The 72,089-nt window shown below is 35.8% G+C and overlaps 2 protein-coding genes across 4 annotated transcripts; one reads left to right on the forward strand and one right to left on the reverse strand.

Annotated features, from left to right (window-relative positions):
- Positions 1-5,895: 5,895 nt before the first annotated feature.
- On the forward strand, positions 5,896-23,738 carry PAG1 (20S proteasome alpha subunit G1). Its single transcript, XM_010253451.2, has 10 exons — positions 5,896-6,118; positions 6,207-6,246; positions 6,372-6,455; positions 13,081-13,154; positions 19,288-19,374; positions 19,487-19,571; positions 20,036-20,082; positions 20,659-20,724; positions 22,358-22,448; positions 23,162-23,738. The coding sequence occupies exons 1-10, from the start codon at positions 6,015-6,017 to the stop codon at positions 23,231-23,233; spliced, it is 750 nt and encodes a 249-aa protein (XP_010251753.1). The 5' UTR covers positions 5,896-6,014; the 3' UTR covers positions 23,234-23,738.
- Positions 23,739-28,338: 4,600 nt separating this feature from the next.
- On the reverse strand, positions 28,339-36,997 carry LOC104593551 (Protein kinase superfamily protein). 3 transcript variants are annotated; one of them, XM_088891696.1, is made up of 3 exons: positions 36,787-36,944; positions 29,432-31,213; positions 28,339-29,356 (listed from the first exon to the last, which is right to left on the reverse strand). In XM_088891696.1, the coding sequence occupies exons 1-3, from the start codon at positions 36,791-36,793 to the stop codon at positions 29,133-29,135; spliced, it is 2,013 nt and encodes a 670-aa protein (XP_088747822.1). In that variant the 5' UTR covers positions 36,794-36,944; the 3' UTR covers positions 28,339-29,132. The 3 variants fall into 3 exon arrangements, with proteins under 3 accessions (XP_088747822.1, XP_088747824.1, XP_010251752.1); XM_088891698.1 differs by adding an exon at positions 36,128-36,312 and having other exon boundaries at positions 28,339-31,213; positions 36,787-36,910; XM_010253450.3 differs by having other exon boundaries at positions 28,339-31,213; positions 36,787-36,997.
- Between the last annotated feature and the right edge of the window lie 35,092 nt (positions 36,998-72,089).

The following is a 72,089-nucleotide window of genomic DNA, read 5'->3' on the forward strand; positions in this document are numbered from 1 at the left end:
AGACTCCAAATCATATTCCACAAACTTCTTTCATCAATTTGAGCATTCACACTTGGGGTATAATTTTCTTGGAGATTTTTGGCTATAAAGTAGGCTGATCTGACTGAGAATTTGCCATTTTTACTTCATACCCAAACAATTTTATCAGGCCAAGGGTTAGTAGGGAGATCTAAATCCAAGATCTTTTGGGCTATAGGTTTAATAAACAAGGAATTGATTTTGTTTTCACCACAAGTTCTGTTACCTTGATTAATTAAATCTGCTACCCTAAAATCTAGGGAGTTCTCAGTTCTAGGACCCATTAACTTGCAGCCTTGTCGCCTAGGAATCCACGAATAATCCCATAGATTCACATCAATACCCCTATTAATTTTTCCAACAAATACCTCTTTCAATGACCGCTCTTCCTATCAGGATGCTTCTCCAACCCCAATAATGTTTGATTTTTAGGGATGTTTAGAGTAAGTGGGAGTTCTAGTAGTATTTTGCTTTTAGGATCCTAGCCCAAAGATTAGAGGTATTAGAGCAAAGCCTCCATGCCAACTTGGATAGAAGGGCCAGATTGAAAGCATGAGGGTCTCTAAAACCCAAGCCTCCATTCTATTTATTTTCATTTATTTGGTCCCAATTAATCCATCTTACTTTTTTCCTATCCTCACTATCCCCCACCAGAAGGTTTTTTGACTCTTAGCCATGGAATTGCAAATTTCCCTAGGGAGCAAGAAACATGACATGCAGTAAGGAGTAAACCGGTATTGCTCTGAGGGCTGATTTGATAAGCATCTCTTTACTTGCTTGAGATAATAAGGAACCCCTCCAACTCTTGCAGTAAGGAGTAAGTTGATTTGTTTGAAACTCTCTCAACTAAGTATTCAAAAGTTTGAGATTTCTTCATTCTAGAAAAAGAGTGAGCTCCTAGGTAAATGGAAGGGCTTTCCACTTTTTTAATATGCAAGCAATTTTTTTAAATCTTGGGTGCAAATTCTTACTAAAAAACATTAGATTTTTTGTAGTTCACCTGTTGACTTGAAGCTCTTTCATAGAGTGAGATGGTATCTAGTAGAGAGTTTGCCCCTTTAAGATCAGTTTTAGAGAAAAAATAGTTGTCATCTGCAAAAAATAAGTGAGAGATGGTTGGAGCTCCTCTACAAATTTTAATTCCTAAGAATTCTTTTCTACCACTTTTTGATTCAAAATAGCTGAAAAGACATCAGAGCAAAGAAGAAAATAGGGTGATAAGGGATAACCCTGCCTCAAACCCCTCTAAGGAAATATTTTTTTAGGGGGAGCCATTCACTAGAATTTGATAAGAAACAATTGACACACAAGTCATAACCTAAGAAACCCAGTTATCCCCAAAGCCTACCTTTTCCAAAGTGGATTTTAGAAAATCCCATTCCACCTTGGCATAGGCCCTACCCATATCTAATTTGACTACCATGAAGTCATTCTTGGCTTTGGTGTTAGACATGAAGTGCATTAATTCGTAGGCTATTAAAATATCGTCTGAGATAGCTTTATCTGGTAGAAAGGCACTTTGATTTTTTGAAATTTGTCATTCCAAATTTGGTTTTAGTCCGTTGGCCAAAATTTTAGCTATTATTTTATAAATTGTATTGCACAATCTAATTAGCTTAAAATGGGAGGCATCTTCAGGGTTCTTTGCCTTTGGACTCCCTTCATTACAAAATAAAGACACCTCTCTCACTACATATATCCTCTTTAGTGACCTTCCATAATTTTTGAAAAAACCAGATTATGAAAGCCATCAGGGTCGGGTGCTTTCCTTGGAGCCATTTGAAAAAGTGCCACCTTGATTTCCGACTTTGTAGCCTGTCTTTGCAGCTCCTCATTTATTTGGCATTCAATTCCTTCTAGGGCCAAGGGAATATTTGAGGGGGAGGTAGAGAAGATACTATTAAAATGATTTACTAGGATGTCTTTTATTTGCTCCTGACGCTCCATATAGAATCTCTTCTCTTTTATCCAATTTACCCTAGATTAGTGTTCCTATCCCCATAGTTTATCCAATTTACCCTAGATGTCTGGTCCAATTTATCCAATTTATTTGCTCCTGATTTACTAGGATGCTTGGTCTCTTTTATCCAATTCCTTCTAAGGGCAGAGTTACGAAAAAATTAGTGTTCCTATCCCCATAGTTTATCCAATTTACCCTAGATTTTTTAGCCTACAAAATCTCTTCTCTTTTAAGCCAACCATCTAGATCTACCTCAATCTCTTCCACCCTTTTTTTATTGTAACTTGACCATTATTTCCTTAATTTTGTTTCTAGCTCAAGCTTTAGCTTCTCAATTCACTCTTGAACTTTACCAAAATCCTTCCTATTCCACTTTTTTAAAATTCTTTTTAACCTCTCAAACTTTCTAGAAAATGTATAAAGAGGAGGATTATGATTATTCATTCCAAGCGTCCTTGATTAAGTCAACACACTCTGAGTGGGAGAGCTACATTTCTTCGAATCTGAATGGCTTCCTAATTTTGAAATTTATGAGGATTGTATCAGGGCAAATAGGCAGATGATTTGACCTTAATATGATTTATTTGGTCTCTTCTATTTGTCCAAGTATACTTAGGTCTAGAGCTAGGGATTTCTTCCAATTCCCACCCCTTAGAAAACCCATATTTATTTTCTTATTTGTCTAATTTTCACCTCTTTGCCCCCACTTTATCTTTTAAGTTTAAAGTCATGTTAAAATCTCCAGCACAGCACCAAGCCCCCATTGAAATAGTGGCTAGCTGGTTTAGCTTCTCCATAAAGGATATTCTTCTACTTCTCTTAAGTCCTCCGCATACAAAGGTACACCACCAGGAGTTATCACCATTTAAATTCTCAATTTTTGTGTGGATTAAATTTTTATCTGTTGTAAGAACTTGAAGGATTAACTCTTTCCCCCCAAAAAAAGCTAGGCCTCCAGATAAACCCACGAAATCTACTCTCCAGTAGTTCCACTCCCACAGACACCTGAACTTTCTCTTACAGTTGGTTAAACTACTCTTTGTTTTACTAAAGAAAACCACATTTGATTTTATTTTCCTTAGGGTGTCTTTTGGTGTGTCCGGAAGCGTGTCGTTAAATACTTTGGAACACCACTTTAAACATTTATAATTTTATTCTGATTCTCAAACAACTACTAACGCAATAAAGTGATGAGAATGGGTCGTATCCACAGGGAAGTGAAGGAAAAATAATTATGTACTTAGATCTGGGAGAAGAGAACGCAAGTGGGAGTTGTAGAAATAAAAAATTAATTAATTAAAAATGGAATTCATTAAAACCACATTTGAACAGTACTGAGAATAACAACTACATAAGAATAAATAAATAACAAAGACAAATAAATAACAGGAACAAAATAAAAATGTTTGAGAATCCGATCAGAGGTAGCAGTCTCCGGATCTCTCCTTCGACCCTTGAACTTCTTGAGCTAGGCCTTCCGTCTTACCTGGCCGAATTCCATATCTGCAGAAAAGAAAACGAAGATCAAACGGAATGAAAATAAATTAAAGAAAGAAAGAAATGGAATTGGAAATGCAAGAACAAAAATTAAAACTAAAACTAAAGAGGCTAGTTGGGATCCGATTGCAGAGGTGGCAGTAGTGGTGTTGGCGAACTGCAAGGAGGAACCCCTCCTCTTGCCTAGGTGTCCTCCTCTTCCTCTACCCTTGAATTTCTCAAGATCATCCTTCATTCTTACCTAGGTGAATTGACCAACCCCTTCTCCAGGGGTCCTTTTTACAGAGAATGGTGGATATAATTGGAATTAGAGAGAAAGAAGGGTGGAAGTTGAGTTTCAGCAAAAATATGGGTGCCCTAGGGTTTAGAATGAAGGGTTAGGATGGTTCTAGGGTGATCCTAAGGCTAAGAAGAAAAGGGGAAGGCACCCAATATTATGTAAGGCTGAGATTTAATGGCTAAAGACTCAATGGTGAAGACTAAAAGTTAGGTGGCTCCTAGGGTTAGAATGCTAAAAAGAGAGTGCCCTATAATGGATGGTGGAGATTAAAAGGGATGGAATGTGAGGATTTAGCAGTTAGGGGTGGTTAGGGTTTGTTAAGAGTGAAAATAATGGGTTAAAATGCGCCCTAGGGTCTGCTAAGGCGTGGAGAGCATGCTAATACAGTAAGATGAGCGCTAAATTGGGTTTAGCAGCTAAGAGGTGCCCTCCTGCTTTCAATTTTTTACAAAAACACCCCCTTTCAGCTGGACTTCACACCAACTTCCCAAAATCTACATTTAAGCCATGAAAACTTTATAGTTTTCTCCAAAATTTGCGCAAAGACCCTTAGAGGCCACAACATTAAAATTAACTGGGAAAATGACACAGTTTGACTTTTCTAATGCCGAAAATACCCTTGAATTGATGCCCTTAAGGCACCAAAATGCAGGATTATCATCTTTCACTTCACGAACCATGAAGGGGGAACCCACCCCTTGATAGTTCCAGCAGAAAGCCTTCAGGAGATCCAAAGTATGTCACTACTTGTCCTTTCCAACATCATTTCACCCTTGATCCACCACCACATATTCCTGAGTTGATCCATGACACCAGAGACATTCATTGGCTTATCCAAAAGAATTTTTGCAAACAAGCCCTTCCTACTATGGACATTCTTGACCAATGACTTCCTCCAATCTCCTTGGTCTCCTTCCACACTCTCTCCTGCCATCGGCTCTATCCAACCGCCTGAACTTCCCTTCTCATCATAGAGAAAAACTTCTTAATAACCTTCAATCGATAACTCGTTCCCTCATAGAACGCGTAGTGAGGTTATTAGGTTTGTGAAATCTCGTTGTTTAACTCCATATTTTGCTTTGTTTTTCATTATTTCTTCAATCTCTTTCTATCTTCCCTTGTGGCCCCAACAACATCTACTATAATAGTGGGTTTTGAATTGTTGATGTGAAATCAAATCCCACAACTAGCACTTTAAGGAAAAAGGGGTCAGGGGGAAGTTATCAATGGTGCATAGCACCGAATACGAAAAAAAATGCATATGCTAAGTTATAACTACAATTGTCATTTCTGAAAATATAAATACTTATGGGATAAACAACTCATCAAACACTACAACACAAATAAGTACTTGAAATAAATACAAGTGATTTGACAAAAGACCTCCCAAACACTAGTGAATACTTATTCAAATAAATACTTAAAAAACAAAACATTTATTTAGTAAATATTTGTTTGAATGAGTACTTATTCTCTAACACAGATCACTCCCGTTTAATATTCACTAAATAAACTTGTTCATGGGCCGGGTAGCTTAGTGGACTTGCTTAACCCAACTCGTATTTTATAAAGCTCAAGGATATTTTGAGGCCCATGGGCTAGGCTTCGGTTGTAAGTATTACATCTAATTATTTTTTATTGGGCCCAAGCATATTTTTAGGATGTGGGGCTCAAGTTTGGTCTATAAGTATTAGGCCCGCCTATTTTTTTTTTTGCTGGGCATGGACTTTTTAAATAAGCCCGATGCAATAATATTATAAATAAATAAAAATATATATTAGTAATAGGTTTCATGCAATAACTTATATAACTACATATGATTTAATGATAGTGTTTTATTTTTAGAACAATATTGATATTGAACTCAATGATTGTATTTTATTTAAATACTTTTATAATTTTGGAGGAATTTAAAAGTATTTAAATACTTATATAACTACTTTAATTGTATTTTGGGTAGAAATATATTTATGTACAATTCGGGCTTTATATTAAGGCCGGACTCGGGCTCGGATCTAAGTAGTAAAGCCCGGCCAATGGATCAATCACCATTACGTGGAGGAATTTGAGTCGATCCGAGTGCAACCTAACTCGGTCGAGTTGGACCCGAGTTTTTTCGCCTTTTAAGGTCCAACTGCGTAGCCCTCGGCACTCTGGCTTTCTTGAGATTCAAGAAAAACGTTCAGCTCGGCGAATTAAACCCGAGAAAGAAGTAGAACAAAGCTGCAGAGAAGAGAAGTTTGAAAACAGAAGAGAAAAATGAGCAGCATTGGAACTGGTTATGATCTTTCAGTCACCACCTTCTCGCCGGATGGCCGGGTTTTTCAGATTGAATACGCAGCCAAAGCCGTCGATAACAGCGGGTACCATCTTCCTTCCCTGCCCTTTATTCAACTTGGTTTTCTCAAATCTATTTTTTTTTTGTTTGCTTACGGTCTGAACCTGTTATAGGACTGTTATCGGCATCAAATGCAAAGATGGGATCGTTATGGTAAGGTTTCTTGGGCTTGGGATCTTCTAATTTCTGTTCCCTTTTGCGCTTTTTCGTTTTCTTTTCTTTTGCTGTATCCTTCTGGGTGGGTGAAACTGCTGATGTTGGTGTGCGATGGGGTTTAGGGTGTGGAGAAGCTCATAACGTCGAAGATGATGTTACCGGGCTCAAATCGAAGAATTCATTCAGTTCATCGTCATTCTGGCATGGTATTTTTTTCTTGTGTTTTCTTTGTTTTTATTTTGTCATTATGTCCTCTTTAGTCCTTCGTGATTTCGGGATTTCTTGTCTGCTCTTTTAGTTTTTCTTTTATTTCATCTTTATTGATGCATTATGAACTTTTCTAGGTTCCAGTTAATGGTGTCATTGTTAACATTGTTTTATGGGTTTCTGCTGTTACCATTTTTCTCTGATTCTGGAACCAACCATTCTTATGAAAAATAAGACTGCTGATCTAAACTCTGTTTCATAATATTGGCATATGGTTTTCCTGTTTTTTTTGCCACCATGTCTTGCAACTTGACACTGGAAATGCTGCTTATGCTCCTTTTGTCTCATTAAGGTACAGTTAGCATAGAAATGATAAATTAGTTCACTGAACTTACCATTGGAAGTTGCAATCTTACTTGTTAGTGTTCTTCCCCTTGTGATGAGAGTCCATATGTCCTTGAGATATGGACAAACCTTCTTAGTCTTGAAAATTCACAAAATATCAGCAAATGTTGAGGATACCATCAAAACTTTTTTATCGCAATTATATTTCTTTTTTTTTTTTTTGAGAAAAGGTAACTTGTAACTTTCATTAAAAAATCAATGGGGGGGGGATGCACAAGCAGAGGACAAAGCAAATCCAGAAAACACCTAGAATTATATAGACATTGAGTTACACTATACAAAAAAAGCCCCATCCACCCCTAACTTAGCCAAAAAATCAGCATTGGAATTTAGCTTCCTTGGTATCCATCTAAAAAACCAAAACGAGGAGGAAGTCAAGTCTCAGATCTCATTAAGAAGATAGGCCAGTCTCCAATGGCCCTTCTCATTATGAACTACCCAGCCAATAGCATTTCCAGAGTCCCCTTTAACAACAAGAGATCTGACTTGGATTGATTTAGCTATTCTCAAGCCAGTCAGAAGATCCCTAACCTAAGCTTTAGATGCATCAGCAGAGGCAGCTGGTGCACTAAAAGCCCAAATAATGGTATCAGCCCTCTTATGAATAAGGCCTCCTATACTGGCCGAAATTGGATGACCTGACATTGATGCGCAGATGCCATCAAACATCAAAATGTAATCGGAATCCAGCTTGGGAATGAGAGCTGGGCTGGATTGGTATTCAACATAAGCAGATGCCGAATTTCTATCAAGTTCCTGTCTAGGTCACCATAGTTGAGGCCTTTAAACTGATTGCTAGAAAGCATCCAAGAGAAGATGCAGGATAAAACTTTCCCTCTTAAGACCTTCAATCATAGTAAACTTATTCTAAAAAATTTTTCTGTTGCATTCCTCCCAGATACACAACATAACAACATGGATTAAAGTCCTCGAAAAGGTTCTACTTCTACCTCTGGAGCCCAACTTACAAGAAGGCCACTGATTGATGAAAGTAGAGATATTGTTGGGTGGGACCCAGTAGAAGATGAAGGAAGAACTGCCATAAACTATGTGCCACCACACGGTTAATGAGGAGATAGCCAATAGACTTGCTGTTTTTTTGATAGTTAAAAAGGAAACTTAGTAGAAGAGAATAGAACTTTACCCACTGAACAACAACAACAACAACAACAAAACAAGAAAACAAGATTGCAACTAAGCCCAAAACAAATGATCCCTGGAAACCCCTTGTTTAGCCAAAGTATCTGCGAACCCATTAGCTGATCTTCTTCCCCACTGAACTCTTATATTCATATTGCTGATGAGCCATTTAAACCTCTTTTGTCCTCCCTGTAATCCCAAATTACTGTTTCCAGGTTCTTCAACCAATCCGCCCCCAACTTAGAGTCCCCTTCATGTACATTACACAATTGAGGCGACAGATAAGAGATGCTTTTCTCCTTTGAATCTTCACAGGTGTTAATGTTCTCCCTAGCAGCTTCCCAAAGAAAGAATGACACTTTAGATGGAACCGCTGGAGGCTAAATTCTTTTAACCTAGAAGGCATGGGTTGGGAGCCAGCAGTAAGGTGGTTGAAGAAAGATTTGGTGAAATGAGCCATTGGAGGTTAAGAACCAAAAACAATTATCTGGGAGATGACAGAAGAGAAATACCTCATTTAAAGAAAGGAGAAGGGAGGATATTTCCTGAAAGTCCGAGACTCATGATCTGAAAGGGATCTACAGAAGTTGAATTTAATGGAGAGACCATAAGCACCTCTAGAGATGACACACAGAGGTTGAGAACCCCACCAGATATCTGTCCAAATTCTAATGAGGTTAGTGTTACCAGGTTTTGCTAACAGGAAAAAAGAAGGCTTGCATGATACCTTTCCACAGATTGGCCGAAGGGAATCTAGTTGTCACCAAGTTGCTGGCCCATCCGTTACTGTTCCTTCCATATATGCTTCTGATGATAGAGGTCCAGAAGCCGTCTTGCTCCATTGGAAACCAAGTTATTGGGTTTGCTGGAATAGGCTCAATGTTGTGAGTCTTTGGATCAATTCAACAATTTACTGGCTTTGGGCTTGGTGGTAGATATTTGCAAGCCCACGAAATTGAGTTGAGTTTATATACCTTTGGTGGCTGATTTCCGGTCAACATACAGCACATTTTGTTCCATTCCATACAGAGGAAGGAATGGATTTGACTCTGCTCTCCTCAACTTTTGGTTTTGCATCACTACACACTAACAGATGAGGTATCCATTGACAATTGACCCTTAGAGTAGGCCTTTGAATGGCTCATATCATGGTCATTAAAAGGTCTGTGTTGTTTCAGAATAAGAGTCAATGTGTTTATCTTAGAAACTGAAGGATGAGGAATGATACTTGTAAGAGGTTTTACAAGGATGTCAGGTGGGGTAGATTTGAAGGGGAAATGTCAAATGTAGAAGCAATGGAGAAACCTGTGGAAGTTGGTAGTCAGTTTCAGGGGAGAACTTCCCGCAAATGGCATATAACTTGGCAAAGATGGAAGGCAATAAGAGTAAATGGGGGTGGCCAGTGCCTGGTGAAGATCTATAACTGTGCAACTTTAAAGAGTAACTTCATTAGCCATGGGAGACTAGTGTCGACAAACCAGCCATGGCCTGGTTTGTTTTTTTGATCAATAACTGCATATTTCATTAAGAATTTTAAAACAGAATACACAAAGTGCATACAAAGGAGGAGAGGTAAACCCTCTTAACTCTCCTCAAACTCTTAATCAATGTTACAGCTGAGCCCAAAATAGTTGGTTTCTTCCCACTCCTTGTTTTGCTAGTACATCAGCCAGGGCCTGGTTTGTTGCTTATTATCCTACCTGTCCAAGAGCTTTGGAGAGTAATGTTGTTCATTGTTATCTTTATCATTTACCATGGAGGAGGCAGTTATAGCAGAGAATATCAGTCTCCCTTATTTTGATTGGTAACCAAGCAGTTATGTTAATTAAGAAAACTTCTCTTATTTCAAATATTGATATAGAGAAGACAGTACAAGGAGATCAGCAACTGGACCAGCACAAGGCTATCCTTGTTAATCCCCATTCTTGCAAGCTCATCAATGCATTAGCTGATCTAGGTATCCATCTGAATTCTGAATTAGCAATTCAGGTTAGATGCCAAACTTTCAGCTTTTCTTATTTTCTGCCTTAACAGCCAAGGGCCTTCTACTTCTTTCTCCAGCCAACTAATGACTACTTTGCAGTCCCCTTCCACAATCAGATTAGCACATCTTAGAGAATATGCCAGTTTCAGTCCTTGAGTGAGTGAATTAATCTCCGCACTTAGAGAGTTCCCTACCCCTTAAGGGCTCCAGCAACTTGATGATACCATACCATCATGGTCTCTGATTAAACCCTCGTGCCTGATGGTCCAGGGTTGCTGAGACTACAACCATCAAAGTTTAATTTGTGCTTCCCCCTCTTATTTGAAGCTGCCCAATTGTTGTCATAGGCCGTAGTCTTCTCTTATGCCAAATGTGGTTATACTGTAGTCTTCTCTTGTGATAATATCTCACTAATTTTTGACCTTTTGCTGTTTTCTAGGCTCTTTCCTCTTTTGATGAAGGTCCATCATGCCTAGTTTCTTTTCACTGTGATGCTTTATTATCTATAGAAAATAACCAAGGCCTCCATAAGTGCTACATGAGACTGCAAGCAACTACTTCTTTTTCAGATAAATTTAAGAAAAAAAAAGCCACCATCGAGCCATCTTTGTGGTATTATTTGTACGAATATTTGTTTATTGGAAAATACAAGAATATTAAATGCTGCCTACATCATAGGAATATGTTCTATGCTTATTTTGAAGATAGTTGTCAGGTATTTGACAGTTCTATGGAAATGCTATTGTTAGTTTGGTAATATTTTCCTATCAATTTTTTTTTTGTTTGAAAAGTAACTAATAATTTCATTAAAATAAAAAGAGAATACAAGAAAGTGGTGATAACTTATCACCCGAGAGAAGGAAAAACAAACTGATACAAATTATTACAAAAAGACAGCATACTACATAACTCTAGCAATATAGAGAGCAAACAACTCCAGGACTAGACCCTCAACCAACTTCCACATTTGCCCACCTGCATTGTGGGCAAGCATACAGAACCTAGCGAAACCAGGACCCTAATCTTCCCCTTCAAACACTTCCTCCTGTCCATCACCATTTTCATCCCACATCTCTCCTCCAATTACACCTTTCTTCAAGCTTTCTTTCCATTGCAACCATTGGAAGTTCAGTCTGCTATTTTTATCCTTTAGAAATATGTAGGGGAGGGACTTGATGCAGTCATAAGAAAGCAGAGAGTTTCTTTCGTTACCCTCTTGCTATTGTTATAAGATGGCAGAAGAAAGATTGTGAAACCTTCTATAGATAGCTGACTTTATTATTACTGTTGATGTTGTTAAAATCTGAGATTTGGATGTTGCCAGGATAGCATCCTAGTTGTAGAACTTCTTCTTGGTGGGTGTGTGTGTGGATGGTAGAAGGTTATTGAGTTGGTTAACATGTATCACTATCACATTGAAAAGTTATATGAGATGATGCCAATTCAGGGTCATTTTTTGTCATTTAGAAACCATTTCTTAGTCAAATGTGCTACTTTTGTTATGAGACCCGACAGAGATTTAATGGAAAGGAAGTTTTGTGACTCATAACCTTATAACAGGGTAGTCTTTTAGGTATCTAAAAGTTGTGGTTTAAGCCATTGTTACTAAAATCAGAGGAAGTTTTAGATTTTTTTTTTTTTGATTGGTGGGCTTTAGATAATTTCCCATTATTAGTTAGAGTTGTTCATTCCAATGTGTAGAATCAACTCCAAATACCTTTGTTTTAATTTTGTGCAGAATGGCTTAAGCATTTTCCATGTCTCAGAAATTTTTTCAGCTGATTTTAGAAAAATTGGTGACATTTCTTAAGGAACAGAACGGAATGGCAAAGCAGGATGTTGCCAACCCCATATAGTTAGGACAAGAATTAGATATGATGATGATGGTCACATTTCCTCAAGATTTTGTTGTAATTTGGAATATTTTTACTTGGTAAAGTGATTTACATTGGTATATCAAAAAATTTGAATTATCATCGAAATATTTAGAGGTAATCAATTTTTTTGTAAACCATGGCGACAGGATCATTTCATGTGGTAATCTGCAGAAATAGGCAGTGTCATGTAGGAAAGCTTAACCTAACCCTCTTATCAGGTCTGAAACATTAATAATTGTAGTAGAATGGCTGTGAATGCCTTCTTCCCTGCATTAGTTTTAGCCTAGGCATGGCTTAGAGTTTAATCTATAACTTGGTAATGTGTCTTTGTGTTATTAATATTAAGGTGGCATTTGATAAATCTGAAAATTCAGATCTGAAAAGTTAAAAAGATATTAAAAGTGTCTGAAATCTGAAAAGAGGCATAGATGCTTTTCTACTTTTTAGAGGATCTGAATCCATAAGTTTGTTTGTGTTGGATCAACCCTTTACCATCTGAAATTTACTGATTTTACTATTTTACCCCTAAAACATACTATTTGGAAATGTTGAATTCAATTTGCATTATCTCATAAAAAATAATTTTCAACCTCAAAATAATATTGAAACAATACAAATAAAAAATAAAAAATTAATAATTACTAATTAATAAATGAAACAATTAAAATTAGAAAAATAATTAATGACTATAAAAGCATTAAAATAATTAATAATTAATAAAAATATTATTATTATTCACTGAACCACCGCTGCTGCATGTTGCAGCGGCGATGGCAGGAAGACAAGAGAGAGAGAGAGAGAGCCGCCACTGCAACTTACAGCGGTGGTGGCGGGAAGACAGGGTGGAGAGAGAGAGAGAGGTCGAATGTTTAGGTTTTCTGGGTTTGGGGTTATCAGGGGTAACTCGTGTCATTTCCAAAATACTGAAATGCGTCTGAGCGCGTTAAGAGCCGGCCCAAGGTCTATTATTTTCAGATCTGAAAATAAGATTCAGACCAATTTTAAGAGGTAAAACCAAACAAGGGGTGAGGTCTGAAAAGTAGCATTTTCAGATTCAGACCTCTAAAAAGTGCAATCAAACGACCCCTAAGCTCCGAACTGAGATTAACTATCAAGCAAATTATGAAGAATTTTTAATGAAAGAGGAATTTATTGTTGTAATATTGCCTATTTGCATATTAGGTTAAATGTATCTGACTTTTCTCTGTACTCTTACAGGCTGTGGCTGGCTTAGCAGCAGATGGGAGGCAAATTGTTGCACGAGCCAAAGCTGAGGCAACTAACTATGAGAGGTAGCGTCATGAAATATGACTTTTTAGACATATCAAACCATAGATATGGTCAAAATTCTTTGTGCTTGTTTGTGTGGATTGTTTTTGCAACTATATAAATACATAAATATATTTATAATTTACATGCATATGTTTCACTTGTTTATAAAGGCTAACTAAAGTATGGAGCTCAAACAGGCAGTGAAGTGAATGAAAAGAACAAATGAGAAGTGAGGCTCAAAATATCCTTGAGAAATGGGAAGAAATTTGCTAGTTAAATGCTATGTTTGAGTTGCTAATATTCTTTTTGTGATATCCCATTAGTTTTTTTTTTGCTTATTTCTTTTTCAGTGTCATTCCTTGTTTTTTTTTCAGTTCCTTTTTTCTACTTAGTTTTCCTTTTCATTTTGATTTTCTACAATTAATTCAACACTTTTTTTTTGGATATTTATGCTCTTTCTCCACTTCTGTTTTATAACTTGTTATTTCATCCCCCCGGCTCCCCATTTTCTTTTTTAATTTTCACATGGCATCATTTTCTATTTCTACTCTGTGGTTATCTTTCTTCATGAATTTTCTCATTCTCTTTGCCACACCTTGGATTTGATGCAGGAACTGAAGAGTCAAAATTGGAACTTTCTGAAATTTTATGTATTTCTGTATTTTTGGACACTAGGGGTATTTTTGTCATTGGACCAGTTCTATGTCGGCCTGGCCCATGATATCTTGTTCTTCTAATTTAGTAAGATTTTTCTTTTTTTTTTTTTTTTATGAATGAAAGTAGTTTTATTAAATCAAATATCAATAATACAATCAGCCTAGGAGGAGGCACGAGGTGTTACCCCCCTAGGACTGAAACACCAAAACTGCCCAGGCCTGAGACATGATTACAAAGTAGCCCAAAATAGATCTCCCCTTGACACCCCTTGCTTGGCCAAAGAATCAGCCATTGCATTTGCTGATCTTCTGACCCACTGAAACTTGACAGTCATATTCCTTGTCATCCATTTAACTTTCTTTAACAGATCCCTGTAGCCCCAACAGGCTGTTTCTGGGCTGATTAGCCAGCCTACTACTACCTTGGAATCCCCTTCTACTAGCAGATTGGTCACTCCAATTTGACTAGCCATCTGTATACCTTGTACCGCTGCTAGTAGCTCTGCCCTTACTGAATCACCTTTCACTCACCTTTCACTCACCTTTCACCCACTGGTCCTGAAAATAGAGACAACATATTGCTGTCTTTGTCTCTCAGAATCCCACCTATTCCCGATGGCCCTGGGTTACCTTGGCAGCTACCATCTAAATTCAATTTTACCACACCATCCGGGGGGGGGATCCATTCAGCTTGTGATTTGATCTTGGTTTAGTAAGATTTTTCTTTTAATTTTCAGTTCCATTGCATTACTAGGTGGAAAGCTATTGAGTTTCTTGATGCACAAGATAGGCAGTGTCATTTTGGTAATTATGATGAACATATTCTCGGCCACAAAAGTCACTCTATAAATAGATGTATTCTCTTCATTTTGAAGCCAGTGTAGGTTTCTTAGAGCTCTTTTGCAAGCTTGCTGTAATTGTATGGAGTGATTCCCTAAAACTCTAGAGTGATTCTAAGTCTCTTGGAGTGGTACCTTGGGGTTTCTTGTTCTCTCTCTCTCTCTCTACTCTTTCCCTTCTTTCTATATTTCTCTCTCTCTGATTACAACTTCTTTGTAATATGGGATCACAATTTATTTGAGGGCTGGAACAGGGTTAATTCTAGCTTGTATCAACTTACTCTATCCCTGGTGCATTAGGATCTTTTTCTGAATAGATACAATTCCATGTCTCTATGGATCATTTTCCACATCAGTTCCAAATTGTTTTGATGATTGTTTTCACAAAAAAAAAAAAATCTATGTTTCGGTGTTAGTTGTTTCCTGGGTGAATTGCTTTGTTTAGTGCATTTCTCAATAAAAATCTTCTTACTTTACAATCAATAGATGGAAACAGATGCATACACTGTAATATCAGGTTGGAGACTCTATATCTTATTGTTGTTTTAATTAACAACCGGTTTAATTGATAAAAAGTTTCAGCCCCAAAATGAATTCATAAGTTGACATCTTTCTGCATATTTTTTTAGATCTGCATCACTCACTCAATGTATTTCTATTAACTGCTTTGTACCAAGACTTACTAGTTGATTGACGGCCAATTATCACTCATGGAGTTGATTGAACAAAAATCTCTCTGAAAAAGAAAGAAGCCCAAAATTCGGATTAATAGGGAAAAGTGGAATAAGAAAACTTGTTTAAGGATATAACAGGTATAAAATTTTCTTATGGTGTAAAGCCTGGAAGTTTCTTTACAATCTTTTTCCATAGATAAAACTATACATTACTAACATTATCAACCTATCAATAATAACCATCGAATTGGTAAATTCATGAAGAGGGAAAGAAATGAGAGTTTATTCATGAATTGGTAAGTTTCTTTACAATCTTTTGGAATGGTTATTTTTTCTACTGGGTTGGAGATAACCCTATCCATTAATGTGTAAGTTTATTTAAATCAAGCTTTTTCATGTTGCCAAGGAGGAGAGTGAAAGTCTTATGAGGATGTGCAAGGACAGTGGTGGTATGGACAATAAGGGAAGAAAGAAATGAGAGGATTTTCAATGGGAACGCAATGTAGCAAGGAAGCAATCATTGAAAATATTGCAGTGAAAGTCATGTATTGAATAAAAACCTTGTATAATTTTGGTCTGTTTTCAATGGATGATATCCTTGGAGGATGGCAATGAGTTGTCTGCTTCTTCAACTGGACCCAAGTACAACACAATCCATCAAGTGCTAATCAAGTAAATTTGAGCTTTGATGGGTATAGTATGATGAATCCAGGACCTAGGGGTGTCAATTGGACTGGATTTGGTCCAATCCGATCCAGTCCAATGTGAGTCCATTACAAATGTACCAGGTCCAATCCAATCCAATCCAATGAATATTTTGGACCATTTTGGATCGGTCCAATTCAATATCTTGACTGTCCAATCTGTTCAAATTTCTTTTAATTTAGATTGGTTTTAATCCAGGTCCATTGACACCTATATTCTTATCTTCTATCAATCCAATCCAATCCAATATAAATTCATTACAGATGGACTAGGTCCAATCCAATCCAATAAATAATTTGGACCATTAAGTCTGGACTGGTCCACTTCAATATGTCTTGTTGGTCCATCCAATCCGTTCAAATTGATTTTGGATTGGACCCCATCCAATCCAAAGCCGGTCCATTGACACCCCTACCAGGACCCTCAAGAATAGGTAGGGTGTTTAGGGATGAACATCAAAGCATATTAACAATATATTTGAGCCCGTTTGGTCATGATGACTCAATAACAGATCAATTATATTGGGCTCAATTATAATATGAAGAGAAAGGAGGTGACTACTTGCTATCCCATGCACAGGGATGCTTGGCATATTACATAATTCATTCCTTTCCAGATATAATAATGTTTAAAAAGGCACCAATAAAAATGGTTCTACACCTTAGCCAAGACATGGAATAATTTACACTCTAATATAGATATACACCCTATTTAGGGGGGTGCAAGTTGGGTGCCCAACTTTGAGAATTTACCTTTTCTCAAAGAAAAAAATTTACACAACATCGGGTCTAGGTCCTTTCGCAATGCCCATTCAAATTTTTTGACAAGAACTGAATTGAGTTAGAGCAGCAACTTGGGCCTAATTTGAAGCTATCCTATTCCTATGTGGCATATTGGAGGCATTGAGACACGTCTATCACAAAAGGATTTGATCGTAAATGAGTAGACAATCCTTCTTTGTAATATGGTAACTTTTTCTCAGAAAAAAAATATTGGTTGTAGATGAATAACTTGGACATAGAGCAATGTCCTCTAGTGTTTGCAGCCTAATTGGTGAACATTGTTAGACCTAGACTCGACCCAAAACTGATTGTCACTAAGTCGTAGTTTAAATGGTTTGACTGTTTGGTTTGGTTGTTCAAATTTTTCAATTAAAAATTCCAAGAAGGAAAAATTAAATAATAGAAAATAGTTCCTATTATCTTTTAAATCTATTTTGTATTAAAATTAGCTTAAAACAATAAATATTATAGGAATTCATCAACAAAACAATAAATATTATAGGCTATAACTATAGTTGTGAAAATATTACAACTTATGATACAATTCATAATTTGTATCAAGAGAAATGAACCTCAAGGCCTTTGATTTGAATTTTATGTTGGAATCATATTTTGTAAAAACCTTAAATTAATGCTATGATCTATATGATTTATACGGTTCAAATCAACTCTACTTTGTCATTTCTTTGTTCCAGACTTGTTCTAAAGTCCTTTGTAGAAAATGATTTATATAAGTATTTATCACCTTTTAGAAACCATGTTGAGTTTATTTTCTGTCATATATAGTTTAAACAACCATTATATGTGGATTATTTGACTTTTAAGTTGAACTTGCTGATATCATCTGTGGCTCCTAGTGTAGAAGTGATAAATTCTATTGTTTTAGGTACACATAGTAGATATGGATTAAAATAGGGTAAAAATAGCTTTCACTATATATTTAGATTTTAAGTATATCTATTTATAATTTTCTGACCAATTTGTAAAAAGCAGAACTAATTTTATGTTTTATAATATGATTTGATTCAATTTTCTCTACAATTTATGATACAATTATGATTTTCAGAGCATTAATGTAACATGTTCTAGAACATATATATGAGGTAGGTTTGTCCAAGTCGACATTTCTCAGAACCTGACAGCCTAAAAATCTGTTTTTGTTGCTGATTCCTGGTTATAGTGGTCTGACTGTCTGACTGTTGAGTTGGTCTAAGTATGATTAAGCTCAGTGGAACTTCTGCTGAAACAGAGGTTTTAGGCTTTTAGCCATAATGTTGATTGTTGAGAGCATGCATATAAATTAAAGAAATAGCAATACTCTCTACTAAATGAAACTGAATTTTATCTCTAGCCATGACAAATCATCATATCTATGAGAAAATAGTATTTTGAATCTATTAATTTCAATATATGAAACATGGCATTAAAATAGTTCATATTTTATTGAAGAATTTCATATAAAAAAGTATTAGCAACTAAAGAAGGCTTTAATTTTATATTAATAAAAGATTGAAGAGAGAATAACAAAAGGAAAAGAAGAACACAGGTGGAGCCCCTATTCTATTTAATGTGTGAAAGCGTAATTGAAACAAAAAACAGATGCCTATTTAATCCATGTTTTGTTTCTTTCTCTCATCTCAAAATCTTTGGATCCTTTATGCTTTTAAAATCCTAAAAGAGAGCATATGTAATAGGATGCATCAGCACATTCTTATAAGTAATAAAATGCATCCATAGTAATAATATTATTACATTAAGATTTTCTTTGGCAATGAAAATTACCATTTCTCAAAAATTATTATATTAAGATATCTTGTGAATTGCAAGTCTTGTTGCACGGGAAGGGGCCTTGTTGCCTTAGAAGGTGCTTAGGTCCTGTTTGGTTTGCTGCCAGGTGCTTTGTTTTTTATCCTTTATTGTTGATTTTGGGGGGAAAAATGAGCAACAAAGTTCTTTGTTATGAATGAGTTTTAAGTCAGTTATGATGAAGCTTCTTGACTAATTCAAAAGTTAGCACTTATCAAAAAATAATTAAATAGTTAAATGAACTCATAAGTCATAACATCGAGTCTCCACAACCAATAAATAGAAAATAATACAAATACTGCTGCTGTAAAAATACTGGAACTATTTGATAAAAGAAAAAGTTATGTAGCCCATTGTTGGCCATTTGACTTCCCCATTATTTACTTCAGCCACCAATTTTATGTGCCGAATGCTTATTTGTACAATGTTTTTTTTTTTGTCATTTCTTGTGCTATCTGTATGTCTTTTCTCCTTATCTCTGTGGTCAACAAGAACGTTGAACTTTCTAAATGATAATATCAGCATATATATATATATATATATATATATATATATATGTGTGTGTGTGTGTGTGTGTGTGTGTGTGTATGTATTAGATTTTCTGCATTTCTATCTGGGTTTTTAGTTATTAAATTTTCTAAATATCTCTCCAAATGTTCATTTACAGATTATGATGTTTTTTGTTGTGCAGTGTTTATGGTGATTCCATACCTGTGAAAGAACTTGCTGAACGTGTTGCTAGTTATGTGCATTTATGTACACTTTATTGGTGGCTCAGGTTTGTAACGATAGATAATTACATTTCAATTATGATACATTTTCATTCCTTTCCTCCCTTTACATTGCCAATTTTGTTTTTTTCTTGATGAAAAGAATCAACATTTATGCAGACCTTTTGGATGTGGAGTAATTCTTGGAGGCTATGACAGAGAAGGACCACAACTATACATGATTGAGCCTTCTGGTGTTTCCTATGTGAGTTAAAACTTATAGCTGTTGGACAAACGGTGCTCATTTGATTATTTTACTTGCCTTATTTGATGCTGTTAAAATTTCTGTTAATCTGGTTGATGATAAAAAGGCATACATAGTCAAATGCAAGGTGCCAAGTGATTGATTGGCAAGGCCTCCTGCTGGTTGTAGCAGAGGCTTGGAATCGAATCCTGCACTATGTTTGGGGGATGGGCTAACCCCGTTGTGTAGCCCCGTGGAGCAAAAAAAAGGCATACATAGACAAATGATGCTCCTTTCTTTCTCATGTAATCTCATAAAAGAAGTTCTCTTTGCTTCCTCTTTTTCTTTTTCTAAGCTGAGTTGTTACTGTATACTTCTTTCCTCGTTATTTTTTATCTGTTTGCACAAACATGTATTTTGGATTATGTAGTTGTGTATCTAAGATCCCTTCTAATTTACCAATTTACATTGTGAAATTGTTCTAGAGGTACTTTGGTGCTGCAATTGGAAAGGGGAGGCAAGCAGCTAAAACGTAAGTTAGTTATAGTACATTTTTTTTTTTTGGAAAAAGGATTAGTTATAGTACATCTTTCTAAATGAATCTAAGTTAATATTGTTAGCCAAACTCTAATAATTGTTCAACAATGGCTTAGTGGTGCAAATGGTACATATACATACAATGGACTTCCTGTAATGCCTGTTAAAATAATTAATAATTAAATAAAAGCCAATATAGAGAATGGTCTGAATCATATGTTGGATGGTTGTAGTGGTCAAGTTGATTAAAATTTTGGTGAGCTTAGTTTAGAGTAATTGTGTTCAGCATGTGCATTGCATATTGTATGTCATTGCCAGACTGTTTTAAGGCTCGTTAAGAATTTAGTAATTCCTTATTTTGTGGCCTTCAATGAGATTAGGAGTAAGAGCAACATTACATATGTTTAGTGCTTGAACAAAAATGGGATTTATTCTTTTGACCTTTTCCTCCTCTTAACATATCTCTTATTATTATAATCCCTCTTGTAGGGTTTGATTGTCTTATTTATATATGATCTGACTTAGTTCATTTAATAATTGTGCTGATATGGTTAGTTGATGGTGTCGACAGAGAGATCGAAAAGTTGAAACTTTCTGAAATGACATGCAGGCAAGGTGTCATTGAAGTTGCAAAGATGTGAGTGGTTTCTGTTATCATTGTTTATGCTTGACTTGATATAGTAATTAATGCTCACCTTCATTATTTTACCTATGATTTCCCTCCATATTGCCATTTTATTTCTGTACTTATACATATAGATGGAAACATGAGAATCTGACCTGAGCATGGGGGAGGGGGCGCTTCTTTGTGCTCAACATTTTTCCTTACTGCAAGGACTCAAAATAACTAGAAGTTTCAGCTTGATAGGTTGGAAATTGAAGGTGATTCCCAGTACATTATAGGCTAGAACTTCATTATGATGGATTATGAGATTAGCAAATGATCTAGCAGACACCTTGGTGAGGTCTGGAGTTCAAAGGGCTGGGATGTAAATGGATTATGCAATGCCAGAAAAGAGGGGCTAAGGTGTTTGGAGGGTGACTGTGAGCATGGGGGAGGGGGCGCTTCTTTGTGCTCAACATTTTTCCTTACTGCAAGGACTCGAAATAACTAGAAGTTTCAGCTTGATAGGTTGGAAATTGAAGGTGATTCCCAGTACATTATAGGCTAGAACTTCATTATGATGGATTATGAGATTAGCAAATGATCTAGCAGACACCATGGTGAGGTCTGGAGTTCAAAGGGCTGGGATGTAAATGGATTATGCAATGCCAGAAAAGAGGGGCTAAGGTGTTTGGAGGGTGACTGTGATATATATCGTCCAAAGCTTCAAATTTTTATTTTATTTTAGGGTCATTACTAAGACACCCTCTATAGTTCCACCTAATTACTAAGACCTACCCTATAGTTTGTGTATTACTAAGGCACCCCCTCTACTTTGAAATGAAAAACATTGTAACTCTAATTTGTTTAAATCATTCATGTTCTGAAACTATTTGACTCAGATAGTCAAACAATCTAAGTATTTCTTATCTCTAGGTTGAAGAATAATTTTATTTTAGGCTAGAATAGAAATCTCTCTTGCTCACGCACACATGCATATGCTTGTGCGTGTGTGAACACATACACACTTTTATATGAGTCCTGCACTTGTTTGCAGTGAGCTTGCCATGCACTTGCATTTGAGTCTGTGACAGGTGTCCCAACTTCCATTACACTTGCAAGTACCTGTGCATATTGGACACCTGTCAATGACTCAATGCAAGTGCACAACAAGTGCTGCAGATCTGGATTGCTTTTACACATGCTTGCACCCACTCACCTACATCTGTGCATGTGAGAGCTTTTATAGTTTGAATTCTTTCCATTCCATTGGTTTCTTATTTTGTCATCAGACTCAACTGAAACTCATAGAAATAACATTATGCTTATTTGATGCTTGTGTGCCAATAAATTTGAAAGGCTAATCTAATATACTGAACCTTGAAGTTATCACAGAATCAGCTGTTTTGATTGAAAATCGTCAGGAAGACTCACTGTTTCTCATGGCCATTTACTGCATCCTATTCTAAGTTTTACCAATTACTACGTAGCAGTTTTTAACTTTTGTCTTGCAAAAGAACTTAAGGAACTCCCTTCACTTAAAAAATGGAGACGAGTCCAATTGGAACTGGAGAAACTATTTGCTTTGACCATGTTTATTTTATTTGCAATTTTACTTGTTTGATAAAATTCCTTCACTTTTTTCGTTTGCATATCTGGTATGCAGCATTTATGGAGTACATGATGAGGCAAAGGACAAAGCCTTCGAATTGGAGATGAGCTGGGTCTGCGATGAGTCAAATCGACAACATCAAAAGGTAAAATTGTATCCTGGTAGACCTCGCTGTCTTTGTAAAGTAAATGTAATGGTGTCATAGGTATCATTCAAAAGCATTGAATATATATTAGGGCTGCAAATGGATCAAAATATTATAAATTGATTGTTAAATCAAATCGGATTTTATTAGATTGGGAAGGGTTTATCCATACTTGATCCATTTATAAACAGATCGAATTTGGACAATCGGATGCCATTTTGCAGCCCTAAAATATATAATAGGTGCAATAATAAGTGAAATGGGAGCTCACAAACCTTGATTTGGTAGTGTGATGATGAAGCAGCAGGGAATGCTCAAGTCATGATGGATTTTTTCTTTTTCTTTTTTTTTTTTTAGCTGGGGGGGGGGGGTTGACTAGGTTTGAGGGACAAATGAATGCTAGGTTTTCTCTTTTTATATGATTACACCATGGAGTTGCAATATAAACAATTAGTAATTTTATGCGTTGATCTGCTTATTTTGATCTTCAACTATTCAAACAATTGTAACAAAAAAATGCAAATTATCATTTTTAATGTGCAACTCAGTGAAAAAAAAAGGATATTGAGTTAGTCACTTGTTTAAACAAAGTGGAGTTGGAATTTCTTTTTCTTTAAACCTATGCAGTGGGTTTTAGCAACCAAGTTCAAGAATCATATCTTTGGTTTTATACTTTTATTCTTGTATTCATTTATTTGCTTTTGAAATTTCAGGTTCCAGATGATCTCTTAGAGGAAGCCAAGGCAGCAGCCAAGGCTGCATTAGAAGAAATGGATGCAGATTGATAAAATAAAAGAACATTGTCCATCTGTGATAGAAGTACCGTTGTCTTGGTTGTGTAGGAAGCTGTATCTTTTTATTTTATTTTTCTCTTCTTTTCAGCTCTTTTGTCTTTGTACCTTGCCTTTTTTTTTTTAGTTTTGTGGGGTTGCTAATATGGACATATCAAAATCTGCCGCCCAGGGTAAGGTCTTAGGGGGTTACAGACCATTGGACATTGGATCCTTCATGGGTCTCGGCGCAAGGGAAATGAAAAGCTAGTATTGCAGGTTTATAATGTCGAGGCAGTGCTGACTTTGGATCTGAACAACTCGTTTATTTGAATAGCCACTTGAAACCCTGGATTAAAGATTCTAGATCCCTGTAGCTAGATCAAATATGGTAGCTTCAAGAGTTCATTTGTAGTGAGTTCTAGGTCTTAATGCTTGAAGCCATAAATAATCTTTGTTTGTCTTCTTTGACTTTGAGAACACCTGAAAACCAAGGTTCTTATTATCTTTGCTTGCAACAGCTGACCAGGGTTCTTGTAGCTCTCAACTTCATGATAACTGCGTTTTTATTATATTCATATGGATGATGAAATGATTCTTCCATTATCTTCCAAAACGTTTACCGTGAAATGGTGCAGATTCCGTCAACAGATCTAGACCCCTTTTTTTCTCTGTAAAACTATAAGAAAACTATATGCATGGCAAAATATTAAATTAGGCCATGCTCTGATAATCTCCCAACAAAATCTGTTCCATGAGGAAGACACTTGTACCACCTTCCCCACTTTAGCCTTTTGATACCGATCCTCTCTAGCCTTACAGGGCAGGTATCACGTTAAGGTGTTGTAACTTGTAAGGGCTTCTTGTGTAAGAACAGTACACTTTCCACATTCTCCATGGATTTTGTTTCTGGAAAACAATTGAAAAACAGATTGTCAAATTCTGGCGTATTTTTTAGGCTCAAATTTTAATCTGGTTCTTGCCCTCTGTATTGGCTGATTTGACCACACAAGTCCAGAATGATAAGAATCTAGGATAAATGCAATCATTGAACTTGCTGCCTTTGGAATTGGCTACTTGGCTGGATTTTCTGGATGAATGTTGAATAGGGTTTATCCTTCAGGACTTGAAGTTTAGATCATAGCATTACAACAAATTGGTAGTGTAATTGGATAATGGTGAAGAATCTTGTCTTCAAGCATGTCACTTGGGGCTAGAAGTTGAAAACTTGAATTGGAAATATTAGGGTCTGTTTGGTTTGTGGGAGTAGGGAATGGTCATTTCCTCCCCTTGCTTGAATCGGACGGGCGGGAGAAATAGACCATTCTGATTCCAATTTCAATGGATTCCAGTTCTGGTTCCAACTGTGAACTAAACAGACCTTTAACCTGTTTGGTGGAGATGTATAAATAAGTCGATACAAATAACAATTTATTCAGGAATGAGATAGAAGAATAAATAAAGGGTTATAATTTAATTGAACTATTGAAGTTAAAATGTTGAATACAAATCTATAGAATAATGCCCAATTTAATATAATCAGAAAATATATCAATATTTTAATCATTATTGTATATGCATATTGATATTTTGTATCTTTTAACTTTTAAACCATATTTCCCAATTTCTTTTACCATTTTCAACGTTTCATAACTCAAAGATAGCTTGGCTACTAAATAACATTAGTTTCAGTTAACATCCATTAGGTTACTGTTAATAGTCAACTATTAATGTTATTTAAAGTAATAACCTGTCCCTAATTCTGTGTAGGGGGTTCAAAAATTGACCTGTAACTCTGTAAGCACCAATATATTTGTGATATTTTGAACCTTGATGACTTCATTGTTTAAAATGTCGATACAATAATATCGACTCGTATCTTATAATTATATATTTCCATAGAGATCATCATGTAGCATGGGTGGAATGGGGTTATTGCCATTCATTCCACACGTGCCAGTTGGTATTGTTGCATCGTGTCCTTGTAATGGTTTGATACAGTGGAATAGGGCTTCTTTTTCAACACATTTTCTCATTTTCAGGAGGCTTCCCATCTTTATAAAAAGGATGCATTTTCGTCATTTAATCTTTCAACATTCAGTAGATGAAGATTTACATATTTTGGCATTTGAAATTCAAGGATATATTTATTTGTTATTGGAGCATGATTGTTTTTTTTGCTGGATTAGTAGATCCATGGATTAAATCCGTGGAACTGCAAAACAAGAGGTGTGGGATCAAACCTGAACTGCAAGCTTTCACTGCTATGGCCAGTGGGTCTCATGTGCACCCAGCTCTGTCCCCACTTCTGATTGTACAGCAGTCTCAGAAGCCAATCTCCCACCTAACAAGGTGGCCATGATGATCGACAATAATAATAATAATGATGATGATGAAAATCTTATTTTTTTGTTGGTTAAGGTTGAGCATGTGTGCAACAACAGTCTAAGAAACCAATCTCCCACCTAACAAGATGGGCATGATGATAGACAATGCCAATAATAATAATAATAAGGGTAAATTACAAAAACATCCCCTATAGTTTCATTTTAATAAATACCTCTCCTGAATTTTTGAGAAACTCGACAAAAACCTCCCTTCTGTTACTGTCCCAGACTGAAAACATTAGATTGATGCACCAGTTTTTTTCAAATATCCATTCTACCATTTTATAAATTATTTTACATACAAAATTATTGAAATAATCACATTTTAATTCAACAAAAAAGACATTTCAGTAATTTTGTATGTAAAACTACTGAAATGATTGTTAAAAGAGGTTTTTGTTGAATAAAATGGGGTTATTTCAGTAATTTTGTATGTAAAATAATTTATAAAAGGGTAGAATGGGTATTTGAAAAAAAAATGATGCATCAATCTAACATTTTCATCTGGGACAGTGTGTGATGATCAGCTGTTGGTTTTGGACACCCTAAGACCATACCCACTTTACACCCTTTATTACGTAATCTATTTTCGATCTTCCAGGTTTACGGGATTAATTCTTATAAAATGATCCTGAACTCAAATAAAACCTTAAATTTTCTAAATTATTCCGAAAGGTATTTTAGTGACTGGGTCACAGGTCAAACAGTCCCTCTGTTTGGTTCGACTATTGGACTCATTGAAACAAAAATGCAAAAAAGGATTTAGAGGGGCTAAAAAAAGACCTGAAGTGGACCATTTTCTTAAAAAACAATTCGACTTTCAGCTCCCGGTCTAATGGTAGGATGCTTCATTAACGCCTTCTACTACTAATCTATCAATGTTGGTTGGATAATTGGATGTCTCATGCAGACAGAACTGTCATTACCTAATGCAAAATTTGTAGTTTTTGTCTCATTTGCACTGCCTTCTATCTTACTCTATCTCATGTAAAGTGCAGACTACATCATTTTACTCCTCCCCAACAAACAATTTTCCTCCTACCCATAGTCTTCAAGGCGACAAAGTAAGGCTAAGCAACAAGGGAGGCATCTTGTTGCCTAGTCGCCTAGGCAATGGAATTCTTTAAATAACCATAAATCCTATGGTAATATCCCTAGGTTCATAGCAACCATCAATAATCTTTCATTAATGATTATCTATAATCTCCGGAAAATGGTATAAGCTTCATATTAAAATAGAACATCAGGGTTCAAAAAAATATATTAAAACATAGAAAATCATATATTCATGAGAAGAAAAAGAAGAAAATATAGGGGCTAATCCCCCTGTTTTTTGTCCTAGAAAACGAAGAAAAGAAAGGGTGGAAGGAGAAAAAAGAAGATGATGAGGACAGAGAAACTGATTTGACAAAATTTTAAGTGTTGATTGAATCTAACAAATACAAAATAATAAAAAGAAACTAGTATATAAACCTACAAAATAAATATTTTAGGTTAATAATATCAATTTTATTATTATAATCTCAAAAAATATAAAATATAAAAATCTTCCATAGCAATATGTACAAAACAGGTAGGCAATTAAGCAAGGTGACCATCCATGGGTGTCACCTTGACAACTATGTTCTGCTTCCATTCTCTTTCATATAAATTGAAGACCACATTATTTTACTTTTTTCTACTCCTCACAAACAAATAAAACAAAAATCAAACTTGAAGCAAAAGTAAACAAAAACTTATACCCAACCCATTTGCATTCCCAGGCATTCACACCAGTGTAAATGAATTTTGCACTGCAACCAGACAGAGTCTTATGAAACATTGGGTTTAGAGCAAGCTTATTGTGGCTACTGGCTAATGGCCTGCCAGCAAGGCATCATAGCTACCAAAAGCATCCAAAACTGATATCTACCGAAGAAAATAAATGCACAACCATGAAAGTAACAGAATAATTGGCCCATGACTTTCATGGTACTGGTATCAATGGGTGCCAACATACATTGGATATTGGTCTCTCAGATTAATAGGACTGAGCCCCAAAGCATTGGATAAATGGGTCTAATTTAAGACCCTTTTGGAAATTGGGTCTAATCCTGGTCTTGATTGTCTGGTAAAGTATGGAGTCTTGAAATTTATAGAAGAAATGGAACGAGGTCAGGTCTAAACGCATGGGACCACTAATTATGGTCAGAATATCAGGACCCACATTGGATAGGTCCAACCTAACAAAAAGAGCTTTGACAGATGTCATTAGACCACAAGATTTTTGCTTAAAAATACACATTCTGGTCAGAACTTAAGCTGAATTTTATCCCCAATAAATCCTCAAGGTGGGACCCTTTTGAACGATGGGTCTTCATCCCCCCCTGACCCAACCTTTTCTCCAAGAAAAAGTAGAAGACAAGAGATTTCCCTTAGGGTTGAAATTTATAGACGAACGCAATTTCACCTGTCCCCTTTTGTTTTTAGCGTTTCTGTGTAAAAGGAAGTACTGATTGTTTGGTGCATCGGGTCTGGAACCACCTCTGTCATTTGGGGAATCCTGACCCGAAAAGACCTGGACCCACCCACATGACAACCCCAGCTCTTGGTCTGTCATTACGATTGAGTTCTTTATTCTTGCTTCAATTAGATGAACTAATTGTCCCCCCTGGCAATATCAGAAACAGAAAACCTTCTGAAGCTTGCTATCCTCTCTCCAAACTCCAGACTCCAGCAAGGATGACCAAGTGGTTACTGTTGAAGTGTTGATATATTATAAAACAGCATTTGAACAGACAAAGCTGCAACAAGCGCTTGTACAAAGAGTTGCAAAGCCTACAAAAACATTAAATTGCACGGCCACAAGAAAGACACGAGACATAATTTGCCTCAGAAAGCATTGATCAAGATAACTCTATAGAAACACCAGAAAAACACAAAAATCAACCACCCACTTACAGAGGACAACTCTGAATGCTATAGACACTCATGCTGGTCCTTGTACCTCAAACCAAACAATTAGACCAACAAGTTCAAGAAATTCTGAACATTTCAGATCTTTACAAAGTAAAAATAGGCATCAATATAGTATAACCTGGATGATGGTACGTGACAAGCTCGGGAGGTTCATTTGAAGATCCCCTTCAAGAACAGGGAGGAACTGTATGTGAACATCAAAGGTGGTTTGTAGAAACCCAATTGTGGAGAACCCTGAAACAATGTGGTAGAGAATATCCAAGCAATTCCAACAGAAGGTCCAGAAATTCCCTTGGGGGAAAAAGAACCCAACCAATAAATGAAAGAACAAAGATGGTCAATTGCTCCAGTAGTTTGTCTTAGTCCTTGGTGATTCAAAAAGTTCAATTAAAATCTTGACAGAGACAGAAAAACTTAACCTGAGGAAAACATATTCTGGACTATAATAATGCTCATATCTGGTTCAAGTCTCAGAGACCTCTCGAAAATCCAAACATGTCTCAACAATGTTCCAGATGCTCCAGAGGGCTCAAGCAGCCATTGTGTGGCTAAATTAGAATGAAGATGTCCTAACCCATTGTGTCTATTTCCTTCCCGTGATCTTCATTAATATTTCTCTTCAACCTTCTCAACCATATCTCAAAGTCCATGGGATATGGTGTCCCACAGAGACTGTCAACATAGTCAGCAAATGCTTTCAACACAGCCGAAATGTCCCCAAGCTTTTGCTGAATCAACCTTCTTGACCATGAGTTTTCCCTCCACTGCAGTGCCCCCTCAACTGAATCCAACTCTGGCATAACACCACCCAATGAAAAATAAAGCAAATAGACCAGACTCTCTGCATCTGAAGCTGAGCATAACTTACCTTCTTGAAGAGCATAAGTAGAAGAGAAAAGAAGATTCATGGCTGGACGATCCCTCTCTTCTAATACAGCATGACCCCATCCAATAAGAACATAAGGGTGCCTAACACCAGAGCTTACACGGATAACATTCTCTGGACAGATATCTCCATGCCGAATTCCAGCAGCAGCAGCAGCAGATAGTGCTGATAAACAGTCATGGCAGCACCTGAGAGCCTCATCTGGACCAAATTGCCCATCTCTTATCATGTTAGCAACTGATTTTCCAACTGGGCTGGTTACAAGGATTGGAGTTCCACACCAAGGATGGTCACAGTTTCCCCCAGAACTTGGTCTAAGGCACTGACCAGGGTGAATTATCCTCCCAGATGCCACCAGCTGAGGCAGATACTTGCTAGACAGACCTCTCTGCTTCATCACAGTCAATATTTTAGTCTGCCTCTGAACCTGATACCATAAGTTCATATCCTCCCATGCAGGTTCTAGTTGAGAAGGATGAGAGCCAACATATAAAAATAAAGGTTTTCCTAGTTCTTCCATAGAGGTTGCACTGTAGAATGAAAACTCTTCATCACCTAATACTTCATTAATTTGGAAACCCTTTTGCCAGTTTGAATCCTCTAGCCATAAAACAGATCCTGCTTCTAGCTTCATCACCTCTTTAGCTTTTACTTTCACAGCTTCATCCTGGACTTCAACAATTTCTGGGGAGGCACTGCGCTGTTGAAACCTGAATACACCATTTCCATTAACTCGGGCATCTCCAAATTGTCTTTCAGTTCTTCGGGTTTGGAGACGAGAACTATGATCAGAAGCTAAATCATCAATAGAATGCTTTGGCATCCCAGAAAATTGGGCAATACAATGGAAGGTCGCTAGAAGTGACTGAAGAGCACCAATATCTCCCCAGTTGGCATTTCCAAGCTTATTCCAAATCCTATCAATTGGAGAAACTGCAACATGTGAATGTTTCTGTATCCATTCAGCAGCACATTTGTAAACATTGCTGACATCAAGGTCCAATTTATTCACATCACCTTCAACTTTTACCACACCACCATACTGAGAATCAACAAGAAGAATAAAGACTGTATTATAATTCTGAAGAACACTATATCTGCTGATGCTTCTTGATAGTAGTATACGTAAAGCAAAGAAAAGGGCTTCACCAAGGACAGGGAGTGAAGGCTGCTGATTACTCCCCACTGAGAGGCCCCCAATGTTGGGCCTCAAAAGTGCTAGTTCAAGAATGTGGTCCCACTTTCCATGTGAATGCCGGGCATTCATCATCAGAGCAGTCGCACAAAGACCTCCAAGTTTTCCACTTGCAATTGCCTTCTCAGCTGGATAAAATTTCAAATTTGAACCATGTAGACAAGCAACTGAGAAAGGCATGGGCTCACCATGACTCCAAAATGCATCCCACAATCCCTTTGCACTTGCATGTAAGAAATCTTCAACGGCAAGATATGCAGCAGCTTCAGCAGCATCAGATGTTGAAGCATAAATAGCATTTGGCATCCGAATTAGCTGCTGAAATGAAACCCCTTCCAAAGCATAATCAAACTTTTGGAGTTCTGTCAACTCAAAAGGAATATCCAGAACAGTTTTTTTACAAGCTGCATCTTCTGATATTTCTAAAAACCAATCTTCAAGCTTCTCTGTCAGGATTCCACTGTCAAGAAATTTCCGGAGAAAATCTTTGCAACTCCTAGACCTGCCTCCTGATGATACACTGGATCTTTTTGTTCCAGATGCCAATGACTCTCTGTCAGGTGAACCCCCTGTCAGGTAGTGTTAAAACAACACAGACAAACTGCTTAGGCTTTTACTCATCTTAGTTGTTAACTTTTTTTACATATCTCTAAACAAAGAAGTGCATTAAAAATGCTTAAAATTTTAATGAAATCATGACCAACATTATAGAAACAAGATTAAAATGGAATTGCAAATAGATAAGTTTGGAGGATTGGATCAAGAGTTCATTCCTGGAATTACAGACAAGTAGACAACTGGACAGGAAATTCCTTGGATCAAATAAAGAAGAGAAGATAGTGACTAAGGGAGAATTAAGAGACAACAGACCCCGTAAAAGAATACTGTATAAAGAGAATGTGCACCGCTAGAAACATAAACTCAAGAAATACAAGATAATTGAGTCTATACTGTATGAAGAGAGTTGGCACTGCTAGAAAGAAGCACCAGCATCTATTCTAGGAGAAGTTTGAATCCATTCTATTTAGATATTGACCAGCCTTTGTTTGACGTGATTTACACATTACTGGTTCCCAGAAAAGTCAATATTTCCATTAGCTAAACACTTTCTGGCCTCCCTAACATACGTTGCAACATCTCCAATAGCATGCTCTTACTTTGTCTTTTTCCTTAATAAGTCATCAAATTTGATTTTTTTTTTTATCCCCAATTGCTATGAGGAATAAAGGATAAAATCAATCCAAGGGATTTTACACATAAGGCACATGCCTTTTTGAAGCAAGGTGCATGTTGTCCATAAGAGAAGAAGGAAGAGAGAAGAGAGAGAAGAGAGAGAAGAGAGAAAAGAGAGAAAAGAGAGAAAAGAGATTTGGAGTCTCAAAAAGATGCTGGCGGCGCCAGTTTTTATTATTTATACTAGGGCAACACAACTTAAAATAAAAAATGATGAAAGTATCAAAGTACCCCTGTGGTACTAAACTTACAGAATAACAACCTTTTAACACTCCCCCTCAAGTTGGGGCATATCAATCATGCCCGACTTGTCACATAAATCATAATGTCACAAGTGATGTAACCCTTTTTTGAAGATGTCTGCAAGTTGGTCTTCAGGACTGACATAGGGAGTACAAACTTCCCCTGTGACAACCTTTTCTCTGATTAAATGTTTGTCGACTTTGATATGTTTAGTTCTATCATGCAGCATAGGATTAGCAGCGATGTTTATGGCTGCTTTGTTATCCAAGTATAGAGTCATAGGTCCATCAACTGGAAAACCCAACTCACTCAACAAATTTTTTAGCCACATAATTTCAGCCACTCCATGAGACATTACCCGATATTCAGCTTCAGCACTAGACCTAGATAGATGGCTTAGAAAAATAAGGAGAGAGAGGGGAAGCAAAAAGAGAAATTTAGTAAACTCAGCTTTTTTATGCATCAAATCAACTCTTTTAAATTCCAATTAGAACGATGTTATTTTATTTACTTAACATAAGGGTTCATATCTTCCTTTACAGGCTCCAAGCTCAACTAGGAAAACTAACCCCAAAACAATTTCTTTAGAATTGAGACAAACTGTTAGCTACCCCATAGGGGCACTTAAATAAGGATTGTAACTCCTAAACAACTCTAACAATTCATTACTAATCCTACTAAAACTAAACAAACCAAAAATAACTTCAGCAGAGAGTAAGAAAATAAAAGGACTGGAGTTTCATCACAGATTGACAACATATAGTAAAACAACCACTGTTCTCTCAAAACATATCAGATTTACAACATTTAAGTAAAACAACCACTGTTCTCTCACACCAAAAGCATGCAGAACAGACCAGTTTTTGTGCTTGATAGCCTATCTAATGGACCTGCTTCAGGTTTTCACCAGTTTTCCTCCTATGAACATCCTATGAGATGGGAATGAGGACAGAAGATAGGACATTTTAAGGCCTTTCTTCCTTCCTTTCAGATCTAGTAAAGAAAAATGGTGATTCAGTAGTTGCACATAGGCCTGAATTTTTTAAACTTGAATAGGGGTCCTTTTTTTATGGATAACTGAAAATTTTATTGATATTACAAATAGAAAATTATGTATAATGTATAACCCATAGGTTTGTTTAGCCCCTTTACAAAGTGCCCTGCAAGGCCTGCACCCCTTCTTATACTATACACAATTTTATATTACAATTAATCCCAAAGCAGTTGTCCCCTAGATGCTCCTTGCTTAGCTAATGAATTTGCCAGGAAGTTTGCTGATCGCTTGCCAAATAATTAGTCTCCATTTCTATTGAAAGAAGCTTTACCTATTATTTTTTATCCATTCCACTACTATTATCGACTCCCCTTTCACTGCTATATTTCTCAAGCCCAAGTTTCTTCTTACTCTTAATCCTTACAAAACAGTATCTCCGCCTTTAATGAATCGCCAATACCAATTGGTCCAGTGAATTTTGCAACAATGTTTCCCATAGCATCTCTATAAGCTCCTCCTATTCCGGATGGTCCCAGGTTCCCAAGACTGCATACTTCAAATTTCAGCTTTAAGAAGAGGTGTTATTGGTGGCCTCCAATACTCTTGCATTCTAGGTCTTGCCATCCAATTCCATCCTTTTGTGAAATCATCCATAGAAAAGGGGCAAATATCTCCATAGTTTTAGCCCAATGTACCACTTTTAACCATTATTCTCTCCATTAACTAAGATTAGGAGAACTTTTACATAAGCAGTGCTCAATCATTTCTTTCTCAATTATTTATTTTTTTCTGTTTTCTTTTAATCTTATAATCATTAGAAGGAAGAAACATAATCAATTAGGAAAGGGTCCTGTAAAGAAATCCCTGTCCATTCCAGTATCAGAATCAATTTTGGATATGAACGGGGGGAGGGCGGAGAAACTTTTGGTTCTCCAGGATCCTCAAGGAAAAGTTGCTAACAAGGCAGAAGATTCTAAACTTTTGAAAAGATAAACAATTTCTTTTGTTCCAAATTTTGTATGTAACAAAGAAAGCTAATTCATCTAACAAACATGCATGCGGGATTCAAGAGAAGCCTAGATGAAAGCACAATTGGCATGGAGCACAATAACCATTTACTGTCCAAATTATTTAGAATCTACCATGATGGATAAAATTACTGGAACACTAAAAGAACTGACAGGAGAATTTATAATTATAATTAAGAAAACTAGATATAACTTATAAAGGATAACCTATAGTAATTGCCTATGAAGGTTTGGAATGAATACATGAGAGAAGTAGGCATCTAGGTTGATTGAAGGTAATACAAACTATGTCCAAACATATCAGAAGATATCAGGTTCACAAGATCAGGATTATACACACCAACATCTGATCGTAACAATTTTATCAAGGACTGCAATGACCAAATTACTGCATGACATTTCAACATCCTACTAGTAGGAAAGAAGAATGTAACCAGAGAGCACAAGGAAGATAATATTGAATGTCCTTGTTTAAAAAAACTATCAAAAGGTAATAACAAAAACTTAGATGTGGCAATAATGTAATGAAAAAACTTCCCTATATCTTTATTTCAATAGTTTCACGTGTAAACTTGTATAGAAGAAGCTTCATTAAGTACAGAGGTAATAACAAAAGCATATATGTGCAATGATTTAATGCATAAGCTTCCTACATCTTTATTTCAATAATTTCACATGTAAACTTGTAAAGAAGCTTCGTGAAGTGAGGGGTAAAACAAGTTATCAAATCCGAGAAAAGTTTCTTCCCACAACAACCAACAAACCACTAAGGGGGTATTTACCAGCACGAATGCTTTTATTTATTTTTTGAATCCTAGAAAAGTGCTGCATCATCGGAAAAAAACAAAGGCGCATTCTTGGGTATGTATTTCTGAAAGCAAAGTGAGAACATTTCAGTTTGATTCAGAAAAATCACCAATGTTTCTGAAACCAACAAAAATATAATATTAAAAACAAAAACTTGTTTTCACTTCAAGAAGGCTAATTTGAGCTATTATTCAGTGTGTTACATGCAAACCAAAATCTCCTACAGACCTTCTTATCGTTGCTTCATATCAGCCATGGGTCATACCAACCCACATTTAAATGGACTTAAGTTCAAAATGTAGACAAGATATAAATATAAAAGTATATAGGAAAGATAATTAATATCAATTTAATCAGAATCTCTATCAGAATATTGTATGCTGTAAGAAATATAAGACCAAACCACCCGAGAAAATTATGGTTTTGATCCAAAAATTCAAAATGGCAATTCTTGTCTCAGTTCTTGAAAAAAAAAAAAAAGAAAAACATCAAGTAATAAAGAATGTATTTTATGTGTTTTTGTTTTAAGAAAAACAATGTTTCTCCAACCATGTTGGAGAATACCTCCTAAAGTTAGTAAACAAATGGAAAAGCATGGGAAAACATGAATACACTCTCTGAATGCATGCCCAAATACAAAATGAAATTAAATCTCTAAAAATGAGTCCCTTAGACTACCTAAAAAAATATATGATAAGATGTTGCATTGGTGAATTCCATTGCCGTATATGTCCTTGATAATCAATGGAATTTTCTTCAGCATTCCAGTTTGAATTTCCCAAGTGAAGATCTAAGTTCTGGATGAGGGTCACATCAAGTGCCCATGAAAGGGATTTATTTACTTATTTTGATAAAAGGCCCATGGAAGTAATGCCACTAAAATGGAGAGAGGCAAGGACTTTGAGTTCTATATTGAACCTCTGTTTATTTGGACTCAAAGAACTGCCATCTTCTTAGCTCATTCACTAGCCAGATAAGGAGTTCTGAGGAATAATTTATTTAGGAATATTCCTTAGCAGAATTTGGATTCATTTCTGCACATTTATATAGGGGAGTCAAACCAGATTCAGCTGCATCATTTGCCAATGGACATTGTATCTTAAATATGCAAATATTTTACAATTTTACATTACCATCCAAAAATTATCAAAAAGAAGAAACTACTAAAGATCTTTTACCTTTTCTTCTTCTATGATTTCCATGTGTTATGTATCTGCCGTTTATGCTGCAAATATTGCTATATCCATACTATAACTTCTGATATTTAGTCATCAATCAACATTTAGACGACTCCATGGAGACAAAACCCTCAAATCAACAGAATTTTGCTAAAGGTAAGAAGAAAACAACCATCAACCAAACCCTGAAGAAGCGAAAATGATGATTAATACAAAAAAAAAAACCCTAGCCAGCTCCTAACTCCACTGAGAAACTAAAAGGTACAGAAAACCAGAGAAACAATTCTAGGTTTCTGAAAATCCATCTCTTCAACAAAATTCCGATCTCCTGACAGTAAACCCATCCAATCACAAGATAACTTCCCAATTCAGATTACCAGATTCTCCCCCCTCTGAACTACAAAAACCACAGAACCATACAAAACAAAACTGACAACAAAACAAGAGCAAATTCAGATTAACTCCCTTAAACAGAACCCACAGCTCCAGCAATTCAAAGAAACAAAAAAGTAAAGAGCTTGGGACAAATCCCAGAGCATTTACTGAAAGCCTGAAACAGAGCAAGTAAATCAAGTCCATTGTCAAGTCAATTCACAGCTACAGAGAGAAGAAAACAGACAGAGCGTGGTAGTTGGTTTAAGGTTCAGACGTAATTTTACCTTCCATTCGGGTTAGGGTTTTTCTGAAACTTCAGATCGTCGTCCGAGGAAAAACATTCGAGTCGCCTGCAAAATCTTCTCAGCAACTTTCAGAGAACAAAAGAAGAAAAAAAACGGCTTTTTTTTGTTTTAATTTTTCTATTTTTTAATTTAGTTTTTATTTTCACCTCTTGCTGATGACTCATTTACAAATTAATTATAGTCTGCCCTTTCACATTTATTTATTTAATTATAACGTCTATATTGTAATCTGTCATGCCTCGCCTTCTAACAACTTCTAGTGGGTCCTACCAGCACTAGTCTGACATGAAGTATGCCAGATATCGGTGCTCTTGGGCTATCAATCGTTGGATCTGGATCTAAAAGGAATTATTTCGGTATGGAGTTTGATAGTAGAGATGTGTTTTCTATTATAAACCGTTGGATCAGAATTTGATGGGAACTTGTTTCCTAAATACAGATTTAGGCCATGCATATTAATACTAATGTGTCCAAAGGATCATAAAACAAAGTTTTGCAACTATAGGGACAAAAAAAAATAGCTAGGAGATGCCGATGCATCGGGTCGGAGTCCGGGTCTGGGTAGATCCGGCAGGTCCCGGAGGGATAAGAAACACCAATACCTAGTACCTAGGCATTTATCAGGGTTGCATGTTGAACTGGTCCAACCGAAGCCTGACCCGATCCAACTTAAGCTATTGCACGGTGTGGACTTGTCCAGGTCTGCGTAGATCCGGCCGGTCCGGAGGGAAAAGAAACACCAATACCTTGTACCCAATTTGTATAACATACACATTCATGTAAATGTACATATTGTATATTTATAATATGTATATTACATTTTTGTTACACCTTAGAGTATATTTAATTATTTACACTAATTATATGATTCACCTAATCTTACATTCAAAAAACTAATGCTGCGTTTGGAAATGGTGTAAATGCCGGTTTGGTGCATTATTGCACCACGGTCCTGATTTACATGTATTTGGGAACAATCTAAAAATACCCTCAAGATTGAAGTAAACTTGCAATCTTGTCAGAAGACTTATCTCCTTATTTTAAGGACATAAATTTTTCTTATTTATTAATAACCTTTCTTATTATTTTTAGGCTGCATTTAGCATTCCTTATTTTAAGGATTTATCTCCTTTCTGTAATTAAAAACTCAATGTTCATTGGGGCATTTTAATTGTAAAAAAGAGATAAGTCCTTAAAATAAGGAATGCCAAATGCAGCCTTAATCTATTCCCTAGCGGGGACCCGTGTAATGCACGGGATTTATTAAGCGAAAACTAAATAATAGAAATGGTCATTTACTAAAATACCTCTTATAGTTTCATAGATTTACTAAAATCTATCCTATAGCTAAAATTTTACTAAAACACCACTTATAATTTGTAATGGATTTAATCAATCTTCCACTAGATGACAGTGGAAAATGATAATGCTGACCCTAATGTTCATTTAAATAAATTTAATCAAAAGAAAATAAAAATAAAAATACCATCTTTGCCCTTTATAAGACACGGGCAACCACTCTATTGGCTATATTTGGTTAATTTTGTTTTTTGTACAAAAAAAAAGTGTTAAGGGTATTTTTGGAATAAAAAATCATGGGCCTAATGGCAAAAAAAACACTCATTAATGACAGGTTGGTTAAGTAAATAACTGTAAAATATATGGAATGTTTTAATAAAATAAAAGCTATAAGGTAGGTTTAAGTAAATATGTAAAACTATAAGATGTGTTCTAGTAAATGACCCTAATAGAATCACACAAGAATATACAATTGTTTTATATTTTCAACTTTTTAAATAATTAATAATTATTCATATTCTATATACTACTTTTAATAAATTTTTTATAATATAAAAATAACAATAATTAATTTCAATTAGGTTTATTCATCAAACTGGTGAAACTGGCCAACCCAATCAATTCGACCTGAGTTTGTCAATTTTCTAGTATTTTAGGTTGACTATGGTTCAAAAAATTTCCCAATTCGACCAAGTTGAACCAATTTCACTTTGGCCATTTTTAAATATAATTTTTAGTATGGAAAAGTGGAAATTTTCCTATATTTCTTAATCTAAAATGTTTTATATCATAAATCTAATTTTTTTATTTATTTTTAATAATTGCACTATAATTTTTAAAATTTAATTTAATTTTTAAGCTTAAATCTTTTGAATCAATTGACCAAACCAAAAAATCAACCCAAATCGATACAACTTGAGTGGGTTGGTTTTCACAAAAGGTCAGTCGGTTTCAGCTGACCAACTCCCCAACTCGACCAGGTCGATTTGGTTGGCCAAATAGCCTACGACCGAACCGAACCAACTCATGAACACTCATAATTTCAGCTAAATTAATAGTCTCATATCTTATAAATAAGTAAATAACAATAGTTAAATCTCCAATAATTATTGAAAATTTATAGCAAAAATACACAATTATTGAAAATATATTGATAATGAAAAAATACAATAGCTACTAAAAATATATTACCTTAGTCAATAAATAGTAAAATCTTAAATAATAGTTTAATCTCTAATAAATATTAATCAATAATTTATAATCTTAAATAATAGTGAAAATATATTTCACTAATAGTAGTTTAATCTCCAATAATTATTGAAAGTTTTCTATTAAATAACAAAACAAAATAAATTTATACATAATCAATGAAAATGCATTTATCACAAAAACAATAAATAGTTACTGAAATAAAATAAATACAAATTTTAGTATATATAATTATATAATAAATATAGGTTAAGAGCTTAAAATTATTATTAAAAAATATTAATTTTTTTAAGTTATTTTCTCGAATTATTACTTGATATAAGTGAAATTAGTTATTTACAATATTATGTAAAAATATTAAATTATTATTAATTTCAATATTATGTTATAATTATTTTTCTACTTTTCAGATATTTTTTAAATTTATTACATAATTTATTCACTTTAACTATTTAAAATCTAGTGATGTTAAATATTTTATTATTTAAAATACCAAATTATTTAAATAAATAATATGTAAAATATTAGTTATTTATGGAATTTAATTATCCATAAAATCATAATTTATACTATTATTACTTAATTTCATTATTAATTTTGTAATATATTAAATCATTATTAATTTCAATATTATGTTATAATTATTTTTCTGCTTTAAAGAAATTTTTTAAATTTATTACATAAATTCGTTATTTTAACTATTTAAAATCTATTTATTTAAATATTTAAATCATCTATAAAATATTTAAATTTTTTTGTTATTTGAATTATATTTATTTAAATCTATTACACACTATTAAATATTTGAAAAACATTTAAATTGATGATCTGAAAAAAAAAACATAATTTAAATTGTCAGTACATAATTTCGTGATATATTTTTGTAAAAATATAAAATTATTTATTAGATAATTTTGCTATTTTAACTATTTAAAATATAGTAATTTAAATAATCGATAAAATATTTAAATTTTTTGTTATTTGAATTTTATTTATTTAAAGCTATTAAATATTATTAAATATTTGAAAAGTATTTAAATTGATAATCCGGAAAAACATAATTTAAATTGTTAGTATATAATTTCATGATATATATTGTAAAAATATAAAACTATTTTTCGTGTTTTTAATAAATATTTTAAAGTTATTAGATAGTTTGTGTTAGAATATTTAAATAATTCTTAAATTTTTTAATCCAAACTTTCTTTAAATAGATATAGATAAAAAGTAGGGGAGAGGATAAATAGGAATTAGAGATAATTTATGAGAGAAGCTCTCATTGGTTGTTTAGGATAAATTTAGGTGGTAGTTTAGGATAAATTTTAGGAGAATAGATTATTTAGGTAATTGGGAAAGTGCATCTCATTGGTTGTTTAAAAAATGACATGGAATAAAAAAACAAAAAATTCAAAAAAATGAGAAAATTTCTTGACCGCTTTGTTTTATATATATATATAGTTAAGAGGTTTTCTATACACTCCATTTTTGCACTTTTTATGTCTTATTCCAGGTCGATCTTTTTTACACCATTTCAAAAGTCAAACTTTGCATCAATTGGGAATAGACATGTTTATGGGTTGGGAGCTTGATGAGCTGGCCCAGTTTAGCCCATTCTTTGTCAGGCTTAGACAAGATTTTAGGCCGTCATGGCTCGAGCTTGGATTTTTTCTGTGTTCTTCTTCTCTTTTATCAAACCATGATAGGATCTTTGGGTATTTGTGGGTTTTGAGGCCATTTAATATAAATAAATCAATTTTCTTGTTGAGTAAAACTAAAAAATAAAAAATAAATAAAGTGTTTCTTTCTCGATTTCTAGGTTGTGCTTTAAGCTTAGGCCCAAGCTTTGGGCTTAATACAAGAGCCAAGCTCAAGCTCGAGCCTGAACATGTTTTGTTAATATAAAAGCAAAGTTCAGCTCAGCTTGGCCTGGCATGTGAACAAGTCTAATTGGGAATCATTAGTATATAAGGGCATTTTGGTCTTTTTCAAGTATTTAATAATAAGCTGACTAAATCGGACTTTAGGGGTGTTTAGAGAATGAGATTCACAGATTACCCATACCTACCTTGCCTAAACCCAAGCCTAATTACCCATTCAATTCAAGGCTAGTTGGTTGAATAGATCACAAACCTACATTTCAATTTTTTTTGCATCTCAGATTAATGCAAGATTTTATTGGAAGATCAAAGCCTATCAAAGCACAACCAATAATTTTAGACTATATTTTTTGAGATCATGCAAATCAAACCATGCATCAATAGCCTATCATACCTGATCAAATGCTGACCATTCGATTGGATTTCCAGTTGGGTTAGAAGCATTAATCACCTAACATATTAAACTTTTAAGTTGAATGATTCTTTGATAAGGGGTTTAGAAGTAATAGAATCATAAGGAAGCTGGCATGGGTTGTACTTATCAAATAACTTAATAAGAAGTAGAAGGTTTACACAAGACCAACAACCCTATTCCAATGAAGCACCTTAACTGGATAAGATGGATACCCCCACCCTTAGATACCATAAAAATAAACTTTGATGCGTCAACTAAGCCATATGGTATGTACACTTATGGATGTATCATGAGAGATGCCAAAGGCAAAATACTAAAAACCAACTAGCCAAGTTTGGCAAAATTGGAAACACAACAATCACAATTATTGAAATGCGAGCGACCCTAGAGGCCCATAAATTTGTTGTATTGGTAAATTCACAACCCACCATCATCCAAGGCACCGTTTTCAAAACAGGATCGGACTAGAAAAATCAGAACCTGATCGGTTCCGTTTTCCTCCAAAATCGTTTTTTCCCTTAAAACCATTGATTTTGGTTAGCAAATCGCTGAAACGGATAGTTAATTGTTCGAACCATTCACTCAGGTCGAATGGTCAGACCATTCGAACCAATAACCAGACCCCTGACCAGTTCGTTTTTAAAAACCATGATTGAAGGTGATTCTCTTCTATTCATTAGCATGCTCTAAGGCATCGTGAAGACTCCATGGAAGTGTCTCTTGCTAGTTGAAGAGTGCAAGTGCATAGCTTAGAGGTCCAATGCAAGGTTCACATACAAGCACACTCTTAGAGAGGGCAACTCAACGGAGTTCACATCTCCGCCCCACAACATCCCACAGCATATCCCCATGGTGTATTGAAAACATCTCCCGATGATGACATCATCAGTTCTGGTACTATCATCAGAACTGATGATGTTCCCAATACATGGCGGGGATGTGTTGTGGGACAACCCCTTCTGGAGCGGAGATGTGAATTCAACTCAACGGTAGACTAGATGGCAAGCAAAAGAGAGAATTATGAAGATTTCATTTATTGAGCTTTCCATGGGAGCTAAATTTTCTTGTCTTTCTTGATGCAACAGCTCGGGTTCTACCCTGCTAGTGCTAAATGTTCCCTTTTTTTTATAAAACAAAAAAATATTGAAGCTCAAGAAAAGCCCAAAAAAGATTAAAAAAAACTTCAAGGGATGAACAATGAAGAGGCTACATGAAATATAAGGTAGGCCTCTTATTTACTTTTGATCTTATTGAATTGATACCAGGAATCAAGCATTAGCATCTAGGTTAGAATTCATAAGCATTTAACATCCTATTTTGCATATGATCTTGCATTTGACATCATATAGAGTATATTCGAATTTTCATAGCATAACAACTTAGGAAATTGTCCCTAGATCATTTTTCTTTTATTTGGTAAGTTAGATTGATAGAATAGCAATAATTTGACAATATTACTTTAAAAGATCGCATTTTCTCAATAAATTATATTTTCTTTTGATCATCTTACATTGAATTGTCATTCATTTGGTAGCAATGTTGCATAACTTGGAACAAGTAATCTCATTTATTATACAATTAATTTTGTTAGTTTGTCAACGAATCTTGCTTGTCAGCTTGGAGAAACATTTAGTCTTACTAATTAGTTTGGTTTAAGTTTTTCATGTGTTGATTGTTAGAACCATTCTTCTCATCTTGTCTTATTTGATTCAATCTATTTAATTCCTTATCTCCAATGGTTAAACTAGGATTGGTTCTTAAGTGTTCTTAGACTTAAAAATGTTTAATATTACTTTGGAAACCTAAGATAATAAAGTCTAAACCTTTGGAACAGATTTATGCAAGGTTCTATGGTTATGGGCAGTAAGTAGTTGATTATTCATATTAATGAGTTAACTACCCTTTGGCAACCAAGGCATGTGTTGTGTTATCACTATTCATGAATCAACTACAGGTTTCTAATAAGTCGACAACCTTTGACGGCCAAAAGTTGGCAGCAAGTGTTATAATGATAATCGACAAATACAGTGTATTAGTCGACTACTTGCGGTAAAAGTTGACCATTGGATGGCATAATGGTTATTTGTTGTTTTGGGTAAGCCTTCTATTTGTTGAGAGGGTGATGTAAAACATTATCAAGATTGGTTTTAATTCTCCCCAACATCTCTCTAGTGGTTAAATGCCCTCACCACTATAAATAAATGATTTTATATTGAAAGAGAAATAAGAAAAGAGAGCATTGTTGTGAGCAAGAATTCTATGAGAAGAAAGAGTTTTCTGTGTTAAATCAGTTAGTGTGAGAAAAATAGCATGGCCAACTTGGCTTATATGTTTTTTTACCAAGACCTAAGAGTCTCTTCATGTGCTTAAGCTTATTAGTTTGCATAATCCCTTGCATTGATTAGTTTGCTTTGTATTTGTTGTTATTTGTCTATTGAGAAGCTTTGTTTCATTTCTATGCTTAAATTGTTATATCTTGTGTATTTGAGGTGTTCTAAAAAGTAAACACCAATATTGGTAGGGATAGCACAAGGAAGTCTATCCAAGTATAGTAAGCACCCAAAAGTCCTACTGATTTGTAAATGTTTGACTAGCACTTGGGAAGTCCAATTAGTTTAATTAGTGGGATTGTAAAGAGATTCCTGAAGAGAGAACATATGTCGGGGTTGGACGAACTATTGCATTCACATAGCCTTCACATTCATTATTCTTGCATTCATACTATTAGAAGGCTTTAGCAAAAGGGGGAAAATTTTTTCCAAGTACCGACTTCACCCCCCCCCCCCACTCCCTCTTGGGTCGGCTATTTGGATGGCAAGGTGGTGACTCCAATCTTATCATAATCCCCATCTTATTTGAAGAAGCCTAGCCACTTAGCCCAATCATGGCAATTTTGACGTTGATTGACCCAACCCACCCATACCCACACCCATCTCTCATGCTATTCAATATGGGTCGATGGGTTGAGTGACCCATTATAGTCATGGGAAAAGGGTTAGGGTGGGCTGAGTCAAGGGTACCCATTGTGTCATAAAATTGAGGTTTGAATAACTAAGGGGAGAAGGTTTATAGTTTGCATAGATGGAATGATGGAAGGGGATAATAGGAGCGGTCGATGATTGATGGAGTACTAGGGTTTAAGTAGCTCCATTGACGACCAACTTTCGTAACATGTTTTTCTTCTTCACCATCGACAGAAGGAGAGAGTAGAGAGATGCAATGTTAGCTAGTGACTAGTAGGATGAGGTTCAAATAGCTCTACTGATGGTCAACTTTCAATACGTGCTTTTCTTCTTAACCATCGATGGAGAGAATAGAGTGGTGGTCTTTTGGTTTTTTTTTTGCCGTTATAGAACAAGGTTAGAGGAGTTTCTATTTTTTTTTCCACCATTTCGCAATAGCTAATGGCTGATATTGGGTTCGCACTGGATCTCCCTTTGCTCTTTTAACCATTGCAAAACAACCAACAAACTAAGGGGATGGAATTGTGGCCGTTTTTCAAAAAAATGGTGCCACATCAAATCCACATAGGTATTTCAATAAACGCCCATGTATCTCATTATTTGGTTCAATCGATTATTAAAAAATCGGGCATGCCTCGAAAATCAGGACCCACATGCATCGGTGAACCATTCCCCCCAACGGTTGACTGATGTGTATCTTATGTAGTGCTTACCTGTTAGCATACACATGAAAAATGGTGCTTACCAAACAGCATAGTGTTTACTCACTGCCTACGTGGCTGAAGCATTTTTTTTGTGAAAAACAGGTTTTGGAAGCATAGGCATTTTTTCTTGAAAATCGGTCCCAAAAACCCCCACCCTTTCAAACACCATGAAAGATATCTAACACCTTCCAACTCAAGTTGGGCCATTGGCTAGTGATATATTTGGCAACCTATCTTGTTGTTCTATACCAAAATAAATTATATTCATCATCATCACCTGAGCCTTGTCCCAACAATATGGGGTTGGCTACATAATCTTATTTTGGCATTTTGTTTTGTTTAGTGCCATATCCATCACTAAATTATGAGAACTTAATTCATGTCTTATCACTTCCATCAAAATATTTCTCAATTTTTCCTAGCTTTTCTACCCCTTTCAAGTTGTAATAGATCCCCTTTTTTATTAAGTGTTGTAAATGGTCTCTATGAATGTGACCATTCCATCTCAATCTATTTTTTCTCATATTATTACCTATTCGATCTACTCCTAGGTTCCAAGGTTTAAAATATCGATACGCCCGATACACCGGTATGGGTGTATTGGGCGAATCGATACCCTTTTTTATTACATTTTATTTATTTATTTATTTGAAACAGGTTCGGGGGGGCTGGTTTAGGTCTCCTTCCCACCCTGAACTGGTCAGACCCCCGATACACCCACTATAGGGGCATATCGGAGGGGTTCCGGAATGATATGTATCGGCCAATACGGGCCGACACGTGTCGATACTTTAAACCTTGCTAGGTTCCTTTCTATAACTTCATTTCTAACACTATCTTTTCTAGTTTTACTGCTCATCCATCTAAGCATTTACATTTCTGTCACAATCATTTTTGGACATCATGGTTCTTGATTGCACAACACTTTTCTCCACAAAACAAAGCTTACCTCATAACTATTTTATAGAATTTTCCCTTTAGTTAAAGTGGTCTTTTCCTATCACATAAGACTCTAGATGCACTCTCCAATTTTCCCATCATGCTCTAATTTTGCGGGAAACATTCTCCTCAATCTCTCTTTTGTTATGAACTTCTGAACCAAGAGGTCACATTGAGTTATTTTTTGGTTTTCGATCCTAAGTGTACTTTGGCTTGTGCTTCTATTAATATTAAATTTACATTGCATATTTTTTGTTTTGGACCAGCCAGTTTAGTTAGGCTCTAAAAACTGGGGGTTAGAATAATTGACCATAACCGATAACTCATAGTTCTAATTGGGGAGTTGGTGAGCCCGTCTTAGTTTCATAAAATTGGCTAGAGTTTATTCATATAAATACATTTATTTGAATATTTCTAGAGGCCATAACATTATGCTTGGTGGTTGGATTGGGGTGATCTTTTTTATTTTGGGTAACTTTTTGCAATTTAAGCATTCCATGGCATACAAAAGACATCTTGGTCCATTATTTTTGCCAAGAAAATACCTGTTTTGGACCCAAATCTTAACTTTTAGTATAAAAAAAGTAAAACTAAAATAACAATATATGTTATATGTAGAATATAATGATATACTACAGTTAAATATATTATATTATATATCTATAGGATGAAATGTCAAGGGTTGATCAATTTGACTCGAATAGTTGAGCCCATGACTTGCAACTCAGAAAGAAAAACAGTTCAGCCTCTGGGTCAGTTCTCAGAACATTCATTTCAAAACCTTTTGTTTCTAATGTAGTTATCCATAATTAAAGACATTCGATAAACATAATTTTGCATGTAATCTTTCACTAGTTTCGTCAATTAATAATATGTCATTAACAAATACATTAGGCACCATGGGACTTTCTCCCAAATATGTTAAGTAAATTCATCTATGATTAATGCAAATATATGAAAACCAAGCTTTAAACTTTCAGTGGAAACCTATTTTAAGTGGTATCTCTCCCATAGTAATCTAACATTCGTTTTTGCACCTTCATGCATATCCTTAATTAAATCGACATACTTATTGGGGACTTCTTTCTTTTTTAAAACCCAACATGTTACCTCTTTACAGACTCTATCATATTCTTTCTTTAAATCAATGAAAATTTCTTTTCTTCTCTCTTTTCTATCATACGTCTAAATAGAAAGATGGACCTACCTCTCCCATACCTTTCCTCATATGCATCTAACTTGATTTAAATCTCTGCATTCTCTCTCCTAGTTTCGCCATTTTATAAATTTAATGCTTAATTTATGATATAATTCATCAGATGTCTTAAATTTAGCTTCATTCACTTTTTTCACTTATTATGGTTTTATATGCTTCTAAGTTTTCTACATTTTTTATTTTTGCCACTCTCTATAGCATGTTTGTCTTACTTTGATATATTTTAAACAAAAAAAAAAAACCTTGACAAATTGGTATTACTAAAATGCATTTGGACTAGCACTTAACTTGTATTATATGTGAATAGAAACAATTTGTACACTTTGCAATTATGGAGCATTGCATCCGCTTCCTTGTACAGATGGTCTATGCTCCATCCTAAATGGTATCTTTTTTGGGTCCACAAAACATTCATTGTTAACATAAATCATACATATTCTTACCAATCTATACTTGTACAACTACTGAATCTCTTTTATTTGTTCAGAGAATTAATCATCTAGTAATTAAGGCCCTATTTCATTTATTGAAGAGGACTAGACAACAACAATCAACCTTTAAATATAAAGAGCCAAATTCTTTTGCTGCTGATTTTTACAAATTTAATATATGATAAGCCAAACATATTCTTCATGACAAGACAGAAGATACCCTTACTTATGATGATAAAAGTTATTTAGTCTGAGAGTGGCTTTTGTGCATGCTAGGTCTCTATTCAATCTACCCCTACCTAAACCCTATATAGCTAACCAAGACCAACATTGGGTAGTGGTATTTTATAAGAGTACTTCTTAATTATTAAGTAGGGGTAGAAAGGAATGAGCCCAAATCATCACCTTAATCCATCCATTGTAAATGGAGATGTTCCTAATACACGGCGGGAATATACTATAGGATATTGTGGAATGCCCTCTTGTGGGACATAGGTCTGAATTCTTCGTGACCAATATAGGAAGCCACCACCTTTTACTGTTGTAGAAAACAAGCCTGGCCCCAACTGAATCCAAGCTGATTGTCATAAGCTTGCAGGTAAAACTTCATTACGGATATGTCACTAATGCCAAAGATCCTTCCAGCAGCCACTTTGCTTGAACAGAAATCACAGGTCGGGAGATATTCTCAATACACGATAAGGATGTGCTGTGAGACGTTGTGGAGCGCTCTCTTGTGGGGCATAGATCTAAACTGCACATTGCCAACATAGGAAGCTACCACCTTTTAGTGTTGTAGAAAACAAACCTGGCCCCAACTGAATCCAAGCCGATTGTCATGAGATTGCAGGTAAAACTTCATTACGGATGTGTCACTAAGGCCAAGGATCCTTCCAGCGGCTACTCTGCTTGAGAAGAGATCACGGGTTCCAGCCTTGTACACAATATGTCCTGGGCTGCAGTTGCTCTTGTTTAGTGGGTGGACCTCATCCTCATAGCAGTAAATAACGCTAGAAATGAATGAACTGAATGACTTATTGTGTTGTTTTAATGAATAAATTAGTTATATATTATAATTAATACAACATTTGAAGGTGTAGTTAAAGTTCAAAATTTCGATACAATACGTCCTGTATCAGAAATATTGTATCATATTTTTGGGGTTCTAATACATTTGTTGACATGTATTTTGGGACCCCCCCCCCCCCTCTTTTTTAATAAAAAAATATGTTTGTATGTCTTCCCTAAAACCAAATTTAAAAAAAAAAAAAACTAAAAAAATAAAAGCATGTATTTCTATGTACTGATGTGCCTCTGCCAATACACAGGGGCATATTGACACTTTGAACCTTGGGTATAGTAATCAATTCAACTTCACCTTAAACCATTAAGAAACTCACAACCTCAATAGTGAAGACACAATGACTACATTTAACTAATTTTAAAGACAATCACATTATGGATGATTCACAAAATTGAGTCTGAACCTGCTATCCATGAGACACTATAGTCGTACATTGGAAACATCCCCTATGAATGACAACGAATTCTAGTAAGGAGTCCGAATTAGATGAACTTGATGTCTCTGTCAGGGTAACCAATACCAACACTCTTCGTCAATCATAAAATGTATATGCCCCACGATCATTCAATCTCCCACGTTGTGCATGGCTGACATGGGGTGTTATTATAGGTAACACAACCCCTAAAACAGCTATCAAGTTCAGCTAATCCGGGCTCGCTAGAAAATAATGACAAGAGGTGCATATTCCTCCTTTCTAACCCACAATGAATGAATTTGGGGTCCACACAAAGAGTATTTAGATATTAGATTCCATTCTTTCTTCATGGAAGGAGCGAAATTGAACTCTTATTTAATATTATACATATTTGCATTTGTACTGTTACAACCAGAATATCCCCACCAACAAGCAAATTTGAACAATACACAACCTTACAAGAATTAATGCAAGTAAGCATTGCTTTATTCAATGGTGAAACCAAGTGGGGTCAATTATTTTTTAAGAGATTGGCTCAAATCTAGGGATGTAGGACGGCTAGTTGTAATCTAGGCCCCACAACTTATAACATGACATATATTCAGATCAAAGTCTACCATTGAGTGGATGACATTCGAGAGAGGACTTACATCAAGAAATAAATGGGGAATCTATCAATGGGTCAGCAGGTTTGGGCCAGATTAGGTAGGTTTGGTCCTGAACCAATAAGAAAACACACATACCCGTTCCAAACCCAAACCCATATTAGGGTCTATAGGGCTGTCAATGGTTAGGTAGACGTGACATATACTAACCAAACCAACCCAATATATGGTTTGGGGTTGGGATAGGTTTTAGTTGTTTTGAATCGATTAAAGACCCAAACAGGTATTAATGTATATTTGCATATTACAAAAATACACTTGGTCTAATTCCTATTTTCTATTTCACCATACACAATACAGGCCCTATTTGGTCTTGTTGGAACAGGGTTCTGCGCTTTTTACTTATTGGGTCAGGACCAGGTCTACCCTGACCCGGACCTGCAGACCTGACCCATTGGCACTAAGGGTCTATAAGGGTCTAAGTAATAGAGCCAGATTGACCCTAATATACCTAATCAGCACGATCAGAATCCTTTAGGCCATTTCATTTTATGCATATTTTTCGTACCCTTAAAACAATAGTAATAGGTATGCTTATCAAACAAACGATGCAAGTGAGAATTGGACAACTGATTTTTCGTTTAAAAGCACATTTTTTGTATAAGAATTAAGCTGATCTTGGGCCTGATCAAAGATCAATCCAAAAGGTGGGCCCAATTGGATTGTGTGTTTTCCTAACCCAGGACAGATGGTCGGCTGTGGGCCCTGGGATGGTTATGGGCCTTTGTCTCCTGGACCCAAGTGTTTGTCTTTCTTTGAAGAAAACAAGAAAAAAAGAAAATTAAAAAAGGAAATGTCTGTGGCTTTAAGTGGAAAGAATCTTTTGAATGGTACAGTCCCACTGTCCCACACCCTTCTAGGAGGTTGGGGATAAAACCGTCAATTAGCCGGGCCCCAGAAAGGCCACTGGGTCACTGTCAATGGTTCAACCGTCCGGCCCGGTCTATGGAAACCACATCCACTAACCAGCTGGCACCTTCTGGAATGATCTAACCGAAACGGGTCCCACTTAAACGCCTCATGTACATTCATGTACATCGAAAGATCAACGTACGGACAATCATGAATCATGGTTGTCTGCTTAACTTTATTGACTCTTGTACACGTGTCAACAGGCGATAGGGACGTGGAAAATGGATTTGACGGTGAGAGATGATTGATCATTGGTGGTTGTTTCTCAGGGAACCATTCCCGGTTTCCGATCACTTTATTGGGGTCAAAGTTTTTGTCTTTGTATTGGGGAGAAATGGGAGATTTGAAAGACACGGGTCATAAGTGGGTCAGATTCTAGTACCGGGATCTGACAAACGAACAACCGTGCGACTGACGGACTGATGACTCTTTCTTTCTCTCGCATGCGTTGTGACTTGTGACGAGTGAAGTGAGGGACCAAATCAAGCATCAAGCATGCAGATGTGGGCACTGCTTTATATAGTTCCTGCATAACGACCCTAGAGCCTTCTTTTTTTATTATTTTCTATTTTGGGTTATTATTGATAGGGACATCTCAACAATCTTGGGTTATTACATTTAAGCCCTCGTTATATTTTTTTAATAACACTTTGTTATTAATTAGGGATGTCAATGGGTCGGGTTTAAGTGGTAAATCTTATTATCCGGTTAATTTTAATAAGGTCTTGGATTAGGTTCGGGTTCATGTTAACCCATCTCAAATATGATCATTTGATGTTGCAGTTAGGGTTATAGTTGAACTAAGCTCTAATCGAATAGTTTGTGCTTGAATTTGATTAGACTTGATTTAAGTTTGATTCTAATCAAGTTTAAAGTTCGAGATAAGTTTAATTAATTATTCAAATTCGACCTCAGCCAATCAAATGTTCTGCATGAAAGTTCGTAAACTTGGCTTAATTAATATATAAAATATAAAAATACATACTTATATGCATACATACATTTATTCAAACTAAGCTCAAACCATGAAATAGAGTTCTAATTGGACTCGAACTCAAATGCAACCCTAACCATATTTTAGTCAAACGGATCAGAGGCAAAAGTTCGACTTGATTGCATCCCTAGTTGCAGCATTGTGATATTTGCAAAGATAGCTTTGGTTTTGATATGTGGGACTGGTCAACTCATTGTGTGAATGTCAAGTCTTCTGTTTGAATATTTGAGATTTATGACAATTGGTCTTTATAGTTTAAATTGGATCGGATTGTAGAATATTCCTTAAGCGTTATTTGCATGTCTTTTGATTCTCTAAATCTCTCTTGTTAGGTTGTTGCATTTCTGAGTTGCCAGTGGGGGTTTAATGGACTGATTTTCGGTTGGATCTAATCCAAATCAAAATCAATTTGGAAGGATTGGACAAATTAACAAGACATATTGAATTGAACCTGGTCCAAAGTATTTATTGGATTAGATTGGACATTGACCATCTATGATGAATTTATATTGGATTAGGTCAGATTAATAGAAGACAAGAATACAAGTGCCAATTGACCAGTTTAGGTTAGAACCGATCTAACTAAAAACCAATTTGAGTAGATTGGAGCAAATTGGTTCAAAATGGTCCATATTATTCATCAGATTGGATTGGACCTGATCCATCTATATCAATTGACTAGGAATAGTTTTATGACGTTCTTAAACCCATGCCTTGCACACAGGACACGTTAGCCTTATTGTGCAGATGAGGTGTTCCTCACACTTAAGCACCCATCCTCATACCTAATGATAGACCTCACCAAGGATACAGACGTCAAAGGCCCCGAGATGAATCCCCAGGAGAGAGATACCATCCATGGTTCATCTATTTATAAAGGAGAAAGCCGTTAGACATGAGTAGAAATCAGCTCCCCCCCCCCCAGCACCACCACACACAAGATAGTTTCCCACAACGTCCCACAGCACATCTTCGCCGTGTATTGGGAACATCTCCCGATGATAATAAATGGGAGATGTTCCCAATACACGGTGGGGATATTCTTTAGGACATTGTAGGAAACTATTTTGTGGGGGGCTGATTTGAACTCATTAGACATGGGAGTAGTGGATCTTGTATCGGTAGAAAAGCTTACGTGACCGACCGTTAATCGACAATTAGTGCACAAGTGTTAATGACTCAACTAGATCAGTCCACGTGTATTGAGCATCCATTATGTAGCAATACAACCAATGACACAATTCTCGTTATTCTCGTTGGTTTTTCTTGAGGCATCAAAATTAATTTCAATAGTTTTTCTTTCCACTCAGAATCCAATAAGTGACTTTGGTTGTCCCTACCATCCATCATCACATCCTATCCCCATTCAAGAATTGATAAATCCCATCATATCCTCTCCACCTCTTTGGTTAAAGGTGAGAGTGTAACCCTGTTTCTAAAAATTGTCATTCATATTTTTCAACTCTTTTACCAAAACCACATTATTCTCTATCAACTAACCTCTTCCACCAAGACATGATTGAGGAATCCTTAGCCCCCGTTTTTCTTATTCTTTTTTTTTTGTCTCTGTCTTAGACCCCGGTTTAGGGATTATAAGGTCGAGGATGGCACAAATGACTAATAAACGTTAATATGTGATTAACATATTCTTCCTCCCAAAAAAAAGTAGTGGCCTTGGGTCATACAATTAATTAAAGCCTTAAATATGTTCTTTTTTTTATTTTACATTTTCAATCATCCAAGTTGCAGCTCATGGAAGCCTTTGTGCCAGTTTGCAAGCGGTTTGGATGTAGTAGGCACGTTAGGTGAGCACAATAGTGAGCATGTAATAGTTGTATGACACATGTCTCAATTAATGTGCCTTTCATCCAAACGTTTTTGTTCTGTTAGACAGAAATTATCCATTATTTTATTATCTTTGTCAAAATAATTAAAAAGAAAAACAATGAAAAAGAAAAACCAACGTATTGAGAGTTGGGATTCATTTTCGTTTTTATTTTTCATTGTTTTTTATTTTTTATTATTTTGACAAAAATAATAAAATAATGGATAATTTCTAACGAAACAAAAACATTTGGATGAAAGGCACATAAATTGGAACATGTGTCACACAGCTATTACGTACTCACTCATTATGCTTACCTAACGTGCCTACTACATCCGGACCCGTTTGCAAGAACTTTTACACAGCGACTTCTGACATTATAAGAGCCAAGAAACCCAAGAAGCCGTAAAGCCCTATTCAAAAATAAATTTACATTAGACCAAAAATCGACTTTACATTGAAGCTATCATAGGTAGCCTCTCAAAAGCACCTCTATCAACGCAGCTCAATTAATTAATCCAAAGTTCAAATAAAAAATTTAAATTGACCCCATTCAAATAAATATAGCTTCACCCCTGGTCCAAATCAGTATAGAATGATAGCTTCGGCCAATCTGAGTTGCACCCGGCTCCTAATAAGCTTATTAACAAGAAACAAAACTATGACTACTGAAATAATCTCAACGATGAAAGTCATATAACAGCAAGACTCCAACTAACCAACGCTATCCAACTCAATGTCATGGGAATCAAAGTGGTTTGTCAAAGTGGTATCCATAATGAATTAATAAACATTTATGCCATCCAATGATATTTCGGTGTTCGGTAGAATTAATGTATATTTCCACAAATCAAACATCACCATCGACTCTTGTATTCTCTCCCCACCAAGGTTCAAAGTATCCTTACTCTTCATGCACAAATTGATTGAACTAATCGAAACATCTATTTATTTTTATTTTTTATCTGACTTGGTTGATTGGCTTTCTATTGGAAAATAATAAAAAAGTCAGAATGGAATTTATACGTAATCACTTTTCAAACCAAAAATTTGCAAATTTATAGCGTTGCAGAATTGTGAAACCGAAAACTTACAAAGAGAATGAGAGTTGAGTCGTGCCACTTGGTCACTCTTCTTAAAACTGCATTTCCCCCCTACAGTGCAGGCGGGTGATTACAAATCGGTTGCCAAAATAAAACAACCCACAGGCCATTGGTAGGCGTGCACTCGCTTACTGGACCTCCGCGAACTACGAAGAATGATGCACAGAGATGAACGATTGATAGAGAAAAGAGCACTATGTTGAGTGCACTGGTGTGTGTTTCTAAATCGACCAACACTCCTTTTATAGAGTGTTCTCAGTTACCCGAATGGACACAGAAGTGTCCTTTCAAACGGAGGCCTCTTCAGAACAGTGCACCTGTTCGAAGAGACACAAAGAGGAAGAGACGCAAACAGTGCCACGCCCCAACCTGGCTCGGCGCACACGTGTGAAAAGCACCCCCAACCCCCCTCACATGCATGGGAATATCTATATTGCGTTTCTCCTATAGGTCCCTACCCTTCTACCCATAGAGAGAGAAAATCTATAGATATACTCCAACTCAACTCCTTTCCCAAGCAATGTGGGATAAGGAGTCTTCCCATGCATTCAAAGGAGGAAAAAAGAAAAGACAAAACTCAAAAATACGAGGGAAGAAAGATTCTTGAAATTTTGAATCTCCCTCCAACACATTCTGTTACATCAAATGTAACATTTAAAACAATTGAAATCTCTCAACTTCCATTATTTGAAGTATTGATGAAAATCAATGCCTATCGATCCATATGTATTTATATGTTGTGATATTTTCAACCATGCTCTCAACCATCATTTCCAAACACTCCTTTATTCATTATCTCTCTGTAAGCTCACTTGCCTTGACCCATGAGTACTACCTAAAACCATGTCTCATTTAGTTCGCAGGAATAGGGGGTCTAGAATCAGAATCGGAATCTCCAACTGTTTGGTTGGGTGGAATTGGAATTCCATTTCCATTCATACTGGAATGGCATTCCCCCATTTGAGGGAATGGCCATTCTTTGCCCCTCGAGAATGAAATCTCATTTCTATTGCACTGATCGAAACCGACCTCTTTAGCCACCACCACTTTAGGCGGTGTTTGGCATCGATGTCATTTTTTTTAAGAAAACAGAACCACATCCAAAAAAAGCGTTGCTTCAGAAAATTACCTCTTATTTGGTACCATTTTTTCAAGAAAAAAAAACACTGCTTCAGACCACGCCTTAGAAATTGGAAAAGTGTGGTATGAAGAAACGCCAAATTCAATGTTTTCTAAAAAAAACAGCCTGTTGTTGCCAGTGGTGCAATGATGTGGCATCAATGTGATACCATCTTGGACGTTCAATAATATGACCAATGCTAAAAACAACCTATGTGGTAGCACCGCAAAGCTGTGCTTACAACTCAGATAGACCCAACACCACTTTTATGAGAAAACAGTGTTGTGTTCCCAGCATCGATGCCAAACACCTACTTAGGGGGTGTTCTGTAGTGTGGATGAGAAATTGGTGGGTGTGGATTGGTCCACACCACACCCTATGGCAGAGACCAATCCACACTACACCACAATCTATAGTTGTTCTGAACTATGGACAGACTATATGGACTAGATCAGTCCACACCCACAGTGTCGTTTTGTAGGTGTGGTGCGGACCAGTCCACACCACACCCTATGGCAGAGACCAATCCACACTACACCACAATCTATAATTGTTCTGAACTATGGACAGACTATATGGACTAGACCAGTCCACACCCACAGTGTTGTTCTATAGGTGTGGTGCGGACCGGTCTACACCACACTTTTTGAGTCAATGTATCTCATATACATTTTATGAATGACCTACACTATCAATCATAAATGTCTAATTTTTGCATTTTGTGTGATAAATATATTGAAAAAAGGCATTGATAAATTAATATTAACCAATAAAGATTAAGAAAAAATATTATTTTATCGATAAAAACATTAAAAATTTAATATTTAAATAAATAAAAAAGAGTGGAGTAGGAGCACCGTCGGGCTTGTGCTAGAATTAAAATTAAAAAAATATTATTTTATTGATAAAATATTAAAAAATAAAATTAAAAAATTATTATTTTAAGATATAAAAATTAAAAAGAAAAAAAAAAGTATTTAAAAGATATGTATTGTATCAAAATATAGTGTGGAAATGTTGTGGGACAGCCACATCCACAAGATATATGTGTGGCCAAGATTTTGAATTGTGGATGGGAATGGTCCACGATATAGTGTAGACTGATCCCGCACACGACCAACCGAACAAAGAATTCATCTCGTAGCATAGACTGAAATGGTCCATCCACGAGATAAACACATTACCAAACGCCACTTTAATTTACCATCTCCCTCTTCACCCACCTTCTCATCATCGCCATTTTGGTTCGAAGTATTGATATTGTATAGGTATCTGTTCTTAAGGCCATTAATGCATTAAGTAATAGAATTTGGTTATTTTAATTGTTTTATATGTTATTAACTGATATGATGCATTCATTGTTAAATTTTGAACACCAAAAAATAATAATAATAATATCAATTGAAATAAACTCTCTATGCTAATTTTTCTCAAGAGAGTTTGGTGTATGAATCCTTTGAACCTTACTCATGACCTTTAACTCGTCTGTGCTTTCACTACAGACGTCCACTCACTTCCACTTCGAGCTCTGCTATATATTCACTCTGTCGCCCACCACCATCACCATTTTATTCTCATTTGCACCACTACCTACCACATCCTAATAATATCTTTTACTAACATCCCTATATCCCATTAGCACCACCAACCCCTCCACCCTATTCTCTTTCAATCTTTTTTCTTAAACAAGCATAAGCATGATTTATGAGTAATTTTGTCATTTCCCTCACTTGTTTTCGAATTTGACATTACATACAAGTACAAGGAGGTTTAAGTGTCACAAAAAAATACAACAGAAAAGTTTGGGTGTAGTTTACTTTTGCTGTGAAGAATATGGGTGGTAGATGTTAGACTTGGATGCAAAAGTTTTGGAACCTTTTTATTTGCATGTTAAGAAAATAAGTCGGATCAATTAGGTTGTGTTTAATATCATTGTTGTTTTTATTTGAAACATTTTGGATTGATCAATATAAATCAGTGAGAGAGATATGTATTATCACATCACATATGATATGAGAGTCATTTCAGCTATAATGATTAGACTACTCCCCTTCAAGTAACAGTCTTATATTAATTTTTATTCATCAACCCAAAATGTTTAAGTAGAAACAACAATGGTACCCAACACAATCTTAATCATAGTTATGCATTATGCTCCACGGATATATCTTTTTGATCAACCCACATTCTTTTAATAATGCATTTGGGCAGATCTGATATTGTGGAGGATAGAACTGTATTCTTTAGGGTTGGGACAAAGACAAACTACATTCTCTCCTCTTTCTATTAACTTATTATTTAACAATAGCTAATAAAAATTTTAAGATGGTCATCCCTCCATCTGTTAAAATTCTGAGGTTAGAAAAGAGTCTTACAAGCCCATCTTGGACCACATATTTGGAATATTGCATGTAAAGCATGTATATACCAACAAAACAGGGACCCACTTGAAAAATGACATAATATTCCTCATGTGGACTCTGTTTAGTTCAAGCTTTTTAAAACCGGACTGAACAGGAACCGTTTTGGGGACCATTTTTGGGTCATCTGGTCCAAACAGATGGCCCATTCTGACATACAAATTAAAAATAATAAAAAAATAAAGACAGACAAAAACCATTGTCCAAGTTTGCTGCTTTAATCGTTCGACCACCTGGATCAGTAATTTATTACTTAAATCAATGGTTTTTTATCAAAAAACGATTTTGTGGTGAAATAGAACCAGTCAGATAAACCCAGGTTCCCTATCCACTCTCGACCCGCCATGAATTGCAGCCACACATCTCTCAATTCATAATAAGGACGTGTGGCTGCAATTCATGATTAGTAGAGAGTAGGTAGGAAAAATGGATAGGAAATCCCGTTTGCAGTCAAGTGATCGATTCCCAATTTTTCCAGTCCGACCGTCCAGTTTTAAAAACATTGGTCTAATTGTATAATCCTAATCCAACGATTTTACATTGCATGAGTTGGGATGGTTATTTTACGGTCCAATAATCCCTGACAAAAATGCTCTAATCCAATAGCTCCAGCCCTGGAAAGATAGCAATTTTGTCCTTCATCTTTGGCTGGGACAAGATACCAGACAAATGTGATGAGCTGGATAGGAAGCAATAGTGGAAGACAACCCATTGGAAGGACCTTGACCAAGACGAGGGTAGAATTGGATTGGGCCCAGACTTAAGACACACACCAAGGCTCCTGACCTCTGAGTATCGGCAACAAACTTTACCAGATGCACTAACTTGCACCTTCATTGATTGTATGCTCTTTTTAAGGAATAATTCCTCATATCTCTATGATAAATCATGGCTGCACATGGAAAAAATCAAATGTCAATTGTGCATGCATGTAATAAAGAGAAGAGAAGGTGGGGGCTTTTGATACTGAGAATTGAAATGAAAGTAGGACTTGTTTAGGGCTGAATCTTTGATTGGGTTAAATCATTTTGTAGAAGTTAGGGGTGGCCACGAGCCGAGTTTTTCACGAGATATTTGAGTTTGATTCGTTTAAACAATTTTTGAATCGAGCTTGAGTCCAATGAAGTTTGGCTCATGACTCTCGCAAGCCTAGTATAATAAATAAATATTTTTTATTATATACATACATATGCATATATATAATAAATAATTTTTATAATTCTTGTTTTTTGTACGTAAAATAAAAATATTTTTATATGTATAATAATAAATAATTTTTATAATTCTTACTTTTTTGTATGTAAAATAAAAAAAAATATTTTTATATATATAATTTTTATTTTTTAGAAAAAAAATATGGCCTGCAGTCAAGCTCGAGCTAAGCCGAGCTTAAACTTGCGAGCTTTGAACCAAGTCGAACTCGAATTCAAACCTAACACAATTTCAGCAAGTTGAGCTCGAATAGCCAAATATTCAGCTCGGCTCGGCTCAAATCCACCCCTAATAGAAGCTACCAAAATAAGATCCATTAAAAAGTTAAATTTTTATCAAACATAACTTATAGGCTGTCGATGTGGGATCCACCTAGCAAAGCCTGAAGCCGTAATGTGAATGCCCTCCCAAACAGGCATTAATTAAGAAAGATCACTACAGTTTGTCCATTAATGAGGCTTTTTTTACACATTCTAGATGATTCTATTCTGTTGTGAAGTCTCTTGAGAAGATAAGTATACAGTAAAAAAAATTATTATACTCCTCAGGCAAGATGGTTTCTCTTTCAAAAACATGGCCAGGCCTTCCATTCTGCCCAAATATTGCATTGTTTGGATAAACTTTTTCCTTTTTGAGCTTTGGACTGTTGAAAGCAAAATAGAGCTAAAAATGCATATTAAGCGTTTTTTAAAAGTTGTTTTAAAAAACATAACAATTTGAGCCAATACATTTTTAATCTCCAAAACACTACCTAAAATTGAAGCTTTGTACTGTTGGGCTTTAAAAGCGAAGCTTATCAAAACACAACCTAAGCTTTAATTCAAAAAAAAAAGTATGTATAGAGTGGGTAGGTCCTCTAAAACAAATCAGCTCTAACACAAATTAAGACTTTCGGTATGGATTTCACTCTTCCGCCGAAGTAGTCTGTTTAATTACAAATGAAACTAATTTAGCCCCCTAAATCAAATAAAAACCTAGACTAGGTAGATGATTCAAGACTTAGTATGTGGTTAGTAGGTCTCAAGGTTTAAAGTATTGATACGTATCAACCCGTATCAATCAATACATATTGTGTCAATGGCTTCCCGATACACCTCTTCAGGGGTTGTACCGGGTCAGACTATGGTTAAGAGGATATCCAAGCTTTAAACCGATTCCTCTAAACCGGTTTAAAAAAATAAATAAATAAAACCTAAAAAAAGTACCAACACAAGCTGATACGCCCTCGATACTTTGAATCTTGAGATAGACTAACACAGATCAAATCTAATTTAACTTCCTAACACATAAAAAAAGGGAAAAAAAGAACAGCACAAAGACTTTCTGCTATTTTGGCATGGGTCCTGTTCTTCAAGATGAATCGATTTATTTAATTACAAACGAAACCTAATTTAGTCCTTTAAATCAAACAAGATATCCTTTCTAAATACAGGGTCATTAACTAGTATATGAATATTCTGAAGGAAACATGATGGATTGTAGCCAATCCCCATACCCTATGATGAATATATATATGCTGAAGGAAACATGATGGATGGTGGCCAATCCCCCATACCCACAATTCCTATTACCTGGGTGAAGGTGAGAATCGGTCCCAAGTCTCCGATACAACAAACTAGAGAGACCTTGGCAACTTTGATAAGGGATGCATATTATTAATTAATTCCGAGGTAATTGATGATGAAGCCATAAAAATCAGTACCCAAAAGATAGCAAGCATATAAAATGTGGATAAATGGAATAAGCAAGAGGCCAGTATAACAACTAAGGGGGGTTTTCATCAATATGTATGATTTTGATTTACAAAGCAAAACAATTGCCATAATCACGGTTTTGAAAATCAAATTAGACCGGACGGTTGGACCGTTTGACCTGGGGGAGCCGGTCAGATAATTGGTTTCATTTCACCCTAAAATCGTTCATGAGTTAAAAACTGTTGATTTAGTCAGCAATCTGTTAATTTAAGTAGTCAAATTGTCAACCCATTTCACCTAAGAACCAATGGTCAAAACGGTTCTGTAGTCAGTCTAGTTTTTGAAACCTTGGCCATAATAGCAAAATCAATATAAATTTAATGGTGAAGCAGTTATTTTTGTTTTGAAAAAAAAATAATACATATTGGCAAATACCTCCTAATTATATTGTTGTTGTGATGGTTTTTGAACCGCCATTGACTTAGACGGCTGGGCCGTTTGACCTGGGAATCGTCCAGGCAACCGATTTCATTTTCCCCAAACCCAGTCCCTAGTCAAAAATCATTGAATCAGTCAATGATCCATTGATTTGGACAGTCGAACTATCGACCCATCGACCTATTCAATGGTTTTTTGTCGTTTTTTTTTTATTTTTTAATTATTTTTTAATTATTTTTTGTCAGAATAAGCCATCCATTCAAACCGGATGGTCGACCCAAAAACCAGTGGCCAAAACGATTCCATTTCCAGATCGTTTTTTTAAACCATGATTGTTGTTACAATAGCATCTAACATGTGGAATTGCCAAAGTTTTATCGTGCTAGGGTTTAGACTTCTTAGGGTCTTCTCCAATCTGTATGGTTTTGTTTTTGAAAGCAAAAACAATATAATTGTGCTAATTTCTAGGCAAAACCATGCATACACATTGGCTAACAACCCTTGGTTAATTAATCCTTTGAGCAATCTGCTTGGCGTCCACGTATGACTCGATGCAATACAGACCTAATTGATAGCACTGCACTTTTGCCAATGGACCTAGGCTGGATTAGGGTAGACTTGGACGCGATCCAATAAGAAAATGCATTTATAAGCAATAGGTCTAGATTATATGGTCTGACTGATAAGACCCACTTATAACTAAACCAATGAATATTTTGCAAATATATGTTAGATTATATTATACCATACGTAGATATAATATATGTACTTATAACAATAAATGTAAATTTTATTTATATATAATACATGCATATAATGGTAAAATCTCAGACTGGTAAGCATGAGAATATATGTTTAATGTTGAGAGTGGCCATTTTGTGCATAAATGATAGAAGAGGTTGTATCTAGTCCACCCATCCCAAGACCCCATATATACAACCAGGGGCAGAGCCAGTCAGCCGGGGGATGGCGGAGGGGAGTCATGTCCCCGCGACTGAATTTGGATTTAAGGGCCATTTGTTAACAGCTGAAAATGCTGAACTGAAAAACTTATTATTATATCTTTTGGTGAATAAGCTTTTAAGGAGGTTGCGGCCTTGCAGGCCGCTTAATGACTGAAAACTGAAGTTAGTTGGATGACTATACTCTTGAAAATTTTTTGTTTAATTATTTTAGTAACTAAAAAATAAAGCGATAAATTTTCAGTTCAAATGGCCTCTACGTGAAAAGAGAGGTGTCCGAGGTGGGGACATAATTAGAAATTAGAAAAAGAATAAGGGCTATGATATAACTTAAAAAACAAAAGTTTGAGACTCTACGAAAAGGAGATGAGAAGCCCTCATGTAAATTTTACATAATGTAATAGATATTATCATTAATATGGGCTCTAGCTTACTGGGTTGGAACACACAAGATAACCCAGCAAGATCCAATTATTGGAACCAGGATCTATCCCCCTATTTAAGAATTTAAGAAGGCAACATCAAATTGGATCCATGATTGTGCCCGGATCTGCTATCAGCAAAAAGATATTTCTGATGTGTGATCTATCTTGATGTTTTAACAAACTTTTTGCAACAGAGTGTTGCTTCATGACCTCGGTCCATGGATAACCCTAGCACCTTTGTGGGGATGTGGGGTGGATTTGGCCTGACCTATCTTGACGCAAGATTTCTTTCTTTCGAAGGATGCATCTAAGTCATGACTACTAGTTTTGTGGGGATTGGCACCAAGATGAGTGGGGAATGTAGTAAGGCAGGTGTTTGGTGGATCTACTGCTTGAGTAGACATCAAGGTTAAATTGGACCCCAATACTTTGATACATGGGAACTCTGTTTCAGTGTTTCTCATGGTTGAGAGAGAGAAAGAGAGAATTGAAACATATCAACCAACATGTTGAGCTTTATTTGGGCCTCCAATAACATTCTGAATAAGCCCCCATCAAAACTTGGGGTTTGGGAGGCTTACGCCTCAAACACAAGCACCTCATTTATAACTACTCTTAGCTTGGAATTGAAATTGGATACTACATTATGGCCTAAACCTTGTAATATATAAATCTATAACCAAGCACCGTTGCTTATAAATAAATGAAAACATAAAACTTGATTTAGTCACTTTATGCATATATTAACTTATTTGTTTACTTCCAATAAAGAATGACATTTGGAGATCCTAGCATCCGAACCCACACCTTAACCTTTTAAAATATCGTAATGTTTAACACTTCCATGTGACAAGATTGAGAACTGAAAATGGGGTCTATTCATACATCATATCTTTGTTGGGAATATCTGTCAAGAGTTTACTTGTAGTGAATTCGATAATTGATTGAGCTCATTTGGTATGGATCAGGTAGGGATTGAGCACTTGTTCAAGCCCAACATGGGATTAGAACAAATTGAGGATCTGTTTGGTTCACGGTTGAAATGGGAATCAGAATCGAAATCCTTCAGAATTGGAGTCGGAGTGGTCTATTCCCACCATAGTCTATTTGGTTTAGGCATGAATGAGAATGAAAATTGAAATCAGAAAGAATGGAATTCCATTCCCGAGGGGGAGGAAATGACCATTCCCTCAAATAGGGGAGTGCCATTCCACCAGGAATGGGAATGGTTCTAGACTTCTAGTCTCGCAAATCAAATGGGGCCTGAATTTCTACCTCCCTAGGTATTAACCGGAACTAGAACTCTCAAGGTTTTTAAAACCGACCTGGAGACTGGACCAGTCAAGGGTCCAGTTCCCAGGTCGAACGGTCTGACCGTTTGAACCAAATGATCGGCCCGTTCTGACAAAAAATAAAAATAAATAAAAATGGTCAAAAGCGTTGAATGGTTCGAACGGTTCAACCGCCCGAGTCAGCAATTTGCTGACCAAATCAACGGTTTTTTGAAAAAATCCAGTTTTGGGGAAAAACAAAACCGATCACCTGACCGGTTCCCGGTTTTTTCGGTCCGACAGTCTGGTCCGGTCCGGTTTTGAAAACCATGAGAACTCTCATAAGATATCATCACTATATATGACTTTTGCTTCTTAATTTATAATATCTTTTTAATAATTAGTAAATGTGCATGTGCTTTGCGTATGATGGTATTAGATGATAATGACAACAATAATATTGTATTTCTAAAATTTTCTACAAATTATTTATATTTTTATATAAAAATATTTCTTATTTATCACACTTATTTTTTGTTTATCATTCAAGATAAGTTATTAGACTTTCTATCATAAGAAAAAAAAAATTGAAAGCGTTCAATGGCGATGGTTACATACAGGCGGCAATTCTCTAAGAGGTTCTTTGGATTGGATTAGGTGATAGGGGCATGGGAGATTAGTGGAAAATAATAAGATTGTTTCTTCTCTACAAACCCATGCAGCCGATTGAAAAAATATGGGGATAGAATAGGAATGTCTTTAATTAAAATGAATAAGCGAAGCCTTTTTTTATTTTTACTAAGAAATGAAGAATTTTATTAATCATGGTGATGTTTCCACCGTTACATTCAGCAGCACTCCTGGCCAAACGAAAAAGGATGCATGTTAGAGTTCCCTGATTAAAAGGGAAGGGCAATTTTGGGAAAGAAAGAAGAATAGAACAAACACTAACGGATGGGTGTTTTAGTCATTTTACATGGTAAGTGCATTTATCTGGGTAAATAATTCATCGAAAAGCGAACAAAATCGAAAATTGTATTCTTAATTTGATAGTGTAAAAAACGTCTTAAAATGCTACGAGAGCGGAATTGGTAGGGGTTGATCCTAGAGGTCTTTTAGGGAGGCTGGCTTTGTTCTGGAGGGCTGATCTGAATTTGAAAATTCTTTCTACAAATAAAAATATAATTCGTTCCCAGATCAAGGACAAGAAAAACAACTCTTGGCATTGTTTCTTTTTGTTATGGTGAGCCTTGTAGGAAAAAGATGAGCAATTTCTTTGATCTTTGGAAGAGTATAGCTAATAGAACCACAGGGGCTTGGCTTTGTGTTGGTGACTTTAATTTTATTTTAAAGAAAGGGAAAAATGTGGAGGTAGAGAGACAAGAAATTGGGAGATTCAAAGAAACAATAGAGTGTTGAGGAATATATCTATAGGTTTGATTAATATCAGAATCTGGGGGCCAAAATTTAGGTATAACAAGAGGGAGGGTAGGTGTTCCATTAGAGAGGTGTTGGATAAAAGTCTTGTAAACCCTGCTTGGTTGGAGTTGTATCCTGAAGCAGCAACATTGAACCTAGTGTCCTCGGGTTCAGATCATCTTCCAATAGTTTTGGATTTGAGCCCAACAATGGAGAAACAAAGAAAACCCTTTACATTTGAGGAGATGTCTCACATGAGGATTGTGCAAAGGTAATTGAGGCAGTTGTATCTAGCCAAAAGGGAGTATCCCTGAAATGTAGACGGATGCAGTCCGAGCTTAAGAAGTGGAACAGGAATAATTTTGGAAATCTAAATAAAAAAAAAAAAATGTAGAAGCCAAAAATGAGCTTGAATGTGCCTTAAAAGAAGGGAAAATTCATGATTAGTACCCTGTACTTTGGGCTTAATGCCACTTTGGTACTCGAACTTTAAAATGCGACAATTCAGTACCTGAACTTTCAAAACGTGTCAATCCAGTACATACCGTTAACTATCTATTAACCAGCTGTTAAGTGGCATATGAAAAAGACACAAATGTCCTTTGAATGTCACCTAATTTTCTTTATCAATCATCCAAACGTTGACAAAAAATTAGCAATCCCAAATCATTGCTTCTTCTATTCAAGAAAGTTGGGGTCACATCGAGCATTCTAGACCCCAACTTTCTTGAATAAAAGAGGCAAGGATTTAGGATTGTTAATTTTTTGTCAACGCTTGAATGGTTGATAAGGAAAATTAAATGACACTCGGAAGGCATTTGTGTCTTTTTCAAAATGCCATTTAACGGCTGGTTAACGGTAGGTACTGGATTGACATATTTTGAAAGTTCGGATATTGAATTGTCGCATTTTAAAGTTCAAGGACCAAAGTGGCAGTACTAATCGAGAATTTTCCCTCAAAAGAAAGTGGCCACCGCTTTTCCCCTAAGAGGGTGAAGTCTTGTGAGGATAAAGTTAATATGTGGTTGCAAGGAGAGGAAGCCTTTTGGGCTCAAAAGGCCAGATGCAATTAGCTGAGGGTGGGGCAATATAGCAGGAGAGCAAGAAATAGAGTGTTGATGGTTATGTTCTCAGGGGGTTGGAAAAGTATTCTTGAGGGTAAAGAAGTTGTTAAGGAGGGTGCTTGCTGGGGTGTTGGCTCTGGTAGAGGCATCTCATATGGAAAGACCCTTGGATAGTTATGGGCCCAACCTAGAATATACAAGAGGTTTCAGAAGTGAGGGATTTATTCCACTTCCACCCAAATACAAAAATCCGGAATACCAATCCAATCCAATCAATTTTCATCCCAGCCATAGCTGGAAAAATTCTAGAAATCAGACCTCCCATTGCTGATTGGGATAACAGCCAAGGGAGAGTCATATGGAGGTCATCGAGGGGATGATAAATCTTTTTGGTCCTCTTTATGGGCCCTCCAAGCTCCACCCAAATTAAAAATGCTTCTTTGAAAATGTTGTAATAATGCTTCGGTTGTGAAGTCGATTTTATTTAAAAGAAAAGTGACTAATGATTCTGTGTGTCCTCACTGTAACAAGGAAGAAAAAACCATTATTCATACCCTTTTGTTCTTTGAAGCAGCAGCAGCTTGCTGGTTTTGGAAGCCATCTCAGTTTACAGACTCAGTCCTGGTCCAGATGCATGACCTTCAAGGATTGGCTAAAGGACTGTTTTTTATTTGTAATGCTCAAAAGGACAAGAAGGAAGAATTAAAAGTTTACTCTACTTTCATGTTGTGGAATATCCGGTTACAACGAGATGATGTTGTTTTCAATGATGCAAAGCCTAACCCAACTGGTGTTCTTGACAGGGTGAAGAGACAGGTTCATGAGTTTCAGAGGATGGCAGATTTTTCATCACCAATACAGCCCCGTTCTAATGAGGTTAGCAGTCTTGGATCTTTTTGGATCCCCTCACCTTGTGATTGATTTAAGGTCAGTGTCGATGGAGCTTTCGTCAACCCTTGGCTGCAGTTGGTATTGTGGTTCAAGATAGTAGTGGTTTTGTTTTAGCTACAGTGTGTAAGAAACTTGTTGCTGGTTTTGCTCTTCAAACTGAAGCTCTAGCTATACTAGAAAGTTTACTTTTTATTAAGACTTTGTCTTGTGTCAAAATGTTTTGTTTGAAGGTGATAACAAAGCTCTTGTAGGCTGGTTAGATAGAAAGAGTTGTGACTGTATCCTAGACTGCTTATCTGCGTAGCAGAAAACTTAAATGTGAAGTTTGTTTTGCAAATTGACTGGCCAACATGTTAGCTCATGAAGCAGCAAAGAGAGGTTTACAGCATGAAGAGTGCTGGTCTGATGCTTCACCGGTGTGGCCGAGTGCAGTAGTGTGGGAGGACTTGGGCTCTTTGGCTTAGTCGTTTTTTCTTTCTGTCTGTATTTTTCTGTTTTCTGTTATGTTGTTCACTGTTTTTCAAAACCGGACTGGACCAGACGGTCGGACCAGAAAAACCGGGAACCGGTCACCTGACCGGTTCTGTTTTCCTCCAAAACCGCTTTTTCCCTCAAAACCGTTGATTTTGGTCAGCAAACCTCTGAACCGGCCAGTTAACTGTTCGAATGGTTTTGACCATTTTCCAATTTTTTAATTTTTTTATATTTTTGTCAGAATGGGCCAGCCATTCAGGTCGAACGGTCGGACCATTCGAACCGGTAACCAGACCCCTGACCGGTTCGGTCACCGGTTCGTTTTTTAAAACCATGATGTTGTTTTACCTTGTAGTTTCTGTTAAGCCTATTTCTATTTTGTCTTTCTGTGGTGCTATTCTATAGTTCGCCCTTGTGTGCTGGTGGTTCTAATGAATTGATATTTTCACCAAAAAAAATACAACTTTAATTGACACCAAAAAATGGCATAGCTTTACTAAGGTGAGATTACCGGGTTGTTTCTCCGTTTGGATACGATGCAAATAGAGTATAAATTCCGGTTCAGGGTAAATTTACACTCTGGTTCACGTTTACATCCATTACAGCTAAAAATCTGCTTGATAAGAAGTTAAATTTGTCGGTGCAAAACTAACCCAACCCTACATATTTGCATTCACATTTATTTGCATCGTTTCAATGGGAATCTCAAATCATTCCTATTTACAAAGTTACTAAAAATTCTTCTCGTGTGAAAGAACCTACCTGATCATGTTGAAGTCACCTCCTATACACCATGGAATGGACCTTCCACCCCTAATATGGTTAAGTTCCTCACATAAGTAAATGTCTTGAGGACTCATCATTCAAGCCATAAACACTTGTGATGATCCCCCTAAAACCATCCTTAATTATCCTCTATCTCAATAGAAATTGAGAAGACCCCTACAGAAGAATATAGCACTGTTAAAGAATCGGCATTCCAAATCACCAAAACCCCCCGTCATCCCATCAGCATTTAAGCATGTCCACCCATAATGACCCTCATCCCAAACACTTGTGACCATTGTTTCCTGAATCAAGACATCCGATTTCTGCTTCGCAACCACATGACCATCCTTCCCCATCCCAAACATAAGCCCCGAACATTCCAAGACAAAATCTTCAGCATTCTAAACAAAGATTTTACAACTGAAACACACTTGCAAATTCAAAAAGCTGCATTTGAAAACGATACAAATATGTAGAGTGTAAAACTGTTCATATAAATTACAAAATTGGGTTAATTTTGTATTGCCTTCTTATCAAACAGACTTTTAGCTGTAACGGATGCAAACACGAGTTCCAATAAAGCATATGCTTCTTTTATCAAAAGCCCACTTGAATGCAAATTTACTTTTTTTTTATTGATGTACTTTTACATCTTATTATCAGTGTAAATATGCATTGCCTGTCATTTGTCAATGCATAAATGTAATGTTGCCAAATACAGGCAAAAGTTAACCAAGGTGCAAATTTACCCTGAACCGGGATTTACACTCCATTTACATCGTTTTCAAATGCAGCTGAAAAAGAAAACTCCCCCAGACTTCATCTTCCTTTCCTTTTCCCCTACTGTATTCGTCCATGCCTTATGGTTTAACCCCAGGTGAGTTCCAAGACTCCATCAAGAGTCCTTTTGGCTGTCATCCTGGTCTTCGGCATTAGCCTTCTCTCTCTCCTGTAGGATTCTTTGTTCAATTGCCATGAGCAAATTTTTCGTCTGTTCTTCCATCCCCTTAATTGAAACTCCAAGAATTCCCCAAAACTCAGATATTTTGAGAGGACCCAATTTGATTTTTGCTCATTTTCAAAAGGGTTCTACGGCCTGTCCTCTTCAACCCACTCCTATGAGGGTAGCTCATCCACATACTTCCCCACCATCTCACCCTCTTCTATCGATACTAAGTCAAGTGATTGGATTGAAATTTTAGAATTTTGCACTTGAGTTATTGTTTAACCATGGTTTTTAGAATTTAATAAACATGGCTAATGCATCAAATTTGAAATGTAAAGGATAGATGATAGATCCATGAAAAACAGTTATATTAATTATCAAAAGGAAAGTAATAAAAGAAGCCATGAATTGAACAAATAGGACCACATATGTCCATTACCATTAATTGCAAAGATTTAGCTCTTGCTAACAAGACAAGAACAAATTGAATGGTTGAACATATGGGGTCCGATCGCTCGACTTTGGGTTGTTGCAAGTCAGTGACACAACGAGTCAACCCATTCAAATTGAATGGTTGAATCATTGAACCAAAATCCAGAGGCAAAAGCAGGTCCATTTCCAGGCAGATTTTTAAAACATTGGTGAATGTGTGAAAGGGAGCTTCTCACTTGGTGCCAATAGAGTTAAAACGACGACGTTCTCTACCCAGAAATCAAGCTTTTCCAGATTTTTCCAAAGGAGTTGGTGCATCATCTCTCCAAACAACGGTGGCAGGTTTTTTTCCAGCTTTGATAAGCACCCACAGTTCTGAAAGTTGGGTCGCCTGTAGAAGCCTTATTCCCAAGTCAGAATTACTCGATGGAATGCCACCAAAACTTACTGGCAGCAAGAACAGACACTAAAAATTGTATCCAGGAGAACAAGAGCAATTAATTTTCTTGACCAAAACGTCCCTACTATGCCAGCATTCTGTAGATATATATATGCTATGCCTTTTCATGTGTTTTTTCATGTACAATGAAGGGTGTTTTGATGATTTAAGAACCCCTAAAATGGACTGTGTAACTTGATGAGTGTCTAATCAAAGTACACAATAGTAACTCCAAATAGGGATGGATGCAAACAGATTGGATCGGATTCAAATCAAGGCATATCCGAATCTGAATCTAATCCAGTCGGATTTCATAAATATTGATTCGAATTCGATCTAATAAGGATATTAGATATCTAAATCTAATTTGATCTGATTTAATTTTAAAAATTAATAAATTATTTAAAGAAAAAGGAAAATATAAGTTTATAAATAAAAATAAAAAATACAAGTATTTTTTTAATTATTTTTATCATATATATATAATATATATGTTTTATTAAAAAATAAATAATATAAAAAAAATTATAAATATGTAATATAAATAACATGTGTGTATGTGTCTCAAATCGGATTCTTTTGGATCAGATAGGGGGTGATCCAAATTTATCCGAATTTTAACCAAATCCTATCATCCAATGTGATCCAAAAATCCGAAATAGAGATATCCAAATCCAACAAAATAGGATCAGATCATGATATTATCCATTTGCACCCCTATCTCCAAAAAAGAAAAACTTCTTACTCAACATTAAGATACAAGATTAACCCAGATTGGATGCCACCAATACCAACCACAAATGCTAACCCAGTGCCACCGGTCTCTTAATCTTGACAAGCTATCAGCCAAGGAAATAGGTCATAATGGAATCACTTCAATGAAGCTATTCAATCTGACTGTCAAGGATCAATTAAATCATCACTTCAATTGAATAATAAAAGGGGTAAATTTCTTAAACTATCCTTATGGTTTAGCTAATTGACTAAGTGTATCTTTACTGTTTGAAAATTGACTAACACTACCTCTATTGTTTTTGACAATTGACAAACTCTACTTAAAATCCGTTAATATTCTGTCAAAACTTATTCGTACGTAATGTATATATATATATATATATATATCAAATTTTACCCTCCACTTCTTTCCTCTTCTTTTTCCTATTGGGTTAAGGCACAGAGTAACAAACATGAGAACCAGCTCATGCTGAAAGGAGAAGGGATTTCACCAATACAAGGAGTTTTTTCACCGTGCTCTT

This window comes from Nelumbo nucifera, chromosome 7 (assembly GCF_055504915.1).
Source record: "Nelumbo nucifera cultivar China Antique chromosome 7, China Antique-T2T, whole genome shotgun sequence".
NCBI classification, from domain to species: domain Eukaryota; kingdom Viridiplantae; phylum Streptophyta; class Magnoliopsida; order Proteales; family Nelumbonaceae; genus Nelumbo; species Nelumbo nucifera.

Coding starts and splice junctions, on each gene's coding strand:
- PAG1 (XM_010253451.2), top strand. CDS start 6,015: ATGAGCAGCATTGGAACTGGTTATGATCTTTCAGTCACCACCTTCTCG. Junction 6,119..6,206: donor AAAGCCGTCGATAACAGCGG/GTACCATCTTCC, acceptor AACCTGTTATAG/GACTGTTATCGGCATCAAAT. Junction 20,083..20,658: donor GGGAGGCAAGCAGCTAAAAC/GTAAGTTAGTTA, acceptor TGGTGTCGACAG/AGAGATCGAAAAGTTGAAAC.